General features: G+C 34.5%; 2 protein-coding genes across 3 annotated transcripts; both read right to left on the bottom strand.

Moving 5' to 3' along the window:
- Window positions 1–7,005: 7,005 nt before the first annotated feature.
- On the bottom strand, window positions 7,006–12,092 carry LOC120275545. The gene is made up of 2 exons (XM_039282162.1): window positions 11,922–12,092; window positions 7,006–10,076 (listed from the first exon to the last, which is right to left on the bottom strand). The coding sequence occupies exon 2, from the start codon at window positions 9,964–9,966 to the stop codon at window positions 7,231–7,233; it is 2,736 nt and encodes a 911-aa protein (XP_039138096.1). The 5' UTR covers window positions 9,967–10,076; window positions 11,922–12,092; the 3' UTR covers window positions 7,006–7,230.
- An 11,553-nt stretch (window positions 12,093–23,645) lies between these two features.
- On the bottom strand, window positions 23,646–54,485 carry LOC120275304 (kinesin-like protein KIN-6). Of its 2 annotated transcripts, none has more exons than XM_039281836.1 (24): window positions 54,000–54,485; window positions 51,287–51,489; window positions 50,247–50,370; window positions 50,078–50,172; window positions 49,633–49,768; window positions 48,993–49,058; window positions 48,791–48,853; window positions 33,566–33,616; window positions 30,827–30,909; window positions 29,031–29,142; window positions 28,494–28,551; window positions 28,147–28,334; window positions 27,441–27,692; window positions 26,655–26,714; window positions 26,497–26,554; window positions 26,304–26,368; window positions 25,686–25,725; window positions 25,429–25,493; window positions 25,103–25,214; window positions 24,958–25,025; window positions 24,730–24,798; window positions 24,487–24,620; window positions 24,255–24,333; window positions 23,646–23,859 (listed from the first exon to the last, which is right to left on the bottom strand). In XM_039281836.1, the coding sequence occupies exons 1-24, from the start codon at window positions 54,459–54,461 to the stop codon at window positions 23,767–23,769; spliced, it is 2,736 nt and encodes a 911-aa protein (XP_039137770.1). In that variant the 5' UTR covers window positions 54,462–54,485; the 3' UTR covers window positions 23,646–23,766. The 2 variants fall into 2 exon arrangements, with proteins under 2 accessions (XP_039137770.1, XP_039137771.1); XM_039281837.1 differs by having other exon boundaries at window positions 25,112–25,214.
- Window positions 54,486–72,089: the final 17,604 nt, after the last annotated feature.

Here is a 72,089-nt window from a genome sequence, read left to right as displayed (position 1 = left end):
CTACTATCTTTGTCTCGCTTGTACCTTCTCCCTCTCCTCTTTATCTTCTTCTTCTTCTGGTCTCCTTCCTCTAGGTTTCGGCCAGTATCCTCTTGGTCCCCCCTTTTTTTCTTTATTATATGAGTATATATTTGGCAGAGAGAAAACGAGGATCTCTTCCTCAGAAGCCGTAGCAGGAGGCGGTCATCAAAAGCAACATCGGGAACAAGCAACGGCAACGGCAATGGCGACGATGGCAAGAGTCTTCTTCCTCTTCTTCTTCTTCTTCTTCTTCTTCTTCTTCTTCTTCTTGTTACTCTCTCCGTCGGTGATTAATGCCTATGTAACTCTTGGCCTTCGACGATGAGGAGGGAGGAGAGGGAACAACAACTTCAAAATTTTCTCAACGGGGACAGAGAGCCTTCCTCCTCCATCTCGCAGAGAAGCAGCGGCAGCAACCATGGCGACGGCGGTAGCAGCCTTTCTTCTTATATATATATATATATATATATATGTATGTTTGATAGAGAGAAGAAAATGAAAGGAGCTCCTTCTTCTTCTTTCTTCTTTTGAATTCCTTTGCTAGCCTCCCTTGGCCTCCTCCTTCGTCTATCTCCCATCGGCCTTCTTCCTCCTGGTCTTCCCTCCTTGATTTTCTCTTTCGTCTTCCTTTTAACACTTTTCTGGCAACTGCTCTTCACGTCGTGGCTTCATCATAGGGCACCCACACCACCACGTCCCCACACCATATATATATTAATAATTATTATAATTATTATATTTATTATATATATATGTACATATAATTCTTACATATAATTTTGTTTTGTTATTAATATTATTTTATCATTCTTTATGTGTTATTATTATTATTATTTTATTATTATTATTATTATTATTTATTTATTTATTTATTTTATTATTTGATTTGATTTTTTTTATTTTAATATATATATATATATATATTATTTTATTTGGTTTGATTTGATTATTATATATGCGTATTTATTGGATTTAATTTTAATTGATTTTATCTTATTTGTATATTATTATATTTGATTTGATTTGATTGATTTATTATTATTATTATTACTTTTTATTGAGTTGATTTATTTCAAATTAATTTATCTTATTATTACTTTTTATTGAGTTGATTTTATCTTTTAATTTAATTCATCTTTTATCTTATTTAATTTTAAATTTTTTATTTTATATATATATATATATTTGCCTCATGATTTGTAGACATGGGTATTTTTTGATCGCCTCCAAATCTATGCTCTCGGCTAATCTTGAAATTTATGTATTTTGGATCGCCTTGATCGGTGCTATTAGCTGATCAGGAGATTTGAATATTTTTAGATAGCCTCATGATTTGTGCTCTTGGCTGATCTTGAGATTTGGATATTTTGGATCGACTCGAGATATGTGCTCTCTGCTAATCTTCATATTTGAGTATTTAAATCGCTTTGGAAACTTGTGCTCTCTGCCGATCTTGATATTTAGATATTTTGTATATTTTGGATCACCTCGAGAACTGTGCTCTTGGCTGATTTTGAGATTTGGATATTTTGGATCGCCTCAAGATCTGTGCTCTCGGTTGATCTTGGGATTTTGTATATTTTGGATCACCTCGAGATATGTGCTCTCTGCTGATCTTGAGATTTGAATATTTTAGATTGCCTCGAGATATGTGCTCTCGGTTGATCCTAAGAATTGAGTATTTAGATTGCTTTGAGATCTGTGCTCTGATTTTGACATTGTTTTATCGCCTCGAGATTTATGCACTCGGCTGATCTTGAGATTTATGTATTTAGATCGCCTCGAAATATGTGTTCTCGGCTGATCTTGAGATTTAAATACTTTGGATCGCCTCGAAATTGGTGCTCTTAGCTGATCTGGAGATTTGAATATTTTTTAGACCCCCTCGAGATCTGTACTTTTGGCTGATCTTGAGATTTATGTATTTAGATCGCCTCGAAATATGTGTTCTCAACTGATATTGGGATTTGAATATTTTGGATAGCCTTGAGATCGGTGCTCTTAGCTTATTTGTTGATTTGGATGCTTTTAGATCGCCTCGAGGTCGGTGCTTTGGGCTGATCTGGAGATTTGGGTATTTTGGATCGTCTCGAGATCAATGCTCTTAGTTGATTCAGAGATTTGGATATTTTTACATCACCTCTAGATCGGTGCTCTGGGCTGATCCAAAGATTTGGATATTTTTAGATTTCCTCGAAATCGGTGCTCTAGGCTGATCTGGAGATTTGAATATTTTTAGATCGCCTCGAGATCTGTGCTCTTAGTTGATCTTGAGATTTATGTATTTAGATCACCTTGAAATATGTGTTCTTGGCTGATCTTAGGATTTGGGTATTGTTAGATCGGCTCGAGATCTGTGCTCTCGACTAATCTTGTAATTTTTATATCTTTGTCTTCTTAAGATATGTACTCTTGGGTGATCTTGAATATATCCAAATATGATAAAATTTATTTATCTTATCCACATGTTGTCCTAATTCAATTATAATTTGGGTCATATGTGATTTTAAAATTTTAATTCGATTTGAATTAGGACTTGCAAATTTTTTATATAAACACACCTTTTTCTTAAAGGCTTCTGTTATGGTTACACTACTTGGATTTTGCATGGAGAACAACTGACTAGAGAGTCATACATAGTAGGGCTGACGATGAACCGATATGTCTAGGACAAAATGAAAATTTATGCGCCAGGATGGTTATGGATGTTGCAATGGGGAGTTTTGATTTTGATGCTAATCAAGGTAATGAACCGAGGTTAGAATATGAAAGTCCAAATCCAAGTGCTTCCAACTTTTTTTTCTTTTTTACAAGATGCAGATGAACCGTTGTGGTCTGGATGTGTAAACCATACAAAGTTATCAGCTGTTTCTCAACTTTTAAATTGTAAGGCTGAATTTAACATTAGCGAGTCATGTTTTAATCGTCTCATAAAAGTTGTGAAGAGCATCCTGCTAGCAGACAAATGTTTACCAAAAGATTTTTATAGAATGAAGAAGAGACTGACCAAACTTGGACTTGGTTATGTCCAAATTCATATATGTCCGAAAAATTGCATGTTGTTTTATAGAGAAACAATTGAGTTAGAATATTGCTTTGACATGCATATAACTTTTAAGATTCTGCGTTACGTTCCACTTGTACCGAGGCTTCAAAGGCTTTATATGTCAGCCAAAATTGCTGAACACATGACTTGGCATGCATATAACAAAGTAATGATGGAGTGCTTCGACATCCAGTTGATGGTGAGGCTTGGCAACACTTCAATCTCACCCATGAATCATTTGCTTTGGAACCTCGAAATGTTCGGCTAGGGTTGTGTGCTGATGGTTTCAATCCATATGGCCCAACTTCAAAACCATATTCTGTGTGCCCAGTAATGCTTACTGTGTACAACTTACCACCATAGATGTGCATGAAAAAACTGTACATATTCCTTAGCATGGTCATTCCTGGAAATCCAAATTAGAACATTGATGTTTTTTTACGGCCCCTAATAGATGACTTGAAACAGTTGTGGAGTGATGGTTGTACGACGTATGATGCAAATAGGAAACAAAATTTTACGTTACATGTTGCATTACTATGGACAATTAATGATTTTCCCACCTATGGGATCTTGTCTGGGTGGAGCACTAATGGAAGATTATCTTGTCCATACTGAATGGAACATACAAAGTCTTTTACATTAAATCATGGTAGGAAGCCATGTTTTTTTTTACTGTCATCGTTGATTCTTACCTTTAGATCATCCGTTCAGGAAGAAAAGAGATAAGTTCAGCAATAGAGTGGAGCGTGATTCTCTGATTCCTTGATTTTCAGGGGAAGAAATATTGATCAGAATTAATTCTCTTCCAAATATTACATATGGCAATAATGTCAGTACTAAATAGGTTCCAGGCTATGGAGATAACCATCATTGGGTGAAGAAAAGTATTTTTTGGGAGTTAACATTATTGGCATACCAATCTTATTCGCCACAATTTGGATGTTATGCATATTGAGCGAAATGTTTTTGATAATATTTCCAACACAGTAATGGATGTCAAAGGAAAAACCAAGGACAACATCAAGGCAAGAAAGGATTTGGAGTTGTATTATAGACGACCACAATTGCATTTGATTGAAAGTAATGGACGGACTTTCAAACCTAAGGTATCTTATTGCTTGAATAAAGAGCAAAAGAAATGCGTCCGTGCATGGGTGAAATAGTTGAGACTTCCTGATGGTTTTGCATCAAACATAGCACATTATGTAAATGAGGCCCAAAGCCAATTATATGGGATGAAAAGTCATGATTGTCATGTATTCATGCAATAATTGCTTCCGATCGCATTGCGAGGTCTTCAACCCAATTCAATTTCGGATATGATTACTGAACTATCTCGTTTCTTTAGAGATATTTGTTCAACTGAAATCCGTATTGATCATATGATATTATTGAAAGGAAATATCATTGAAACAATTTGTAAGATGGAAAAAAATCTTTCCTCCGGGGTTTTTTGATAGCATGGAACATTTACCAACACACCTACCATATAAGGCTAATGTGGGTGGGCTTGTACAATATCTTTGGATGTATCCATTTAAGAGGTAATATATTCTTCCATCTTTAAGGTATAGAATGTAGTTGACATGCATTTAATATAGGGCTCATATCAATGCTAAAGTGGTTTTATTATATATAATTTTTAGATTTTTGCATCATATCAAGAAGAAGGTGAAAATTTTGGCATGTGTCGAGGGATCCATTTGTGAGCCATATGTTATTGAAGAAATTTCATGCTCATTATATTTTGAACCCAATGTGGAAACAAACTTGAATCACGTTCCACATAATGATGATGGTGGTGATATGGAACCAATGGGACGTCTATCAATTTTCACACATCCCGGACGATTTCTCGGTGCCAAGCCATTATTTCGATATCTAAAAGATGATTACTATGCTGCAGAATTATATGTTCTAATGAATTGCATGGAGGTCATCCCTTACATTGAGTAAGCTTTATGTGTGAGTGTTCTTCCTATGGTTTATATTATAATTAAGCTAAAGAGTAACATGGCTTGGAAAAGATACTTCAGTTTCTTGATATACCCCTTTATTAAGATCATTCTCATTTTCTCTACCAGCTTCAATAGGACAAAGATTAAAAGTACTCATGGCCTTCGTTTTTAATACTGCCCATCAATCTCGTCTTTCTTTTAAAGTTGAGGGATAACCACTATAATAAACCTGTGTAGCTTGTGTAGCTAAAACGAATAGCTCACCACTTCGAAGAAGTGAAGTGTGTTTAATTTCAATAAGGTCATGAGTGCGGTGTACTCTTACCCCTTTGTTGGTATCAAACCATTGGCATTTGAAAAGTACAACCCTTTTTCCAGCACCAAAATATACCAACTCAATGACATCTATCAAAATACCATAAAAGTCATGGTCATAGCCATTATAGCAACTCCCTTTCACAAGTAGCCACTATTCATTGTCCCCCTTCCCCCACCCCCCATATTCCTTTGTATGGAACTTGAAACCATTTACAAAGTATTTTTTGTAACATTGTACTCTACGAGTCGGGCCATAAAAAATCTCAATAAGACGACCATCAATTTCATCTCTATGAATGTGAACCTATTGTAGCACAATGTAAAAATTAGTGCGTAATCATTAAGATATAAAATATATTACCTTTATTAAATTCACAAAGAGAACTTACATAATTTTTTAACCATTGTGCAAATCTTGTATTTTGCACTTTCTCTAGTTCAGCTTCTCTTATATAAGGAGAATCTCCTTTAACCATTTCATCAAAGATGCTATCATTATGAAAGGATTAATGCTATCAAATTGAAGTACAGAAGAAAATAGATGAGTAGCTAGAGGTAAGTGTTGTGATTTTGTATATATAGAAAATTATATTAACTATGATATATATTGAAATTTTCAAATGTTAAATATACCTATAATACTTGCAGATTTATAAATAAGTATAAAATAAAATGCAAAACAAATGATGTAATTTTATTATGATTTACAAGTGAATCTAACACTAAATTATTCTATGGATAAGTTATTATATCATAAGGATTTGTACTGAATCTGAAATAACAGCTTTGCTCAAAATTCTTATCACAAACCAAGATTAATACATTATTCTTCTACAAGTTAAAAAAAAATACTGCAAATGAGAATTAAAACACAAGGAAAGTACCTACATCGAATGCTATAATAAACTCAAAAAAATCTCAACATTGATATCTTCAGATATTGCAAAAAAACAGCTTGCAGATTTGAATGAAGTTTGCCAGACTTAAAAAAAATATAAACCAAATGGAAAAATCCAAAGTTACTGAATTAGGGAAAAAGAGATGCATAAATAGCTTCACAAGATCTCACAACTCAGCTTTTCTAACATATGAAGATAGCGCAGTAACCGAAACTAAAGATATTAAATTAACTACAAATAATCCCTCCTTAGAACAAGATGTAAGTATAATAGAAAATAAAATTTTATTGTAATTTATTCATATAAAAATAAAATCCTTATTAGTATGTAGCTTTTTTATTTTTTTATTTCAACTTATTATTACATAATGTATTATGTATAATAAAAATTATTAACAAATTAAATATTAAAAAAAATAATTTGTTTATGGAAAAACATATTTAATCTATTGACAAATAGAAAACATGTTCACTATATTTCAATATATATATATATATATAAGAAAGTATAGAAGCAAATTTTAATTTATATATATATAAATAATTTTTATAGGCCAAATATTATGTGATATACAAATAAAAAAACTACTAAATTAATCATAATTAATATTAAATAAAATTCCATTGAGTTCGGAAAATTAACAAAATTAACCTACCGATCATCATTGCATACTGAAATGACCAGATAAAAATGAATCAAAAGAATCAATGCACCACAAAGCAATCAAGAAATCAAAATAAATAGAGAACAATGAAAAAGATATAATCAAAACCTCAACACCAAAGATAAATTTCTTACTCAACAATTACAAGAGAATTGCACCATCCAATGTTCCACCTGCTGCAATCACCCAGTATACTAAAACAAGTAAGAACATATTAGAACAATTGCACCGAATCTTTTACGGGTCATTCTTAGCTTTGAATGATTCATGAACTCCAAATGATATTTGAAGTGAAGAGCTCTTGACGTTGCGGGAAATTATCTATAACCAGGATGGCATCACCTGTTTACCGTCTAATGGGTAAGTCTCATACCCAGAAGAGTCGGGTTCTTTGCGTTTGTGTGCTGTCATGCCTGAAGAACTCTCAGGCCGCGAAGCAGTTGAGTGTTCTTCCAAGAATTGATAGAATTGATTAGAGCTACCTGGTTTGGAACTAATCTCCATACAGGAATTCAAATCCAGAGAAGGTCGAGAAGGCCCTTGCTCATCCAAGTTTGAGGGTTCACCGATTGTGAGCATAGGATATGAGCTAGAAGCTCCGGAGTTGAGCCACCTCGGTATCAATGTTGTCCCACTGGAGTCATGGTACGGGATGTTCTGAGGTCTGTATAATGCAGTGCCAGACATGGCAGGCTTCGATAGAAATCCATTGTATCCATAAGCAGTGGTTGGCAGGGTCTGATGTGTTCGGTCAGAATAGCTCTGCGGTTCCACAATCACTCTTGAACTCATGGTCGGTATGTCACAACTATCACGTATTGAGCTTTGACATGTCCTAGAGGCATTCACAACAGGTAACTTGTTAAGGTTTTGAGAACCGGCCAGAGTGAATAAAGATGGGGCATCATTCAAGTCAAAATCTCTCATTAATGGCAATCTCGAAGAAGATGATGATGATGGAGACACGCTTTGCACAGCAATCTGTTGATGAATTGGATTGTTTATTGAGCTGTTCAAATCTAGGTTAACTCTCTCTGTGCTCCTAGAAGTGACTTCGATTGAAGAATCACCAGTAGGATGTTTTGCTGATGCTTGATTGATCACCTCATCATCCTCACTCCCAGCTGCATTCAAATCAATGTCGACGATTTTATGTTTCTGTTTTGAACCAGAAGATGTCCTTTCACTGTCTGGAGTCTTCCGTGAAGGTGCAGGGTGGAAAGCACTAGTGGCAGCAGAACCTTTCCAACCAGATTCACCTTCAAAATGTAGTGGGGTCACCGGCAAACCTGATGTTATTTTTGAGGTAGCAACAACAGGTTTAGGTGCAGGCAAAATAAATGGATTCTCATCGATGATATTCACTGAGCAATTATTTTCCTCGGTAGAAAATTCTGCATTGAGATCAAAGTTGATTCTACTGTTGTCACTGTGACTAACAGGTTCTTCATCCACCGCCATCAATGATTCCGTATCATGTACATCCTTATCAAGATCACTGCTAACATCCTCAGAACTTTTTGAAGCTTCCTTCAATTTTCCATTTGGTAGTCCATCTGCATCTTGATCACTGATGGCTAATTGATCCTGCCTACCTTCTGAAGAAGAACAGATCTCAGGAGAAGAACTACAATATGGTTCTCTGTAATTAACCACCTCATGTTCCACTTTTCTTGCAATTTGTCGGGCAATTTCCAACGCATCAATTTCCCCATATTCAAGCTCCATATCTATCGCTCCATCCGTCTCGAAACCTAACTTGTTCTCTGCCGATTTGGAATCTTCAAGGTTCACAGCATCACCTTCGCTCCTAACAACATCCTTCAAAATGCAAGAAGTTTCCAGAACATCAACCACCACCTTTTCACCAATTCCTTTAGTGGACAAACTTTGAGAAGCTTTAGGAAGATGTGGCTTGAAGTCCTTTATATACTTTCGCGACCCACAATCAACAGGCTCCCTTGCTTGAGATACTGCAAGTTCAGATATACAAGAACTGCTCTTTTTCAGACCAGAATTCTCAACCAATTCTGCCGTTGGCTTCTGAGCAGATAAATCTAAAGATAAACTATTGCAGTTCTTCTGACTGCTTTCCCTTGTGCTAAGCACCACATCCATTTCTATGGTGCCATCACCAACATCTGTACGCATAGAAGCATTTGATTGACCATCAAAATTTCTTTCCTTGCCAATAGATCCACAGGTGCCAGTTGTGGCTATATTAGCTGCAGGGCAAATAGATGACTCCTGTGCAATAGGGAAGTTATTCTGACAAGAATTTGACACAAGGGAGGAGGCCAATGAATTCATATCCGTTGAAATATCATTTGCATCTGTTGAGTTGAAAGAGTTTGCAGGCAAAGTATGATCTTTATGGCTGTTGTCAGGGTATCCAGTAACATTTGACTGTTCAGATTCATCACCAGCAGATCCTGCTTTCAAACCCACGTTCTCACCCTCTGCTTTGGATGAGGAAATCCCTTCTGGAATTGCCACATCAGAACTGCTCTTGACTTTGCTCTCATCAGCTGCAGGTTTGAAAATATCACTTACGGATGCCCCACTGAGATCCATGTTTTGACATCCCGTGTCATCAATCCTCACAGGATTCCATTGATCAAGTAATTCCCTCGCCTTGTCCTTTATGTCAAGGTTTTTATGCCCAAGAAAACATTCAACAGTCCTATGAATTCCAGAAGCAATTGACTTTTCCTTGTCAATTGGGAGCCTCGCAAGTGATCCAAGTAATGCTATCATCAATTCCTCAACTGAACTATCACCAGCATCACTACTGCACTTCATGGCTTCCTGAAGCCATTGGTTGAGAAAGTAGACGCCATTCAAATTGACAAAATGATGAAGACAGTCATTGTTATCAGTAGCAGATAAGGTTCCTGCAACAGTCAACCACTGTCTTGCTGCATCACCAATACTGCCTATACTGGTAATAACAATATCCACTGGCCTTTGCATAACAGCAATAAGTTCTTCAACTCTAGCAAGAGTTGCTAGCCCATTCTTCATCTCAGTGAGAGTAAAGAAATCCTCTAGTGTCATTTTGGGGAATACAACAGATTGAAAAAGTAGAACCCTCAATCATATGCAGTTACTCCATCCAAAAACACATTCGAGGTCGTCACTTCATATGAACAAGTGTTGGTATGTCTCTGCAGCACACAACATGAGAATAAACACAAACCGGAAAGAAATGATGATTATCATTAAAAGCACAGCAAAGGATGGCATAATCCAGGACATTGAGTAATTGATAAATAAGATATGAAAACAGGTTCAACAGGGAATATATCACCTTAAACATACAAAATATCATAGTTGTCAGTCTATTACACAGTTCAACTTTATCTATATAAAGAAATAATCCATGTATTAGGAAGCAGAATGGCCACTAACAAATCAAAATAGTAAATTATTAATCCACAATCAGAGAGTTAACTATTATCACTGATCAGTTTGAACTTTATTACCATACAAGACAGTAGAAAGGGGAGAGTGAAACAGATGCACTATGTGACATAAACAAGTGCTTCAATACTAATTGAAGGTGTATGTACTTATTTTCTAGAATATCTAGCTTGAAGCATAATGATTATATGTTTGTAATGCATTGTATGTCTCATAATATGTCCAATTCTTCTAACTTTTCCCAAGAGTCAATAACCATTAATATCAGGATGGAATACTAGGAATGCTATACATATCACAAACCATTTTGGTATTTGGTATTTGGTATTTGGTAATTGGTAATTGGTAGATAAGCATTTTCTTCCATGTCAGAACTATTAGTTACTGGAAAGGATATAATAGGATTTTCCCGCTCTCAAAAGAGTCAAAACTAACTTCCTGGTTATAATAGTACATTATACAAGTAGAGATACAAAGTAGATAGTTTCAAAAAATACCAAGCCATCTCAAATAATGATAATAAAATGATTTTGGCACAACATAGATCAATTTCACAACTTAGGAATCTAGAACCTCAATGATGACACCAAGTGGCAAGCACAATATCCATCAATCAATTAAATTAGCATCAGCTTTATGTACATGGTCCATTCCCGAAAGCGACAAAATATATCCATTTTCTAAAATAAGAAAAATGAATAGTAATGTCAAACAAGGATAACAAATCCTAACCCAAGCTTCATGTGTGATCAATCCATTTTCTTTACATGCTTTCTAGTTTTAGTTCTTTTAACAATTCAAAACCAAATCAATATATGGATTATAATAAAAAATTGATTATTTAAAATTATTTACAAATCATTGGCACTGAGTATCAATGCATAAAGCAGTATCGATAAAAGAAAAAGAGGCCAATTAAGTGAGAATTAACTCCAGAAATGCTAACACTAATTGACAGAATAAGGAAAAAAGTAAAAATCACACAGAGATAAGTTCAAGAACATTGGAAGAGCATAAATAACTAGGAACAAGTTTTGACCTTGAAAAGCATAGAAACAGGATCATGCATATCAAATTCATGCATTGCAAATAAAATAACATATTCAGAATGACATTTTTTTTTTTCAGAAGGTAAAAAACCACAGTAAATTTTCAAAAAAATTCAGCCCTGATCAGCAAACAGAAAGATAAGCGCATTTAAGAAGACTCATACTATATACAAAGCATCAAAATTCAGAATGAACATGAAATATTCATCCAAACTGTTGGAAAACTAAATTAAAATTGGAAAGATCATTCCATCTACAATAAAAAATCCTCTTAAAAAAAACAAAAAAACAAAAAACTTGGAACTGCAGCTCATTATTCTACATCAAATTAACCCTAAACTATCCACCAAAATAAAGAAAAAATCACAATCATCAAACCAAATCCCAATTTTTTTCCTTCTTCAACACCATCCACCCAAACCCCACTAAATCAAAACCCAAAAAAACTAAAAAAAAACCTAAAATAAAAAGAAAAGGGGGAAAACAAGGGAGATTAAATGGCATTCCAAAAGGAAACAATCAAAATTATGAATTACTTACAATAAGAGTTCACCAAAGTTGTCCCCTTTGGAGATCGAGAGGAAACCCTAGAGCCCAATCTCTCTCAAATCTCTCTCAAATCTCAGCATCTCCATCGAGAGAAAACCCTCGCTTCGCTTTCCTCGTAGACACACCCTCTCTCGAACCACAACCTCTCTCTCTCTCTCTCTCTCTCTCTCTCTCTCTCTCTCTCGAATTTATTTATTTTTTTAATTAATTTGTTTTTATTCACGTGAAATGCACGTGACGGGTCTCTTTCCCTCAAATTTATTTATTTAATAAATAATGTTATTTATACTGTATTAACAGAGGAATGATGTGGATACCAAGTTATCATCTATATCAAACGTTAATTTTTTTTATTTTTTATAAAAAATTAATTTATTTTCATAATTTAAATTCTAATAACTTAGAAATTTTTAACCCAAATATTATAAAATTTTAAATTCAAAAAAATATAAATCCTTTTAAAATTTAAGGTTTAGGGATATTTTTTTTTATAAAAAAAAGACGACAAACGCTTGTCTCTATGATGTGTGAGTTAGTTGCAACATCACCCTGTGAATTACTTCCTTTAACAAGGATTTGAACCATCATCACTCAACATGCCACACGAGAGATTTATTTTAGTGTCGCTAACCACTTAAACTAAGTGGCTTTGGTGGATGAGGTTTCATATTATTATTTACACAAATGTTATATAACAAACAAAAATTAAGTTTTTTTATAATAAAAAATGATATAGATTTTGACGTGATGCCAACTTAACCTCTATGTCTTTCAGACTATTAATTTGGCTTATCTATTGATATAAATATCATTATCATTATTTTTATTTAATTTATTTAATTTATTTATTTATATTCACGTGAGATGCACGTGAGTGGGGTGTCACCGGCTAATCCGGTAGCGCTCGCCAGTGAGGCCGGTGGGAATGTTTAGTTGTTATTTATTTAATTATTTGGTGTGTAGTCATTCATGAGGAACAGTGGAAGATGATATAAATTAATTGGCACCATTAATATGTTATTTCAGTGTCAGTTCAATTAAAACTGCACTGTATATAATTTTTTTATTGTTAAGTTTGGTTTGACTTAAAAACTAGGTTTAGAAAACTTGATGCGAATCGAAGTGGTCCACAACAACAACAACACCACCAATAATAATAATAATAATAATAATAATAATAATAATAATAATAATAATAATAATATTTAACTTGACTTTTTTTTTAATATATTTAATTTAACTTCAGGTAAAAGAAAAGCGTGAGTGATACTATTTTTAGCAAATAAATTTCTCGAATAAGTTTTATGAATGAGTGCTTAAAAAAAATTATAAAACCATATCCAAAATTTTAAACCTAAACACTACAAAATCTATATCTAAAAATCTAAAAACTTAAACCCTAAATAATAAATCATAAACCTATAAAATCCTAAATACTAAACCTCTAAAATCCTAAATCCTAAACCCTAAATCCTATCTCCTAAACCCTAAACCTTAAATCATATGCTCTAAATACTAAACACTAAACAGTAAACCACAAATCGCTACGGGAGTTTGTGATTTTCACTTATGGGTTTAGGGAAGGAGTTTTTGGTTTATGTTTAAATTTAGGATTTAGATAATAAAGTGAAATTAAAATTTTTCATTTAACAAAAGAGATAAAGAAAGAATGATGTGTATGCTGACATGGATGCCAACTTGGCATCCAAGTCATTCAGAAAATCTATTCGGTAAAAATATCATTACTTTTAAAATATATAATGGGACAGAGGAAGAATATTATGAAACAGTGATGATTTGTGTGTAAGTGAAATTACAATGTAAGTAAAAATGTTATATTTCAACTTAAAAATTATAAAATATTATAAAACTCTATTTAAGATCCTAAAATCTTAAACCCAAATACTACAAAACCTTATACTCAAAATTTTTAAAACTAAAATATCAAATCTAAACAGTAAATATTAAACCGCAAACCCTTATTATTAGGGTTTAGGGAGGGAGTTTTCTTTTACCTTTTATGGATTTAAATGATAAAAATAAATTAATTTTTTTTAAAAAAAAGAGAGAAAAAGTTCTCATATGGGAATTTTTGATTTAAGGGATAAAATTCTACATGGTGTTAAAAGTGGTTATACAACTTTTCCTTTGTTTTGCAAAAGCATCCAATTAAAATTGAAATATATATAATTTTTCAAAAAAGTTTGATGAAATATTATTTATTTTATTTTCAAACAAAGATATTTGGAAGTTGTGAATTAAAGAAAAGCTAACTAGATGGATGGTGATTTGAACACCCCTAAAAGTAGATAATTTTTAATATATATATATATATATACATATTTATTTATAGAAGAAAGATCATTTGGGGCCGTTCACAGGAACGTCTCCAGATTTTGAAAAGATGGACAGAAGTTTAAGAGGAAAGAGATAGACATGGCCACGATTCCTGAATCGCCGGTTCCAGTTCTAGAAAACTTTGAACCGGAACCGAACCGCCAAAGCAAGGTTCTTGGCGGTTTGGTTCCGGTTCCGATTCTGGAGGTTCGGTTCAACTGTTCCAGTTTGACGGTTCAAACGGTTCAAACTATTTTTTTTTTGGGCTTTGTCGTTCACCTCCACTGTTAGATGAGCGAAGAAAGTCACAACGACTCCATCTCGTCTCAGAAGAAACTCCTTAGAAATCAGAATGATCAGAGGCAGCAACCGTGATCGCCTTTTCTATCACGTCAAAGATATCCAAGATCGAGCTACGGAAGAACCGTCTCCAGTAATCCATTGAAGATGAACTACCGGTCATCTCGCTGACGCTCGAGCTTGCTCCTCCCTACCTTCTCAACCATTAGGTTGGGCTTCCACATCTGTAGATCGATTTGGCCCACCACCCTTAGATAGAGATCTAGGATTAGGATTTCATCAGAGGGGAATTAGGGTTTTCAAGTCTTTAAGAGAGGGCCACCTAAAAGAGAGAACAAATCAACAAAATAAAAAATTTAATCAATTCGTTTAATTCAAGTGTTTAGGCTTAACCTAATCAAATGATTCACACGACTCAAAGTCTTAAACAGTCAAACCTAATCAGATATCATAAGACATAACATTATTTTACGTAATATAATAATATATATGTAACTAAGTAATTTGATATTTTGAATCTTTTGATTCAAGTGGAACCGGCGGTTGAAATAACGGTTTGAACCACCAGTTCCACGGTTTTTAAATTTTGAAGCGGATCCGAACCTTATATGAAGGTTATGATTCCGGTTTTAGGATGGTTACGGTTTTTCCGGTTTCAGTTTCGGTTCCGATTTTTGGCGGCTCGGTTCCGGTTTGGTTCCAAGGTTTCGGTTCAAAATGGTCATGCCTAGAAAGAGATAGGAAGAGATGGGTGTATGAACAGTGCCATCAATAATGTTCGAGCAATAGATCTAATGGAAATCAAATTGGATAGTAAGATTAATTCAGTCACTATTGCGATCACAATCTACGATTCAGATTAAAATACTATGCATCATACTTTTTTATTGGTGGGAATGGTTCTTTGAGGAATAGAGAAGAAGAGATATAAAAGAAAATAGTGCACAAGTCTTCAAGGCGTGGGAAACACTTTCCTTCAGGCTTAATTCGCCTCCACCTAATTTCAAATCTTGGATGCAAAATGGATTTAATGGTGAATTTTCTTTATGATACAATGCAGACCCTTGAGTATGGTTGCACTTCCAAATTCAAGCAAAGACAACAATGGTTTTACAAAGTGAAAGTTTGTTTCTATTTTTTTGTGCACTCAAAGAACAAAGCAAATGAACTTGTGAAGAGTTTGTTTTTCATTCAATTGACTTGAATGATGATAGGAGATTATTTTTATAGGGATGAAGTGGTGTTTAGAAAAGAGACGCATTACTTCAATAATGAATGTCATTCAAAAAAGCACATCATTTCAATAGATCACTTCATTAAAAAGACACTATTTCGTTAATGAGACATCTTTTCAAACAAAATAACTATTCATTAATTAATGAAATTACAAATGACAACCTCTCATTAGTTGTATTACAAGTGATGCTTATTAAATTAGTGTCTTTTAAAGTTTTAACTACCTTAGTGTAGTGTTGTGTCTTGATGAATAGGCATAGATAAACTCCTATATGACTTTTCACATAATGAAATAATTAATAGATACACCTCTTCATTTTAAAATCCCTTACACTTTTCACTGTGATATTATTTATAACCACAGTAATACCGTGCATAATACAGTGCATGACTTTTGGATTAAAATCCAACAGTCCGCATCAACGTTCATAGATTAGAAATCTATGAACGTACTCACAAGATTCATCCTTATTGTTATAACCCAGTTTTTTTATGCAGTACTGTAGAATTTTCAGCCCGACACTGTAGCATTTACTCGGTACCGTAGCAACATGAGAATTTGTTTAAAATTCAGCCCTTCTCTTCTATCTCCCTTTTATGCTAAGCAGCAAACCCTAGCCATTTCTTTCTCATTTTTCTGCTTTTTGATGGTTAAAGCTAGATAAGTATTTTCATTTTCACTGAGTTTCATCTTGTGTTCTCGATCATAACCCTATAATAACTTAGGATTTGTGTTTTTCTTGTTTCCTCTCTTGCTTTCCTTAGATTAATAGAAGTAAGGAGGATGAGAAAAGAAGATTTCAAGGTGAGTGGGCTAACTGAATCCTTTTGGATTTATTTTGATTATTGTATATTATATTTGCATGTTTAGGTGTTGATTTGGCATCATGTTGATTGAAAAATTTGGCATTGTTTTGTTACAATATCATACTTGATGCTAACTTGGTTCATAAAAATTTAAGACCTTGGGAGTAAGATTTATTGTGAATTATGCAAGTGAAGAATAATGTGTAAAAGAATCATATTCATGAGTTATGTTAGAATACATGAGATGAAATTTGGGTTGATGCACACAAGATGTTTGATAAATTGCCTCTAAGTGCTGAATACAAGTAGTTGGGGACATAATTGTGTGAATTGTTCAATTTAATTTTATTGTTAATGGTTTCAATGGTATTGATGGGCCTAGTTGTTAGTTTGTATGACCATTCATACGTATGGAGGAATGATAAATTTGTATTTCTTGCTTATCACTACAAATATAAGTTGAAATTTTTAAATGTGTCATTGATCTCATTGTGGGTGATTATATTCATAGCTTGGAAGAATTTTGGAAAGGTAAGTTTGTACATTGTATATGTGTTATGTGGGCATAGAATTGAGCATTCTAATCTAGAGGTTTGTTTGATGCCTGTAAAGTGCTCGATGAAATGTAATTGTGGTTTTAGTGCAAGTGCTTGATAGAGCACTTGTAGGGATTGAAGTTAGTGATGCCGGAGATTTCTTTTAAATGTGAAGAGTATGTGCATATTTATTTATGGATGTGAATTACAAGTGTTTGAGCATGTTGGCAAATGAAATTTGATCATGTGAGAGACTTATGCTTATGTAATTATTTAGTTTGGATATGGGAGTGGTTATTTATGTTTTTATGATATGTTGGAATTATGTGATGGAGATAAAGAGAGGGGGAGAGACGTATGCTCATAATAAAATGTAAGGTGTTGATAAAAACGTATGTAAACAAATGCAAAAGCATGAATGTTCAAGAATGAAAATGGTAATATGAGTCGCAATTGAATCTAAAGAAATGGAATGGTATGAATCTAGAGTTGAAGAAATTTTAAGGGTAATGTGACATGATAATTATGTTAGGTATAGAAATGAAAAGTTGGTGAGTTTGCTTTGGTGTTATTGCATCTTTGATGTTGGAGGTGTTCTTGAACTAATGTTAAATTAGAATTGGGTTAAATGTATTATATAGCATACAATGGTTGATGTTGCATGATGTTTCAAAGTTAATTTAATAATGAAGGGGGGAAAACTATGTGTTAGTGCAACCGCACTATTTATTGGCATGATTTGACACCTAGACCAAGTGACGTGGCAACCAAGGTGACAAAGCATAATTGATGATGTGGCAAGCATGGTGACATGGCAAGGAGACTTGGAGTGCAAGGCAAACATCTTGAAGATCTTGATGGAGCTATTTTTAGTAAGTCTCTAACATGGAGCCAAATATCTTGAAGATCATGGTGAAGCTATCTTAAAGATCTTGGTGGAGTTATTTTTGGCAATGCATTACATTTTGAAGACAAGATCATATCAAGACCATATTTAGATGATTTGATTGAAGACTAAATATGGTGGAGCTTAATTAAAGAAAGATCTATTCATGGTGTGAATGAAGACCAATTGAAGATATGATTTGAAGAATCCTTGATGATTGAATTGATTGATTGAAGATCTATTGAAGGCAAGATTTGAGGACCAAACTTGGGTGAATTGAAGATCAAGTTTGGAGAATCTTTGAAGACCAAACTTGGAAGATTGAAGACTAAGTTTGGCAAGTTTCGTGAAGACGCACAAGGACGTCGCGCCCTTGCGAGGGGACTCGCGTGATGAGGAACCCGAGGAGGTAGGCTAGTTGCCGGCAGTCGGGATCGGGAGATTTGGGCTGCATCGACTCGGACTAAGCATGACCGGGAGGTTGATGGGTCTTGAGGTCGTCCCGCAACGTAACGTAACTCGCTCAAGTCGTGATCAGTGGGCCATGTTGCAATTCATGTTACAACATGAGTTCATGACAGACTAATTTCAGCGAGTTTTTTAAATTAGTAGCCGCGGAGATTCTAAAAAGAGGTATGTGCTATATTTGGGACGCTGAGGCGTCTATATAAGCTACCTTGCTCGTAGATTGTAGGTGTGACTCTTGGGTGACTCTTTCGAGGAGAGTGTGTGAGCACCGCACAATCTAGAGAGAGTAGTGATCTTTATTGTTGAGAGTGTGAGTGACAAGTGTTTGTACTCATCTATTTTTACCTCTTTTAGTGGATTGTTTATCTCCCGGGCTTGGCCCCCGGACGTAGGCGAGTGGACGCCGAACTGAGTTACCAACGTTGTGTGTCTCCTTGTGTTTGTTTGTGTGTTTTTTTCTTTATTGGTTTGTGTGAGACTTCTATGAGTGCTTAAGTGCTACTTAATACCCACAAACCACACCGGAGGAACTAACAAGTGGTATCAGAGCCTTGGTCGCCGTTTTCACTTTGGTTTCAAAGTCGGCGAGGTCCTAACAAGTTCCATTGATGGCCGGAAAAGAAGGAGCTTCCGTCACACGACCACCGTTGCTAAATGGATCCAACTATCCATATTGGAAGGCACGCATGAAGGCGTTTATCAAGTCCATTGATGAGAGTGCATGGATTGTTGTAGAAGAAGGATGGTCTCCTCCTACTCTAGTTGATGAAGACGAGAACGTGATCATGAAGAAGAAAAGCTGTTGGAGTATCGAAGACATGCGCAAAGCTAATGCTAATGGAAAAGCTCTCAATGCAATTTTTGGGGGTGTTGATGAGAACCAGTTCAAGTATATTGCAACATGCGAGAGTGCCAAGAAAGCTTGGGAGATTCTTCAAACCATACATGAAGGTACCAACTTGGTAAGAGAATCCAAACTTCAAATGTTAACAACTATGTTCGAAAATCTCAGGATGGGAGAAGATGAGACGATAGCCATGTTCAATGCCAAATTGATGGACATTGCAAATCAAGCCTACCAGCTCGGCAAGGAGTACTCGGATAAAAAAAGCTAGTCCGAAGACTCTTAGATCACTCCCAAGAAGATTTGATGCAAAAAAATCTCGGCAATAGAAGAAGCAAGAGATATTTCAACTATGAAACCCGGATGAGTCGATGGGGTCTTTGCAAGCATATGAGATGAACCTTAATCCCGAAAGAAGAATAGAAGATATAGCCTTGAAGGTTGAAGCAATAAAAACGTAAGGAGTTACAACAGTCGTTATAATGGAAGATGAAGACGAAGAGGATAGAGAAATTGTTTTTCTTGTCAAGAAAGATGCATGACATGCTTAGAAGATACAAGACACAAGACAAGAAATTTCAAAGAAAAAGATGGTCTAAATAAAGAAAAGGAAGAAGTTGAAGATCATCACAAAAAGGATGAAATTGAAGATCGTCTCATGAAGATCAAGTGTAGAGAATGTGGAGGCTTTGGGCACTATCAAGCCGAGTGTGCTAATACTCTCAGAAAGAAAGGAAAATCATTGAATGCTAGATGGAGTGATGACTCGGATGGTAGCAATCGAAGAAGACGATGAAGGAAGTCCGAGCAACCATCATACGTCCCTTTCTTCGTCGTGATGAATGGATCTCACTGTTGCGAGAATATGTTACAACATCACCTACAACATTCATCTAAACCCGACGGTGAATACAATGAGGTAACGTAAAAATGATCTTCTCACAAGCTATAAACTCATAATGAGCAGTTTAATGATATAATGTTACAAAACCAACGCTTGGAGGAAGAGTTGAGTATATGTAAAGAAAAGCTGTTCAATGCTGAGAAGACCTTGGACTCTATGAACAAGGGTACTGCCAAGCTTGACGAGATTCTTTCAGTTGGAAGAACTAGTAAAGCCCGACATGGTATTGGGTATATTGGAGAAAGCTCAAGTGTCGAGACGGAAGACTCGGGAGTTGTGTTTGTCAAGTCAATTGCCCTAACAAAAGCGTTAAAGAAAAAAACAAGTCAAAGCAAGGGAAGAACCTAAAAGTGAAGTGCCTACATGCTTTCATTGTGGAGAAACTGGCCACATAAGACCCAAGTGCAACAAATTGAAAGAAGACTTGAAAAGTGGAAGAATAATTGGACATGAAGAAGCAATCATTAAAAGAAAAGTCAGAGGGAAGACTATTGTAATCAAGAAATTGTGGATTCGAAAAGGTGAAGTACCAAGAGAAGAAGAAGAGTCCTCCAATTCAGGTTTGAAGATGGTGATAAATCAGACAGGTACAACATTATGGTACAACAATGAATATGTTGACCGTGGATTGGATATGTAATCATAGCCATTGTCAATGTAATACTCTCAATATGGAATTGTTGAGCATGTTAGTGTATGAAAATAAAAGAGAGACATGATTGATGATATATATATATATATATATATGCATGTGAGGAATTAAGGGCGAACGTTACTCTAGCTATCACTATAGCACACCCGGATGATTTACTTGTGTGTTGGTGTTTATGGCCTTGGCATTGAGGTTAATTATGAGCTACTTATTGTGATTGAAGTTTGATGGAAGGACTTTGATGTTCTAGCCTTTATAGGTTTATTTTGTTATGGAATGATGGAATTACTCCCATTGGTCTTTTTGTTTGCATAATGTGGCTATCATATCCCTTGAATCTACTTTCATATTATCATTGATCATATAGTCAGTATTTTATTTCATTCCTTATTATTGTTTATTGTTAATTATTTGTTATCTTAAAAATTTGTCGGCTTTTTTTCACTGAAGTGGAATTTTGAAATTCTATATTTTTGTTCGTGCGAGCATTTGGGAAAAATTTGTGAATACTCTGTACTTCGACTATGATGATTTGTTTGAATGATTTAATGTATTATTTGCTTACTTTTTTATATAATTTATTCTGTTTATCTAGTTATTTGTCCCTAAAGTGAAATCTTGGAATTTATCAGTATTTCTGAGTATATGCGAACTTCTGAAATTTAGAAATTTTTGAACTTGTACTCTACAAATAATTTGTATTTGATTGTTTTGGTCTCCAAATGAGCGATGTGCAACCCTCTTAGTGGATGGTTAAACCCAGACCTTGTCGACAAGAATTTCTGAAAAAATAAGACTGCAGTATCTCACCGTGTCCATTCGATGACATAATTAACGGCCATCTGGCACCATGTTTGTTCGGTGATATAATAAACGACCATCTGATATTCTGTCTTAGGTCATCAAAGGTAAATAAATGACTTCTGTTATTCTGGCCCGAGTCATCGAGGGTAAACAAATGGCTGGAATCTGTTACTTTTTGCTTTGCTCTTTTGATTATGATTATCTTCAAAGATGCAAACTTTTTGTATGTCTTAAAGTTGTATTTCTGAGATTGCATTTCTGGGTTTCAAATTTTGGTGAACGACATATTTGGAACTATTCTTTTATCAGAATATTATACGCTGTATTTTGTTTAACTTTTGATTTTGGAGACTTCTATTATTCTGGAAATTCGGTATTTTTTTTTTTTTTGAACCACACTTCTGAATTCCTACTTTAGTCTAATTGGAAAAATTCTGAATTCCTACTTTAGTCTAATTGGAAAAATATTATGTTTTGAAAATGTTTAATTAATCATTTCCATATTTGCTGGTATGTATGAGTTTGCTTTGTTGGATGCAGCAAGTTTGTCAACAGATCCAGCTTTGGGCCATAGTTATATATAGATATATTCTTATAGTACTCATACTTGTACTTTTTCAAAAAAAAGAAAAAAAAGAAAAAAAAGAAAAAAAAAACCACACACATATTTGTTTGTGAATATCACTTATATAATCAAGTCAAATACTAGAGGGTTTTTCTTTTTTCAGTTTTTTTAAACCCAACATTTTAATACAAAATATATAACTCAAATCTTATGTTTTAATTTTACCCAAAATCAGTTTGAAAACTGGACCATCACATTAAGATATATAAACAATTGGGTAAAAACTTGTCAAAAATCTTTTTTTTTTTTTCTTTAAATCTGGCAGCATTAATAAGAAGGAATACAATAAAAAATTTGAATTAATGAACTAAGGAAATCCATCTTTCAATTGAGATAAATAAAACAAGACAATTCATTAGTGAACATATCCCCAAATTTCATAGTTTTTAATAATTTCCTTTTTTATATAAAAATTTATAAGTTAAATTAACTCTCAAACAAACCCAAACGAATCATAATTTTTAAATAGCCATAGATAATTATTATAAGTATAAAACTTTCATTCAGAAAAATCATTCAAAATGGGAGAACCACAATTGTATAAAATTAAGCCAAATATAGTTTTTTTTTCCTCCGGAATAAAAAAGTGCAAAGTTAAAAGAACTCTTTTTTCCCCAATATTGAGTTTGGGTCTAAAGTAAACATCTCATGCATCTCTAATAGAAATTAAAGGTATATGTTATGTGTTAATACAGGGACCCACAACCCTAACTTCTCCATAACTGCAGTTAGAGGGAAGGATTGGCTTAGGATATAAAAGGCTAGGGAGATTGGCTCTCACGAGGCGATGTGGGACTATGGACCAGGGTTAACCATCTACGTCCCCAACACCCCCGGGCCCATAGCGGATGTGGGACCCAAGATCCCAGACTCACGGACCCGGATCAGAGAGTGGGCTCGATACGGTTATGGAGAGTTAGGGTGGTGGGTCCTCAGACAATACTAGTATCGAGCTACGCATTGTCTGAGGGACCCACCACCCTAACTTCTCCATAACTGTAGTTATGGAGAAGTTAGGGTGGTGGGTCCCTATGTAACATTATGAACACTATTTTTTTTATATATATAAATGTGACAAATGCAACAGCCAGGACACATGCACAACTGAGAATTAATCATCCGGCCAGGCACCCTCACCCAACTCAACATCATGCAAAAATAATTGAGTTTTGGCCCAAAATAAATATAACAAAGGATTTGCATATATGTTAAGAACACAACATCATGTTGTACTTAATTTGTATATACTACATATATACATCATAGCTATGAGATTAAAGTGACCATGCATCATTTGTATAGGGTTTTCTGGGGTATAAAAGTGAGGTTATGAGAATTTCTTACAAAAACTGTCATGCAGAAAAGATGTGAAACCAGCATTTGTTTTGCAATTGTCAAGCAAATTTTAAGCTCTGCAGATTTTTTTCCCTGTAGGATCTATCGATTGACATTGCTGTTTAAAAGACGAAGAAGTGAAATGCTACCTTGAGATCTTTCCATTCCCTTTGTAGACGACTTTCCTTTGTTCTCCTGTCGACAAACATATCTTATCAATGTTTGCATTCCACATAATTACATTCAGTGATCGAATAAGCGATTTATTTCAGGACTAGCAATGATTTGGTTTATAACTTCTCTACTTAGAAAAATGAAACTTGCATGTCAGTTTAGCAGATTTAGGCTAACCTTGTTCTTAATGACACAGTTATTATAATTTGCCAATTCCGACTATTGAGACGAGAAAATTACGAATTCAGAGGAGTAGTATTTCATAAAGTAGCTACATTATACTTTGCTTTGGATATATATCACTATAGAAGAGTGTGCTAAGGTCTACAGAATCCAAGTTTGAACGATGAATGGAACTGGTAATTGAAACTTCACAGATTATAATAATTGCAATAATAAAGACAGCAGTGTCACACCTTTGCATTTTCGGCATCAATTTCAAGACTGTTAAATTCCTTGAGAAGCATTGCTGAAGAAGGCAGCAATTTCCTGGTTCTGAGAATTAAAGTTTCAAAAGATTGACATGATCAATAAAAACAAATTGAATATACATAATGTAAAATACACAACCAGATGTTGGAGAACAGGGGGAATCACACAACCACAAATTGTTGTAATAATGCACATTGTAATGAAATTTGAGCTGACCTAGGTTTCATGGAATTTGGCGGTTTGGAAGCAGGAGATTGTATCTTTGCGGAAGTCTCCCTAACTTTGCATTCATCGGCAAGTCCATCATGTTTAACAACTGATGGATGTGATTTTGATATGGAGGAGCTCACCTTTCAGAATAGAATATAATGCAGCAAATTTCATGATACACAATGCAAGAAAGATATCAAATTTTCATGATGAAGTTTTTATTACAAATAAATTTCTGACTTAATCTACCTTAGGGTTTCTTTTCATGATTTCTCCATCCATGGATAAGCTTGAATTTTGAGTATTGCAGGTCACTGCCTGAGTACCCATTCCAACACATAAGAAAGGTGAAAGAAAAGAACTGAACATGAGTGAATTCAGTAAGCATTGAAGATTTAGATTTAGAGATCTCAAACATCATATTATGCAAATCAAGCTTTATGATATGATCTCTGAGAAGATTTAGAGAAATTGTACCTTTTCATTTTCTCCTGAATTAACAGTTGGTGGTGAAGATCTGTCAATATTATCTGAATGTTCACTGCCTGTTATACAATTTAATTTTAGCCAGCAAAATTTTGAATTCAATACTGCTGCATAGTAAAACTATTTATGGTTATACCTGACAAACCTGCAATAGTTGAAACCAGATGTTGTCCCTGAATGTTCGTCTCCTCTAAATCTGCAACTCGATGGTTGTTCACAGGTAAGTTTTCACCTTTCTGATCTGTGGGCTGTAGCATAATTATAGATTACTCAAACAGATCCAGCACAAATTTCTATATAGATAAAACACGCAAAGCATGACAACAAATTGTGTTATATTTCTTTTATCTCCCCTCTAATCTACAAATTGATGAAAATTTAGCAATACAATTTTATAACCGAAATGGTACATTGGTATCTCAATGAAAACTGGAAAATATCAGAAATCAACAGTAATCTAACCTTTACTTCTGTTTGCTGCGGTAGACATTCACCTCCAAAAGGAAATGATCCACACTCTTCATCACCTGTTGAAATTAACAATGGAAATTGATTATACCTAACAACTATTTATTAGTAACTTGATATTCAAATCATAAGGAGATTATCAGTTATAAAGAATTCACTTTTAAGTATACATGTGGCAGAGAACAAGAATTTTCTCATAATCAAAGTTATCTCTTAAAGCATATGACATATTTTGTGCTCTAATGCTTTACCTTTGATATTTGAGAAGCTATCAACCATCTGAGCTATCATCTGTAGCATTGAAATAAACTTGTAAATACATAGAGAGGGAGAGAGAGAGAGAGAGAGAGAGAGATAGAGAGAGAGAGAGAGATAGAGAGAGAGAGAGAGAGAGAGAGAGAGACCGTAACAAACTTTGCAAGCAAAATCTTTAATTGAGATAGTACTCCCCTTATTGTATCAAGTCAACAAATGATAGTGAAGTTAGCAGAATGAACTTAATTAAAAAACTGAGTATTTGGCCTACTAAAACTGCTGATGATTGCTATCATTCAAACCCCTTTGGTCCTGATTCATATAAAAGCCTCAACTATCAAAGATTATTTTCGCTTCAGAGAGTTTCAAAGCTCCCAATAGAAAATGCAATGTGACCAGGTGTTTTAAATCAATAGAAATTACATAAGCTAATAGCCCAAAATTGTGATTTGAAGTTTCACATGCACTTACTAACCCAATGATAAAGAATTCCATGTCTCCACAAACACACACAGAAAGCAAAAAATCTATGATAGCAGCAGCAACACCAACCAAAGGAGATTATAGAAACGAGAAAGAAGCAAGACAACTCTGTGTTAAGCAAGGATATGAACCTCATTCTCTTCCGTATGTACCGTTCCAAGAACCATAGGTGAAGAAAATGAGCCGACATTATCTCCTACAATATTTGCAATAAGATTGGTAAATAACATCTATCAATATAAGCTGCAAAGCTTCACAAAATTTTGCTGCTTGACTATTCCGAATATTGATGTCGAGATATAAAAAGCTGGAGAAGATATAAACCTGATGAAATTTCATCAAGTAAAATGTTATTCGCTCCAAAACCTTCCCCTCCATGCTCCTGAAATATTTTTCATTATATGGGCAGAGCACGTTAGAACCCTCAAACAAGTATCAAATCTGAATATCACTCTTGGAATTAGAACACTTGCACAACTTACAGCCCATTCTTTGGATACATCTGTTGATGTGCGTGACTCTAAAGTATCAGAATGATATTCCTGAAAAGGTCAGAATGCAACCAAACTTATTTCTGTCACACAGCTAAAAAAATGACAATGGGTTCAACAAACCATTCACCATTAAAACCACAAGACGGATAATTAAGTTTCAGGGAAAAGGGTGCTTTAATTGTTATGCTGAATTCATAAGTAATTGCAAATATTCCAATTCTACTACAGTTGCAAGGAATTCCCAAAGTAACAGTAATTACCTAAATCTGCTCCTAACTGATCTGCAAGTGTAATAACTCATTCTACATCCTACTTAAAAAGTTACTTGTGAGAGTCTGACCAATTTGCCACTTGACACCTTCGTCTCCGAATCTTCTGAATTAAGAAGCACCAAGGATGGTGAAGACTAACTGTTTGTAAGGAGGAAGATGAAAAAAACAAAGCTACTCTCCTTTATCATAAGTATTTGACCTTTGGTCAGAGAAAACTGAGATAAGTTTTCGGTTTTAACAATAGTGGAGTACGCATATTAGAAAAATATAGACTAACTATACAGAATACCAAATTTGAAGGAGTTATAAGCAAATATGTGGCATTTAAGTAAGCATGTCAGACTTGATGAATTACAATCTTAAGAAAATTACTCAAAAGCTATGTAAAAGGAGAAAACTTTGACATGCAGAAGCTGACAAGTTTGGCAAACATAAATTAACAGCAACGATATACTTGGAATGAGTTATTGACGATAAAATGAATTATAAAGATGAATCTCACCATTGAGATATGATTATATTCATGAACAATGTCAATGCACTTTGTGGATTCTTGCACTAACGGCTTCATCGGTGATCCCATGGCAGAGAAACCAGATAATGGCTCCTCTTTGGGAGGAGAGTCATCAATTGAAGGATGTTTACAGCAAGAACAACAAGACCTTAGTTCCTCCAATTCTTTCTCCAGTTTTGAAACTGAAGCTTTCTCCTTCCTAAGGGCACATCTTAGCTTTTCAGCGTCCTTATCTGACTCCTGTTGTACAAAGCAACAAAAATCTAGAATTGAAGGTAGCAAAATATGGTAAATGATTTAAAAACACTACATAAGTAGCTGTACAAGCGAATAGATGCATAAAAATTTTGTTGTTACCATGGTCCTTGCAAAAATATTGCCTTCTATAATATTTACTGAAGCCATGTTCACCAATCTAGAATATAACTTTATAATGATACAGTAGTTCCAATGTTAAACTGTGCAGTAGTCTTTGCATAAATTGGTTAGTCCACAAATGGTAAAAGAGCAAAAAGATTATGTGACCTCAGATTTTGAGTTTGGCATCACATTTTGCATCAAGCAGCACACAATAAATCTGCTATCACTTTCAGCATTATCATTATGATTTTTTTTTTCATATGCCATGGCAACACATTTCCTAATAATGAAATGCCATAAATTAGAAATGAAAGGAATCTATCAAGATCATTACTGTAAGTTTTTGCTTATACTCCTTGAGAACATTCCACAGAGCCTTAGCAAAACCCAGCATGATTTTTTCATTCCTTGCCCTCTGTGCTTCAGTGTGAAGATCTTCAAGACGTTCCATGCTCATATGTGCAGATCTACCAGACTTTGGAGATGCATTTGCTTTTTGCTGAAGCTTCTCATATTTAGCCTCTACAGATCATTACAATGATAGCAATCATCAAAACCAAACTACCAAATGTCACAGATAATAACAGCGGCTAGGAGAATGCTTATGAACATATTTCAGAATTGGAACAGTGTGTAAGATAGCCATTTGTTTAATTATATCACCAAGTAATGTATTGAAACCTTTTTCAGACGCACGATTGCCATCGACTTCATCATTATCATTTTTCACAGCATTGACCTGAGGGAAAAAACAAACAAAAAGAACACTATACGTTTGAACTTCAGAATATGACATCACTTGATCATAGCATTATTAACAAATATAGAAAATCAATTAGCTTGGAGCTCAGATTCATCTTCCTTTAAACTAGACTCTGAACTTCAAAGCACGAGAGCATGCAAATTTTTTAAAGAACAGATACAGATTGAGCAGCAAACATAAATTAAACAAGATACTGAATTTCAACAAGTACACTAGCAGTTTCACAAGAGTGCAGCATAAATAAACCCACTAACTTCCATCTCCACATACTACTAACTGGTTGACTGCAAGCAATGTTCATAATACAATATCATTGGATCCCATCAGGATTTTTGATGATCAACAATTTAAGTCTACAATAATGAAATAATATATACTAACAAAATTAACAAAACTTCAGCTGAAAGAGAATATTGAAAGAAATAGTGCCGTAAAGCTTTATAGAAGAAAATTACCAATGATGTGTCTGAGCCATTGAATTTCCTTCGCTTCAAGTGCTCTGATCCACTATGTGTAGTACTTCTTTTTAAACTAGGAAAATTTGGAAGCTCTTCAAGGTTGCTATACCTGAAAATAGAAAAAATATTATTCGAAAAAAAAAAAGAAATATGGATAGACACTGGGCCAACAGACTTTATGGTCCTTAGACATTTGGGCATCTCAGCCCAAACAAAATTAGTAGTTTTGAAACAACTGAGTAATTGTAAGTAGAAGGCGAAACATTCCAGAAGAAATTGAATCTACTCTAGAAGGGGAAGGTCCAGCTTTCCTGCCATAAAATTAAAATTCTAAATGAGCAAGATCTGCTATTCCTATAGTTCTTTTTTGTTTTGTCTTCCCTTGCAAATATTTCAACATATGATAGCATATTCTATTAGTTGTGCATTAAAATATAAGGACATGCCTAATCAAGTTTTAGACTTTACACTCTCACTGATGGTTGGTTCTTGCATTCTTTCATTATTGACCTGAACTTGATATTAACACAAACCATCATGGTGCTTCATCAAACCTAGTGCGATTTTCCAGTCCATATAATACCTATTAAAGACAGCCTTTGAAGAATAGCATGACATAATCCCTGTGTGTGACAGGAAGCTAGAATAAAAGCCTTCCATCTTACTTAAGTGGTACTTGTTTGTTATAATGTGGTCTCCCACAATGTGCCACCATTATGATGGTGTGATATGTTAATGGTATTCAGCAAACCTCTGATCCTTAAACTCATGGAGTTGCAGAACATAAACATCACCACAAATTGGAAATTGTTACATCAATATTATTTCTTGCAAATATACCATCTGCATTTTGGATTGAATCAAGCCAAGATAATTTATGTTCTGGTTGTATAAATCACTCTATCAAAAGCTTAATTTTGAATCAAGCAAAGATAATATATGTTCTGATTGCAAATATATTTTGGATTGAATCATGGTAATATATACACCTTGAACTAAGAGTTAATTTCAAAATTTTACAAAAAAAAAAATAACATATTCATTGCTCTCTTGACTCTATTCATTTGAAAAACTAAAAATATTAGAAATATTGAAAACAAAATTAAATTTTCAAATAATTTGTAAGTTGATTTTCGAAGTGGGTATATAAGCAAATTAAAATGTTTTCTGATGGTACACAACATTTTTTTCCGAGTTAACTTTGATTGAAATATGTTTGAATATGTAATACCAAGCTTTATTTTCTACCTTTATGTAATTAACAATATTTTCATTAGTTTTTAATCAGTGAATATTTATTTGTTAATTTTTGGAAAGAAATTATTTGACCAAAATTTTGGAGAATAAATAAAATAAAATGTCCATTTAACCTTCTCAAGGGCATTCATATCATTCCACTATTCATACACTCCTTACTTACACATTGACCAATACAAAAATAATATAGTGGCATTTTCCCTCCAAAACCTCATATCCCAATATTTCAACAATTATATTCAAACAAATATGGGATCAAAGTATGATTACCATAAATAATCAAGCAATACACATGACAAAGTGGCAAAAGGAAGCTTTGTTACTCATTCTATGTTATGTTGATTAAAAATATACCATATAGAGTTGCTTATGCTGCTCACAAACCACCTTGATAACTTCATGATTCAAAAGATCATCAATATCATTATGCTACTTTCAGTGTGTAAACCAACCAGTTTTTGAGAAGAAAAATCATGCCAGCAATTTCAATGGCCAAAAGAAGAATTGAGAGGAAATTATGATCATATAAGACATACTTGATTTTCATGTATGGTGAAGCTTGTCTTAGCAAAAATGATGTATCAAGGTAATCATCTTCCCCCGGCTTTACAGTTAAAATCTGCATAATATAAGACAGATATTAGCAAATACACTTGTATATTTATCTAATCCCAAAAGATAAGTATGCAATAAACCATAACAAGTAAGGACACAAAACTATCACAAATTTGTTGTTGAATGAATTTACATGAATTAGTACACAATATTGGTATTTGACAATATTTGTACTCTTCAATAACTAAAAGTTCCAAAGAGGTAAGCATTACTTTAAACGACATTTTATTCAAACAAAAAAATAGTTAAGAATGTTGGTCAATACAATTATTCCTCCGACTTTGCCTTTGTAGTATTTTTCACATGAAAGAGGCACAAGAAAAATCAGTATTAAAGAATAGTCATTTTATCATTTAAGAATAAAATTCAACCATTAACATGACTAACATTCTCATCTAATCCCTTTCAACTAAAATAACAACAACAACAACAGTAATAATAATAATTCAAGATTGCAATATCTAGTTAAGATGAAAAATTAACCCTAGTCTTAGATTGGAAGAAGTTTAAAAAAAGATGCAAAAATAATTATAAAATATATATAGACGATACACGGTTTGTGCCTAGGTTTTGTCCCTTTCAACCCAACAAATATGGGATGAAAAGAAATGATAAGAGGGTTAAAACTATGCAAGCAATCCCTCATAATAACCTACAACATTATTTAGATATTAGATAAGCTCGTCTTTTTGGATTGAAAAAGCAACACATGAAGGAAGGATAAGAGGACAAATAGATACACAAACATAAAGGCAAAGCAAGAAAAGAGACAAAGAAATAAGGTGAAAAGGATAACTAAAGGTACGTCTCCTTTATTTTCCGTCTTTCACTCCCATGGCCATGAATATTCTTACCTCATCTAAGTAATATAAACCCATGACTCATCAACTGCCATGCACACAAAAGCTTAACCCCATAAACAATTGCATGCATTGCGTTCACAAATCATGATTCTTCCTCCTTTGTCAAGCATGGAAAAAGCATTTATGATATATTCAAAACCTCATCATACTTCTTTGTTCTGCATCAAAAGAATCAAATGTCCCTTTTTTTATTTTCCTTATTATTTCATGTCCCTTTCATAATTCCTTCTTTTAATCACAATTTGCCTCAATAGTAGGGATTGGTTGATCGTTTGATGTTTGTATATTTTTGTGTATTTTAATTTAATGAACTAGTTAAAGAATTTTATTATTTCTTTCACATAAAATCATATACGCAAGCTTCAGCGCATGAGAAATCCAAAATGGGCTACATGTACAACACGTGGCTCTTGTCATTGCTATAGAACACACGACAACCTATCCATGGATATCCAAAACCACCGCTATATCTTTTTCTAGTGAAACTATGCACGCATAAGGAAAAAAGAACATGGGACACATTCATAAAAAGCCACTTAGCAGAACACATGTGACCTCTTTTTCTTTACATTCTCCTTTTTCTAAAGAACTTCAAGGAAGTTTTAGATCTTCCTTTCCCAATAAGCTTAGGTGCTAGATTTGATAAGCCATTCTGTATTCCTATGCTTCTTTTCCTACCAAAATTTCTTCTGGAGTGCTTCTAAGTTATTCTTCCTATTTGGATTAGCTTTTACCAAAAAGCAGAAATGGTTAGAAAAGTTCAAATTTTATTTTCCAAAAAATTATAAGATGGATGTTTCTACAAAAAGAGCTTCTAATAGACAGAGAAAAGACCTAGCAAAATTTTAGATGCAACTGAAAAAATTTTAATAATTAAGATCCATGTTCTAATGTCTCTTATTTGTATTGTTTTCCATAATTACTACTTCATGGATAATAACTTTGAAAAAACTTTGGAGTTAGTTCAGTCTCTAAGGAAAAGAAAATTACCCAGCTTTATATAACCGATTGAAACTTGAAAGGAAAAGTAAGTTATTTCCTAATTTTTAACATCATATTTATAATCTTGAGAAGTAGACTATTTGCATTAAACCTCATGTATTATAACCCACCAGCAGTGTCCAAAAAATTTCTTTTGTTAATAAAGAATTAAAAATAACTAAATTGCCATTATGGAGCCCTAAGGATATTAAGTATCAAATACGTTAAATGATGCATTATTCAAACATGTATTCTTATGTCAGACATTCACACAAGGAAGAAAAAAACATAGAAAGGAAACTAAAAGAAAGATGAATTACAATCACATAATTCAATTAGGATATGATTCCTTTTGATGTGACAAAAGAGAAATAAGGTAGCAAACAACTATGATATGACAAAGTTTGATATTTTCATTAAAAAATAGATAAAAGTAAATTTGCAAAAGATAACAAGGGAATGAACAAATGAATTTGTAGATATAAAAAAAGTAAGTAATGTAATAAGATTGATGATGATACCGTATATCATGAGGCAACTAAATTTATAAACCATAGAGATGAGAACAAGAAGCTCATAATTTGAGTTCTGTTACAATATTGAAATATTAGAATGCGTGTAAGTTATCCAATAGCTAGCAATCAAGAGGATATTGAACAAATTAAGACTATTAAGTTGTAACTATCACACACAAAGATTTGCAAGCAAGTGACATTACTAAAGACACTAATCTAACAAAAGATAGAACCATGAAGATGTGGTTGGAATTAAAATTTGACTGTGGACAATTAAATTCAATTATAAAAATAAACATACCAGAGTCGTTCGCTTTTTTCCTTCCAAATACTCTCTTAGATACCTTGTCAACTAAATAGATAAAAAGAAAGATATTAATAAAGAAATCAAAACAAAATCATTTAAGACATCTCAAGTAGATTAGCTTGTTAGAATGTTTTAGCAACAATAAAAAATAATAGAGAAGAAAAGCATATTTTTTCCCAAGCTTATTAAAAACTAAAAAAACAAAAAAAGAGTTTTGTGCATGTATATATATTATTAAATATCACCACTGGCCAAAATGATGTAGAACAAAATACCAGCCTGCAAATGCAAGAGCCTAATGAACACTCCATAGTTAGCTTCTTCTGGCATTTTGACTTGGTCAGCATGATCAAATGTTAAACTAAGGGTAAATACATACTTCTATTAAAATTTCAGCAAGTTCTTTTTCAGATGGTAATCAAAGCCATGGAATCGTCACGAGGAGGCGCCTCCCACACCGATGGCAAGGAAGATCGTGGAATCGCCGCAATCTGGGCTGCCATTGAGTTACAAAAAGCCACGATTGAAACAAAGAAGGTCCAGTTAAAGGAGATTGCAGCGGCTCTCAGTTGACTAAGTCCTTCAGGTGGTGATTGTGGGAGCGAGACACCAAGAAAGTTGTGGTCACCTACAACACCACAATCACCCACACCAAGGTATGGAGCTTCATCTAAGATCATCCCATTTTCAGGATTGGAGGGTATTGGAAGGTCGGAGTAGTTCACCACACCAACAGGACAAAATCACAAGAGGAATGTAGACAATAATCATTTAAAGGCTAAAATACCTGAGTTTAAAGATGATCTGCGTGTTGAAGGCTCCTTGATTGGATGTTTGAGGAGGAGAGGTTTGCAAATGTAATGGGGATATCATAGGAGAAATTGGTCAAGTTGGTAGCTTACAAGCTTAAGAGAGGTGCTGCTATATGGTTGGATCAACTTCAAAAGAATCAGCTATGATAAAGGAAGCAAGTCATTCGTGCTTGGAGAAAAATGAAACAGAAGCTACTTGCAAGATTCTTGCCACCTGACTACGAGCAAATCATTTTCAACATGTATCAGAATTGTGTGCAAGGACAGCGGTTAGTGTTCGATTACACTACTGAATTATACAGGCTGTCAGCACGCAACAATGTGGCTGAGTCAGAACAGCAAAAGGTAGCGTGATACTTGCACGGACTCAAACCAATGATCAAAAATCAAATCGGGTTACAAACCGTGTGAGTAGTGGAAGAAACCCATAATTTGGCATTGAAGGCCAAGATGATGGATGAATGGAGAGATTGATATCGCCAACTACCATTTCCCCAGCGTGGAGACGTCGCAGGGACTTCTTTAGTTAGGAATGCTATCAAGGGCCAGCCACATACAGAAAACTCTCCTTTTGCTCTTCAGGTCACTAGTAATAGGAACTCCGGAAAAGACATCGAAATGGCCTCAAGCCTTATTGCATATCAGGGGCCACCCCAACATCCTAACCCATATGGAAGATTACTCCCCGGAAAGTGTTTTCAATGTGGACACCAAGGACAACAATCTAATGAGTGCCCTGTGAGATGGCCTGCTAATTTTGTTGAACATATCAAAGTTTATCAAGTGGGTGAAGCTAAAGTACATGGTGTAATACCTACAAAATAATATAGCGAGGAAATATTCTAAGGTGCAGAATTTGCTGTGGAAGAAGGAGAAAGAATAACATGTTCTTTGGAGTTTGTTGTTATCACCCAAAAAAGGAAGAACAAATTCAACGAAATAGGGTCTTCCATTCCAATTGCTCAGTCAATAATAAGGTTTGTGACTTGATTGTCGATAATGGCAGCTGTGAGAATTTTATAGCCCTTCGAGTAGTGTAGCACTTAAAGCTTCCTGTGGAACCACATCCAAAGCCTGTTATTGTTGGGTGGATTAAAAATGGACCCCAAATTGAAGTCATCGAGAGGTGCAAGATACCGATATCAATGGGGAAACATAATAAGGATGAGGTATTATGTGATGTTGTCGATATGGATGCCAAACATATGCTATTAGGGCGCCCTTGACAATTTGATGTGGGATGCATTTACCATGGCCGGGACAACATTTATGTTTTTTCATGAGAGGCTCATAAGATTACAATGACACCGCATCCAGCATCAAAAGCCTTTGGTGAAAAGGATAATGAGAACCATCGGCACCTGGATTATTTACTGTCATCTCTTGCGATGAGATTTTCATTGTTGGCTCTCATAAAGAAGAAACCATATATGGGGTTGTGTAAAAGGCAGCACTTACCCTCAAACACATTTTTGAAGAAACTACCACAACTCCAGGCCTGCAATGCTTACTCATAAAATTTCAGGACATCATGCCTGACGACCTTCCAGATGGTCTTTCACCCTTCCCTTGAGAGAGGTACAACACCACATAAACTTCATTACAAGTGCTAGTCTCCCTAATTTCCTCAATATCACATAAACCCAAAGGAAATTAAAGCCTTGAGAGAAAAGATTGAAGAATTGTTGCGAAAAACATTCATCAAAGAGAGTATGAGTCTGTGCGCGGTACCAACCCTGTTAGTTCCAAAAAAGGATGGAATATGGCGGATGTGCATTGATAGTCGGGCAATTAATCGAATTACTGCCAAATATTGATTTCCAATTCCACGAATGGAGGGCATGCTAGATCGATTAGCTGGTGCTTCCATTTTCTCAAAGATTGATCTTTGCAGTGCCTATAACGAAATTAGCATCTGAGCTAAAGATGAGTGGAAACAGCTTTCAAGATGCCAGATGGGTTGTATGAATGGTTGGTTATGCCATTCAGGCTTATAAACGCACCGAGTACATTCATGAGGTTGATGACATAGGTATTTGTGGACCCCAACCAACTCTTAAAGCATGTTTAGTATGCTAAGCTAGTGTTCTGCACTTAACGACATCTCTTTGTCTCCATGTTTTGGATGTTTAGCTGGGATGATGGATTCCTGGAGGAAATTCCAGCCCCATCACATCCTTGTCTTCCACTTGGCCAAGCCTTTACCCCCCATGGCCATCATTCTTCTCCATTCTTCCTTCTTTATTCTTCTTCTCCATTCTCCCACTCCATCTTGCTCTCTTGGGAAGGTTGAGGAGGAGTGCGTTCCATCGACGGAGTTCGGGCTTCTACCGAAGTTCTTGACGTCCAGAGGCGAGGCTAAGAGGAGCAACAAACCGCCGGTGCTTCCACAAAGTCTAGGTAGGTTCTCTTATTCTCTTGGTGGTGATAGAGCTTAATACATGAGTAGTGTGAGAAGCTTGTTTGAATATGAAATTTAGACCATGTTTGTATGTTAAATTCAGGTGAGATGCATGTTTGTTTGGAAGCTTATAGTTGCATGTACTTATACTCATACAACCTTTTGATCCTAAGTGCATGTTAACATCATTCCACTCCACAACTTGAAGCCTTTTTCCTGCCATTTTGGTTTAGTTTGCATGTTGTTTAGTGGGTGGTGAGCTTAGTTGCAAAGCTTGTTCTTTTTAGTTATCTATGGGTCATATATGTGTGCATATCTATGCTTATGTTTGCATGAAGAGCTACACCTTTTTTGATTGATTCATGAGCTTATCCTTGCATGAAACTATACATATTTACCTGCATGAAACCATATCTGCATATATGCTGAAACACTCTCTAGTGCCTTTTGAATATTTATATTTCATGGCCTCAAAGATATATATATATATATATATGCATGGAACCATCTATATATATATATATATACATGCATGAAACCCAAGCCTGACACCCAAGTTCCTCCATGCCTTGTGAATGTATATATATTTATAATATGTGTGTATGGCCTGCTAAGTTCTACATCTTTGTGCGTGCCTTTCATTGGCATTAACTTTTAGTCACTAGTAAAGCTGCCACCCATATGAGCTTCTTCTAAGATGCTATTTATATATATTATTTTGGCATGTTTAAGCTGCTACTCTAGTTAGAGCTTGGTTTGTGTGCAGATAGATATAGCTATTGATGCATTCCCATTGATGCTTCTTTCGAAGCTAGAAGTTTTTTAATTTTTTATAGAAAGGCCCATGCTCTATCTGTAGAGTTATTGGTATCTAGGCTAGCTCTTCTTTAGCCTTGTGCATGAACTCTTCCATGCTTAAGTAATCATATTTTTTTGGGTAGGTTCTTCCCTTGGGTTATAGGACCATTTTTAGAGATAACCTTGGATTTCAATTGGAATTAGGCGATCATCAAGTATATAATCTGTCGTTATAGTTTTGTATATATTTTGTTGTTATTTGTCCTCATTTTTAAAAAAATTCGGAAATTTTTTTTCTTAATCATTTAGTTATTTCTCTTTAATTACTAGTTTATGCTTAAATGTGCTTTTACCTTTTCTTTAATTCTTTTGGGTAATTATTCTAATTTTTATTTATTCAGTTATATATTTTTTTCTATTTTGGGAGAGTAATAAATAATTGTGAATAATTTAATGTTTGGTTATTCTAAGCTATTTTTTGATTTATACTTTATTAGTTGGATTACCACCATATTTTATGGTTTGTTCTTTTGGTAAATTATTTCTATTTTTTTCTTAACTTGTTGGAACCATGCTGCCATTATCCTCAAATTATTATGTTTCTATTTCCATTATGTAATTGACTTTGTATACAGCTACTTGAATTCAACCAAATGCTTCCTCTTAAACCTTTTTCTTTTGATTTACGGATTAAATATTCTTTTCTCCATCCAACCTAGTATGTTTGTTTTAGTGGAAATTTATTATTTCTTTAACATGGGAATCAGGATAGGCTTGAAGATGGGCATATTTTTCTTTTATCTTTTTATTTAATTATTTATTTGTTTACTTTATTATTTATCACTTGAATTTTTGGGAAGATATTTATGGATATTTTGTATTTTGGGTTTGAAATCTGTCTGAACGCTTTGGTCTCCAAATGAGCGATATGCAACCCTATCAGTGGGGGATTAAACCCTGACCTTGTCGATAAGAAAGTCTTGAACAAGCGAGGCTGTAATTTTGCAACGTGTCCGTTCGGTGAAATAATTAATGGCCATCTGATATTCAATCTCGGGTCACCAAGGGTAAATAAATGACCTCTATTATTCTAAATTGGGTCATTGAGGGTATACAAATAACCTCTGGCATCTATAGTGAAATTTGAGACACTCTGGAATCTGTTACATTCTGCTTTGCCCTTTTGATTTTGATTACACTATTTTTGTGTTACTGATTTTGTGCAAATTTAATATCTGACCTTTTGTTTTTAGTTTCTTTTGGATTACTTACTGGGCTAGTGAGCTTATAGATTTTTTTTAAAATCCTTTTCAGATAAATAGCAGTAAACCCAGGGATCTTACCAAGCTTCCAGTAGATGCTTTCCTTTAGAGTTGTGTCTTATATCTTTATTATCAGTTGTATGGTTGGTTGTTAAGAATCTCTTTACGGGTCATTGTGTATTTCTTTACTTTGTATTTGAACCTAGTTGTAACCCTTAAGATGTACCCATATTTTGTATTCCTATCAGTTTATTTCTTTCTCCACTCTGTGTTAGGTTTTGAGGCCTTGCAAGTTCACTGGGCTCCAGCCCTGTGGGACTACGGGCGTTTGTCCGCACACCAGGTCCGGTCAGGCCGGGATCGCGGCATGACAAATCTAAGTGGTATCAGAGCCGAATTTGATAAACCTCCAGTTTGATGATCCTAACAACCTAGATAGATTCTTCAGTTTGAAAATCCTTAGGATGTTTGATGATCTTTGGTAGAAGCTAAGTTCAGTCTAATATTGCTTATTGTTCTTTGTCCATTGATTCATATGTTTTGTTAGGAAAAAGATGACTTCAGGACATAAACAAGGCCGTAGGCAACCAGCTTCTGGATATGTAAAGAAGCAATTAAGCGACTTATCCGAACAGAGAAGAAAGGGGAGAAAAAGCGATTGAGGAAGTTGGATGGCTATGAACCATCCAGTGGAGCAGTAGTCCATCCTCTCATGCCGTCATCTTCTATGGTGATAAGCATGAACACTCGAGATTTCAGCTCATTGATAGCAAAGACCATGAGAGAGCTGTATGAGGAAGAGACAAATATCAGCATGAGACAACGGGACATTGGAAGATGGATGCATTGGGACAGCCTTTCTAAGGAGACAGCTACCACCTATGACTATTCATTGGCAATACTTTGCCGCCTTGGTCCCGTAGATCTCCTCCAAGATAATACCAACCTAGTTGTTTTGTCTCTAAGAACGGTGCAGGGACGTGAATATCGCATACATATGGAAGAGCTGGAAAAGCGGAGGACTGCGAAGCTGGCTAGGAGGATCTTAATGGAAGACCCAGTCACTCCTCCTACTCCCCCACCATGGTTCGTGATGAGAGTTTGGCCCAGGAAAGCTGTGGAAGCTACTAGTGATTTGAGGCTTCTTTACCCCCATCTCGGTCTAACCCTAGGGTGTTAGATTGCTAAACCTCGCTCCTAGTGTGTTTTGTTGTTATTATATAAGACTAGAAGTGCCTAAGTGTTTGTTTTAATCATCTACTTTTCAACTACCATGATCCTCTTCTGATGTGTTCTTGGTATCTTTCCCAAGGATACTTATTTTTAGACTGGGGTTAAGCCTTTGAAGTATTAGAATAATGGTTCCGCTTGATTTTAAAATCTACTTTCAGTAAACTTTTGATGTCCTCGTACCCTAATTTCTAATCATATTGGGTTTTTGCAGAATGACTCGCAGAGCAGCTAGCAGGAGCGTGAATGATTTATTTGGTCAACCATCAATTGCTCAGGAAGCCCAAAATGAAGGCCGAGAGGATTTTGCCAACAGTCAAAAGATGATACTGGAGCCATTGCGAGAAGTAGTGGGATAGGTGCGGGGGTAGCGTCTATCACAAGTTCGCAACAACCAACACCGTCACCTCCTCCTCCCCCTAAGGAACCCAAACAGAGGACAGTCATGGAATTTAGGAATATAGGACCCCCGGACCCCCACCATTTGAGGGTATCACCAATCTAGACGAGGTGGACCAGTGGATGGCAAAAATGAAAAAAGCTTTTGCAGTAATGAACTTTACTTTAGAAGAGAAGCTCATGTTCGCATCTATAAGAAGAGCTGGAGCCAGGAACAACTCTGGCAATAGAGTTCAGATTGAGTCTCAAATAGTCAATGGGCCACCGGCGCAATGACCTTGGAAATTACCCCCTATCCCACCTCCCCGTGCTAACCAGAGAGGTTATGTCACTTGTGGTGGAGCTCATATGATTGCAGATTGCATATGGGCTTCAGGAGCTTGTTTTAAATGTTGCAGCCAGGGTCACCATATTACAAAGTGTCCATAGCTATCTTCTAAGCCTCAACAAACTTTTAATGGGCAGAGTTCCAGGGTCATACCAGCATAAAAACCTCAAACCCCTTCGGAACAGCTTGCAGGAAAGGCTATTAGTAGGCAACCACCCTCCTCAACCCATCAGAAGGCGGGCAGACCAAAGACTCAAGGAAGAGTCTATGCACTAACTCAGGAGGATGCTCATGTCTCTAATGTTGTGGTGTTAGGTACCTTACCAATATATTCTGCTTATGCCTGTGTTTTGTTCGATTCTGGAGCAACGCATTCCTTTATTTTTTCTGCATTTGTTCGAAAGCATGTTTTTCCTACTGTTGTCATGGATTATGATTTGAGTGTTGCTATGCCTATTGGTAATGCTTTAGTGGTCAACAGAGTTTGTGTAAACTGCCCTATGGTAATTGATAACCATGAGTTGCTAGCTGATCTCCATGTCATAAGCATGAAAGATTTCGATGTTATTCTTGGAATGGACTGGTTGTTCTCTATCCATGCAGAGGTTGATTGCCATGGGAAAAGAATTGATTTTAGAATCCCTGGAGAAATGGAATTATCCTTTCTTGGGAGTGATTCTATATCACCAACTCGAGTAATTTCTGCCCTAAAAACTAAGAAAATACTTTTGAGTGGGTGCTCGGGAGTTCCCGCAACTGTAGTAGAAGTCAAAATTGGAAGTCAGGTGCTTGAAGATATTCCAGTGGTGAGGGAGTTTCTGGATGTTTATCTTGAAGATCTTCCGGGGTTGTCTCCGGACAAGAAGATAGAGTTCTCTATTGGCCTAGTCCCAGGTATTAACCACATCTCTAAGGCCCCTTACAGGATGGCCCCTACTAAGTTAAAAGAGTTGGAGAAGCAGCTTGAAGAACTTCTCGATAAAGGTTTCATTCATCCAAGTGTTTTTCCATGGGAAACTCATGTGCTTTTTGTGAAAAAGAAATATGACAGCTTGAGATTATGCATCGACTACCAAGAGCTAAATAAAGTGACTGTGAAGAACAGATATCCATTACCATGGATTAATGACCTATTTGATCAGCTGTAAGGTTCGCAAGTATTCTCAAAGATCGATCTCAGAACGGGATACCACTAACTGAAGATTATGCAAGAGGATGTACCAACAACTACATTTCAAACTCGTTATGGTCATTACGAATCCTGGTAATGCCTTTTGGGTTGACTAATGCACTAGCTGCTTATTTGGATTTGATGAACATAACTTTCAAGCCCTTCCTGGACAAATTCATTATTGTGTTTGTTGACGACATCTTGGTGTATTCCAAAAATCAGGAGGAGCATGAAGAGCATTTGAGAATCTTGTTAGGGACTCTCCAAGTGTGAATTTTGGCTAGATCAAGTTTTGAAGCTATCAAAGAGCTCTTGTGCAAGGCTACGACGTTGACGCTGCCAAGCTTTGAGAAGTTGTTTGAAGTTGAGTGCAATGTTATGGGATAGGGACTGTTATGATGCAAGAGAAGAAACAGTGGCATTCATTAGTGAGAAACTCAGTTATGCTCGACGAAAATGGTCAACATATGATCAGGAGTTCTACTCAGTTGTGAGAGCTCTCAAACACTAGGAACATGACCTTGTTCCCTAAGACTTTGTGCTTTACACCGACCATCAGTCCCTCATGCATTTAGGAGATAAAAACAAGTAAGCTGAATGCATACTAGATGGATCACTTTTTACAGAGGATTTCCTTCACCATCAAGCATAAAGCGGGAGCTTCGAACAGAGTTGCGGATGCATTGAGTCAGAGATTAGCTTTGTTAACAACATTAACAACTGAAATTATTGGTTTTGAAGTACTTAAAGATGTGTATCCTGAAGATGATGACTTCAGTGAAACATCGAGCCAATGCTTAAAAAGAGGTGCCTAGGAAGATTTCCTACTGTTGGATGGCTACCTATTCAGGGATAATCAACTCTGTATACCACGGACCTCCTTACAAGAAAAACTCATGCAAGACCTGAACGATGGGGGATTAGGCAAACATCTTGGGCCCGATAAGACAATTGGTGCACTTGAAGAAAGATACTATTCACCACAATTAAAGAGGGACGTCAATAAGTTGGTTAGTTGTTGCTATACATGCCAAATCACCAAAGGGCACTCACAAAACACCAGACTGTATATGCCATTGCCTGTTCCCAGGTCAATTTAAAGGACATCACAATGGACTTCGTGTTGGGACTTCCAAGGACCTCGCGAGGTGTTGATTCTATGTTTGTAATGGTGGATCAGTTCTCCAAAATAGCGCATTTTATAACATGTAAGAAGACCTCTGATGCTTCACACATTGGCAAGTTTTTTAAAAAGGTGGTCCAATTGCATGGTGTTCCAATATCCATTACCTCAGACAGGGATTCAAAGTTTCTTAGCCATTTTTGGTTGACATTATGGAGACTATTTGATGTTTCAGTACATTGCAATAGTACAGCCCACCCCCAATCGGATGATCAAATTGAAGTTCTTAATTGAACCTTAGGGAATATGATCCGATGCATCTGTAGTCGTCAACCTCTGCAGAGATCAAGCCCTTGCGCATGTCAACCTTTGCCATAGTTTACTCCCATACACCTCGCCACCCTTTAGACCTAACTCGGTTGATAAAGGACCACCATGTGCATCCAACAACGAAGCAAATGATGTTGCAAATGCAGAATGTCAGGAATATGAGCAAAGGCTGGAGGATGCCAACATTCGCTACAAGAGCGTAGCTGATAAACACAGACAACCCAAAAAAGTTTAATGAAGGAGACATGGTGATGGTGCATCTTAGAAAAGAGATTTTCCTTGCTGGAACTTCAAACCAGTTGCAAATAAAGAAATTCGGTCCTTTCAAGATCCTAAGGAAGATCAATAACAATGCATACGTAGTGGATTTACCTGAAGGTGCAAGAATGTCCAAAACTTTCAATGTCTCTGATTTATGTGAATATCATCCGGCTGAGCCATTATATTCAGATGTAACTCGGGGGCTGAGTTCTTCATTGGAGGTAGGGACTGATGCAAAACAAAATACCAGTATGCAGATGCAAGAGCCCAATTAACACTCCACAGTTAGCTTCGTTTGGTATTTTGACTTAGCTAGCATGACCAAATGTTAGACTAAGGGTAAATATGTACTTCTATTAATGTATCTCTTCATATATAGCAAGGCCAAAACAATGTGGGGGAGGACTTTACTTTTGGAAATTTTCAGTAGGTTCTCTTACACAAACATTATAAAAATAGTACCACTTCAGCTAAAAAAGTGCCCAAACTAGGTCAACATTTTGTCTGGAAGACAAAAAATGATTTTACATTTTGCATATATATCATTTTAGGTGAAAAATCCACTATTGATCGTTGAACTATGTCCCTATATACTTTGGAACCTTGAACCCAAAAACATGCTCAAATTGGTCCTCCAAATAATAGTATATGTTCAACTTCATATTACTTAGGGCTAAGCTGGTTTTTTACATGCCGTATACTAGATGTCTTCTAATAAGTTGGATTCATATTACTTTCATTTATGTTGCTATTATTGGAAAAAATGTACATGCCATATGATGTGGAAATTGATATGTAGAAATTACATGAAGTTCTAATATGAATTTGGCTTTATTTGTTGTTCAACCATGCGATTCTACATGATTTCTGTATAGATCTTTTTCTTTTTGTTCAGAGTACTACGTTTTATTGTTTTCATGCAAATTAGAATTTGACCCTAAATCTACATATATTCGACACATTTTAGAAGGTAAAAGAAAAGAAGCAAGTTATAGAACGTCATAGCGTAAGAAGGGGATATAAAGTAGAGATCTAGCAAAAGACACGACCAACATGTGATGGTTACCACAGGTGTGTTCAATGTTGGGGCAGAAATTCGGAAATCTTATTAAGAAAGAAACACGACTAGCCCGTGTCACCCAACACCACCCGTATTTTGTGGCAAGAAAAGAAACCCAAGCTTATCCCCTCTCTATATAAGGCAACCTAGAGGAAGAGAGATTCGGCGAATATCGAAGAAAAGATCTCACCTTACTTTGAACCGTCAAGATCATCAAAAGAAAGAGGAAGATCAAAGATCAAGCTTGATTAATCAATTGGCGAGCAAGAGATCAACCACTTGATTAGGGATAAAGATTTTCACCCTTTTTTTTTCATTAAAAGTCTTGTTTGCTCATGTTTAAATTGAATTTTTCAGTGTGTATATCGGCTATGTGTGAGTGAACATTTTTATTCTAGGATTAGGAATAGCCATTTGATGCAATGGATAATTTTGTATTGACTGTATTTCTCTTTTAATATTTAATTGCTTTTGATTTAATCTTATAACAAATGCTTGTAAGTCCTTTGGCAACATTTGCATGAATTTAGACACCAAGGAAAAGATCGAAAGGTGAACTAAGGTGTTGAAACTCTAAGTTTAAGCCTAAAGCCCTAGATTAGGATTAATTGAGGATCAATCGGCATCACAGAATTCGAAGGGTCTAATTAGAGTTAATTATTACAAAAGTAGGAATTCACCTAAATTAGGCACCGTGTTATATTCTCAAAAGAAATAGTAAGTACAAGGATATTGTACCTTCAAAACAATTGAACCTAACCGGAAAAAAGTCAATATAAGGTTTTCCATTCATCATTGAGGTGAACCATAATCTTGGAAGTCATAGAATTTGAATTGACCCCCTCTATCATCAATTGTTTTAGTTCTTGTTAAACCTAGTTTTAATTATGTTTCGCTCTTTAAATTTCTAATACATATATCAATTAGTCTAGATAACCCTTCATTGCAAAAAATTTGGTAGTCAACCACAAAGTCTTCATGGGAACGATAACTTTATTACTACTTGACAAACAGTGCTTGGGGTACACATCAACAATGGCATGTCACAATGCCTACATATGGAAAAAAACATAAAGAATAAATAAATAATTATTACATGTCATCTGAAACGTGACGTTATTATGGTGGTATGTCTTAACCACCTCAAATTATAACACCTTTATAATTAAAGTAATAGTATATAAATCCAACTTGGTAGATGGTATATTATGTCCAACAATGTTAGCCATACTGATTGTGTCAACTGCATCAAGGTTGTTAAGAATAATTTTTTGAGTACTATTACAATTGCACATACAAAGTAATATTGCAAAAATAACAAAAAGAATTATAAGCTTTTATATACAATTTCATTAAGATATAACTTTTTGCTTTTTTTATGTATACATCTAATATGATATAATCTTCATAAGTCAAATAAGAGATACTGAAGGGATGTTTGGATGTAATTTACTCATTTCTTCAATCAAACAACCAAACTTATCTCATCAACTAATTTTTATAACATGATTTGAAAACCTTTATATGGTGCTTCATAAGCAAGAGAAATGGTGCCACAAGTGAATGGACTACTAATGTCCCTTTTTGAAGAATATAGTTCACCAATTTCAACCTCTAAAATACCCTCAACTAGTAAAGCTCAAGAAACTTCAGAGGACTTAGGTGGAAGTCTAATAGCACCAAGGATAAAGCCCTCTCGTAAATTAAATAGGATGTGTTTGTTATACTTATTTCTACAATTGTTTCAGAGAGTGCATTTAGCACTTGTGGCCAAGTATTTGGTTCATTTTGTAGTTCTTTGAGTAAACACTCTCATTGTGCTCAAGACAAGCATTTACAAATGTAGCTAACATTATCAACCAAAAGTTCACAGACACTAAGTTGATGCTATAAAAGTCAATAATTATATTAGCAACCTTGAAGCAACACCTTCTCAAGATTAATAAGTTATTGGAGCATAGTGTGGTGGGTTGCAATAAGGAGTTGAAAATATTAGTGCTCGAAGATAAAACATACCAAACTGGCGTGGAGATCAATGTTTATTATTGGCACAATTTTAACTAATACATTTGAAATTTACAAACAAGAAACAACCATATTTACTTAATTCATTCACAAACATCCTAAGGCCAAAGATTTGCTGAACAACCAATACAATTATTCAACAAGTTCCAAATTATATGCAGAGATGATCATGACAATGGTTCTTTTGCAAGAACTATTTACCATGATTTCAAAGGCCATGATGTCGAGGAAGACATTAGTATTCATGGCTAGGAAACTCAAATGAATGTATAATGATTTCCAAAAAATTAATTCCCAACAACAATAACATTAAAGAACAAGTTTCACCATGATGGGGCAAAAGCCCACTTGAGTCTAAAGGAGCAATGTAGATATGACAGGTAATGGCGTCCTTAAAGGATTTGAAAACATCGCTATATTAATAATCTTAAGATACATTGGTTAGTGATTTTATCAAATGCAATTTTGAACTTTCAAGATAAGCAAAAAATAATCTTATTGTAGTGTATCAACATCTAGTGAAAAATAAAAATATTGCCAATATGTTCCTTAATGGCCCACCTTCTGTGTTAGAAAAATGGGCCAATTAAGTATTTCTAGGTGTATAACTTAAGAGATATGAGATGCCTAATGCAACATAGATGCACTAGAAGTGTGCTCCTTTATCTATTTTTATTTGCTTTTAACAAGCAAAATAAAGGAAGTTATTGTCATGATTATACACATGCATGGATTTAAAGAGAACCATTATAATTTTTGTAAAGATAAAAGTCTAAAATGAAGATTATAAATTACTGACTATAATAAGATTATGGTTAACCTTTGGCATGACTATAATGAAGGTTATGGCATTAATTATAATGTTCTGAAACATCCTAATTGAGTTTAAGGAATAAAATCAATATGATTACAACAAAAAGAAAATGGCAATTACAAATTGAGAAATGAATAAATATTGACTTTGCAAGATGTATTGGATACTACAATGAGGGTTGCAAACATAATTAAAATGTTGTGAAGAAATTAACTTTGAGGATATCCAAATTGGTACCAAAAATCAAAATAAAAAATGGCAAAAACATTCAAAAAAAATATCATTTCATGAGTATAATTAAATTGCTAGCTTCACCAAAATGATTATTACAAAGTTACAACACTTGTCACAACCATTAAGAAATCCAAATTCAATCGGTTTACCCAAAATTATAATCATTATTTTATATAATTTATATAACTCAAAAGAATTTATAATTTAACCCAAAAACCCCACCCACCAAAAAGAATTAATCTCACCATCCCTGAAAAGTGGTGACCTGATACCTTTTACCTAGCTAACAAAATACAAGGAAGCCCAGAATTCATGCTTCCAAGCTTTCATTTCCATGAATCAAATAACTGAAGTGGTCAAAACGATGCCACTTCAGTGTCCAACCAAATGACCGAAGTGACATTTTTAGGAAGAAGTTAGAATTTCTTTGAAGTGTCACTTGGACTTCTGGACTTCCAACTCACTTCCGAGAAACAAACAAGCCTTATCCTTTTGGTTATAGAAACAATTTGAACAACTTATGTTCAAGAACCAAGCCGAACATAGGACCTAGTTCTAAGACTAAATGTGTACTTTCACAAATCACTCTTAAACAAAAAGATATGCCATGTTTTTAATAGCTGACAAATCTACTAAATTACCCATTTACAACAATACTTTCCAATATTCATGGAAAAGAATATTTCTTTTAGTCCAGTAATAGTTTGATCACAAAAACCATCGTTAAACAATGGTCCAACATCATTCTCTTCAACAGAATACAATGTTACAGGTGTTTTGGTAAGAATATTTAATAGGATACACATGTGATTATAGTCTAGCAAAGGTAAACCTTGGTTTCGTGAAGGATATATGCAAGCGTCCCAAACAAGAAAAGGTAGACATTTTAGGATTGAAAAATATAATTACATCCATAAAACAACAAATAAAAATCTTGATCTTTAATAGAAATAAGAATTAACTTAACATACCAATGAGTTCTTGAAGTGCTTCTGCAATGGCTTCTTCGGATTTTTTTGGTGCTCTAACAAAGACTAGAAAAAGAAAACCATGAGTATGCAAAGCATGAAATAATTCTACTTGCATCTAAAGAACAAGCCTAACCACAACATTTTATACATAAACTATAAAATTCTAGAGAACCAAAATTGAAGGCAATAAGTAAGCAAATACCCTTAAGCAAAGACCAAAAACCATAGATGTGTTGTTTATGAAGTTGCTCTCCAACAATCTAGTGCCCTGAAAATAAAATTATGATTAAGTATTGCAAATTTCTGGTACAAAATCTCACTAAATAAACTAAATTTTTTCTAAATAAGCGATATCACTGGTTACTATAACAGTAGAAATCCAAAGAATTAGACTGACACAAACAAAAATATCAAATTCGAGAGACATTATAATCAAAATGCTGCAACTAATTCAATGAAAGACAAATGCTCTTAAGCAGCTTTAAATCCTAAACAATGCCAAAACTCTCGGGCATGTCAATGGGTTAATAAGATCATAGATGCATTCATATTGCCTCTATAAGAACCATGAATTTAAGAATTTACAGGTATGCATAAATCATGAATTTAAGAATTTACAGGTATGTATAAATCATTAATTTTTGGTTTACAAGATGCTTCTCTTTCTTCTTTGTCTTCTTACTAAGTTTTATACATGTGTATGTGATCGACCATAAAGAAAAAAAAAACATCAGCAGATACTTCAGGCTATATCATTTCAATTACACCTCTAACTCATATACTAGGGATGAAAAATCCAAACAAAACTATGCTATCAAGAAAGCAAAATCACTTGGAATAACCTGATTCCCCGTTTTTCTTGCTTTCTCAGCTCCAGCAAGATCTGCTATTGTAAGAACAGCACCACTTGAGAGAAATTCTTTTTTGCCATCAAAATTTCTAAGATCATTACGAATGTTTATTATGCATTGAGAACGACTGCAAGAACAATTAGGATGTTAATGCTCACAACAATTAAGATGATAGAAAATTATTATGTTTATGTTTCTGCTTTAATATGAAAATAGATGGCAATCATGCTAATAGCATCTTCTACCATGAGGTCCATGAAAAAAGTTGAAAATGAAAGCATATGCAGGAACAAGAATGCTGGTTAAATTCCTAGGAAAGAAAAGAAGAGAAAACAATATTGCCACCATAATTTCTACATGTGCTACAACAAAATCAATAATAAATTGCAAATTGAAATTTGGGAATAATGAATATGATTTCTCTATTGAAAAATACCTTGATTGGTTGTTTGCATTGGTAGCAGCAGTAGCACGTTTTAGCATTCCATGAGCAATTAGGCTCTCAGCTTGTGTGAGGTTGCAAGCCATGACCTGCAAATAAAAAAGAATGATCTTACGCACAAATCAAATGCTACAAAGACACATGAAGAGAAAATGGGTGCTACCTCTTGAAGGCCTTTCACACTTGACTGCTGAAGGGAGAGCTCAACTCCATTAGGTGACAGATCAAGGATCCTTTCACTTTTCCCCCATTCTGAATATATTTCAAACATTGACAAGTAATATGACCTGTAATGATAGGAAGTACGTCTAAATTGTTAACAATGCTATTGAAAGCAAAGACATAGACTTAAGGCATATTAAGGATAAGTTTGAAATAGTTAAGAATAAGTGAACCTAATGTGAAGCTATGCCAATTTCAAGATTTATTGTAAAACAGAAGAGAGAACATAGGGAAAGGATAATTAAAACATTAAGACATGAACAAGGATGTATGCTTGTTAGATTTTATATTTTTGGTACTAGTGGGCCCTATATGGGCTTTATATGGGCTTAGGGGTCTTACACCAAAAAGTCTCAAGACTTAGTGGCTCAACCTCTATACCTATATATAAACCCATTATAGTTCTATTACACAACCGATGTGGTACTATATTTCCAACAATGCTACATGAGATCACTCATAGCATATGATCAAAAGGCAAGACGTTTAGGAAACTAGTTCTTGAAACAACAGAAGAAAAAAATAAAAACAAAGATTGTAGATATAGTTTGATGTGAACCCCTTTACCCTAGTAAAGTGGTTGACTAAATGTAACTTAACTAACAGAATTCTCACAGGTAAAACCTGGCTAAATATACATATAAAATGACATTATCTTGAGCTAGAAGAAATTAACACACACACACACACACAAATCAATGGTTCATTATAAAGAAAAAAAATAGTGATTAAAAAAAATGTTAAATACAAGGAGATGACTTGGAAATTTAATTAGAAACATTAATTGCCAAATGGAAAAGTTTCTATCACACACAAGACTACTACATTTCTTTATCATCATTTATCTAATGGAAGATTAGAAACGCGATCATGAACAAATCAATATACAAAGATTTTGGTTCTTCCTTGCGATCAACCACAAAATTGCAAACTCTAAAACTAGAAAAGCAGTTAAATAATAGTGTTGTAGCCAATTAAGACCTGGATGGGTGAGAATCACCACTCTCATTTAAGTGACTGAAAATCTTCTGCAATGCCCGCGGAACCATCCCAGGATCTCTTGGACAACCGAACATTGTATGCGTCTTTCCAGAACCAGTAGGACCCAGAGCAACCAAAAGAGCACTTTTTCCATCCATAAAACCCTCCACTAATGGATCCATCACCCTCTCATAAACTTCTTTCTAAACAAGAAATACCTCATCAGAAACTGTTTAAGTACTATATATATATATATGCATCTAAACAGAAGACAAGCTCTAGGAAAACCTAATTCAGAACTTCAATATATGACAAATTAAGACATCAAAGATAACAAAAATGCATGCCTTTTTATGTAGGTTCTGAAACACACCTTATGGTCTACTAATAAGAACAATCATCTTCCCCTTTAAAACGGTATTTAACATGACCCTAAGTATAGCACAATAGAATGAAGGTTTCACTCTAAGAAGGTTCTCATTCACATGGAACTAACATTAGCAAGTGAAGGGATTCAAGTCTAAAAAGCATTTAGAATTCCAGGAACTGGACTAGATAGGTTCTAAAAACTTAGGACTAATGTATTTTAATTGATAAATGTCATGAGCCTTTTTGTAACGCATGCAAGCAACAGATACAGATACAGATACATAAAAAGACTAGTTTGCTCATAAGCCTAAAGAAATATCATCAAATCGAGAATACATTCATATCAATTACCCAAAGAAATCTATAGCAATGCCCAAATGTTATAAATCAACTAAGACACAACCTGCATTTGAAAAGTTAACATTAATAATCTAAATGATGCTTCTAAGGGTGTATTTGAGCCGAGCCGTTCGTGAGCGGCTCGGTATTTGTCTCGGTAAGGGCTCGTTCATGTTTAGCTCATATTATAAACGAACCAAGCTTGAACATCATTTTCAAGCTCGATTAATAAACGAGCCAAGCTTGAGCAGCTTAAAGATCGGCTCGTTTTGGCTAGCGAACACAGCTCATGAACAAGCTCGTTTATAAGCTCGGTTATATATATATATATATTACATTAATATATATATATATATATATGTATGTATATTAAGGTGTATATGTGACTATGTCGTTATTGTCAATTTGAGTCACACATATAGGGCTCTAAACTACTATTCGAAGGCTCAACTCGTTAAAAGCTCGAGTCAACTAGTTCATTAAGTTAAATGAGTTCGCAAGATAAATGAGGCAAGCTTGAACATTACCAAGTTCGGCTCATTAAATCTTGTGAACAACTCGTTTATTGTATAATTAAAAGCTCGTTTATAGTATCATTTACAATTTTATTTGTAACAATCATTAATATAATTATTCATAGTGTCATGAACAAGATTATTTACCGGATCGTTAATAATATTACAAAAAAAATATTTATAGATAGTTACATCACAATGTTTATTTTGTTATTATTGTAATTATTTGTTAACTTATTTAATAAAAATTTTAACAAGCTTGAACACAAACCTTAATGATTCCATAAACAAGCTTAAATTATTCTTTTACTAAAATAATCCTCAAACTCAAATCGAGTTGAGTCACACTTGATAATAATTCATTAAATAAGCTTTAAATGATACTTTACTAAATAAAAAAGTAGAATATAAAAAAATAATTAAGCCTTAATCAAGCTAATGAGCCAAGTCTAAGTTTCAAATTTTCTTAACAAGTTGAGCTCGAGCATGAAGCTCGAAATAAGCTCGGTTAGAGCTAGCGCTCGATTAAAATAGTAACGAGCCAAGTTTGAACATGAAAAATGAAGCTCAAAGAAAGCTCGGCTCGAGCTCGAACTCGATTAAATAGTAACGAGCCAAGCTTGAACAAGGCAAAGCTCAGCTCGTTTACAGCCCTAAATGCTTCACAATGAGACTTCTAAGGATTTACTGGATGACATTGCAATCTCCTTATCTTTAGAAACAACCTTAAAAAAAGTCATTGGATGTTTAAAAAAGTCATTGCTAACATCCATTTTATTGGGTAAATGGAGAGTTCAAATCCTAAATCAAAATTCCAACAAAATCACTTTAACATTTAAATGTAATTGATGTGGTTTATGAATAAGTATTATGAATAAGTATATGATTACAGTTTCCAAGTGGTGAATATATTTGGTCTTTGTTTTTTGGAAACATGGTGTCTATGTTAAATGCAAACAACCCCGTATAGCATTACATCAGGTAACTTCAACCCACCAGTTACATAACATTGAAGGCAAGCACAAAAAAATCTTTCTATCTTCCTATGGCCACTACTTAAGATTTTCTCTTATAAAATAATGAACTAGTTTCATAAGCAGAAGGGTCAGCATGATATTATACAGAAAAAAAAATACTTGCATTTAGTTTTAGATCAGAAAATTCAATGAGGACCATGTCTAACAATTACACAATAATCCATATACACCCAAAAATAAATTAAAGATTGAATATGAAATATTCAATCTGATTTCATTAATGGATGAAGCTAAATATAAATTTACAATGGAGCAAATATAACTGATCTATCACTTTGAAAAGGCATTCACCATCATCAATTTATCATTTTTCTTGTTCAATTAGATTTACAAGTAGATTATTCATTCAAAATGTAAATAAAGTTCTTAAAAATCAAATAGTCTGCGTGCAATTTAAACCCAAACAATCACAATAAGAGTTTTATTTAATTAAAAGGAACACAGAGAGCTCACCTGAATAGAATCCGAAGGAAAGACATGAGAGAAACCATCGTAGACCTCACTTTTGGCCCTCTTTGACTCCAATGCTGAGATTGGGGCAGACAGTGTGACAGAGCTCGAATCATTCATAACCAAGCAAACATTTTTATTCCTTCCCTTCAAATTGTTCGGAGACTTTCCCTTTCCCTTCTTCTTCAAAGCGGCAGCGGAGGGGTTCTTTCCGAGCTTGGGCGGCACGATATCAAGAGGCCGAATCCGGAGAAAGACATTAAGCTTCTCAGAGAGAGATTGTGACTTGTGTGGAGGGTCAGGAGGGGGATCGGCATGGAGAAGCTCGTCGATGGGGAAGGGAGCTATGGTTGACGGTGCCGACGGTGGTGGATCTCGAGGGGGGAGGGTTGAGGGAGTTTTCCGAGCCTTCCGATGAGGGTTCCGGCGGACGGTGGTCGGCGGGCAAGGGCTCTGGTGTTCCATTGAAGCTCTTTCTCTTTCCCAATTGATGATAATTCGATTCCAAGGCAGCAATTTGGCTTTGAAGATGAAAAACTGAGCGGGAGAATGATGGCACGTGAAGGGCACGTGATGATTAAAGGTTTGTGCCTAGGGTTTCGTGCAAAGAAAAATCTTATGCCGACAAATTTTTGGGTTTTTTTTTTAAATGAATACTGATAAGTAGAGTAAAAATTTTGAATGATGACTGTACTATGGTCAATTTTCACTTTGCTCACTGAATTTCAATTTGTATCTTTTCAATCACTGAGAATCAATTTCTTTTCTCCGGGAGGTCATCCATAGGATTCTAGTTGATTTTTGCTTAACTAACTGTCGGAAGTACATGTCAGCCATTAATTTTGTAATTAATTAGTCCACGTTGGAGTGCCACGTCACCTGGAGAACTTCAACCTGTTTTCTCATCCGCGTCAACCTCCAACTCGGCGTCACTCATCCTCGTCAGCCCTAATTTTCTTTTTCGTTTGAGAGAGCCGCGACCCCACCCACTTTCCCCTTTCTTTAACAGCGACCCAGCTCCAACTCCGTAGCCGTGCGACCCCACTCCAGCTCCAACTTCGTCGCGCGGTACCATCATCCATTGGCAGTGCAATATTTCATCGGAGGCATCTTTTCCTTCACCAGTGTGGAGGAGGCTGCATCCCAGAATCCAACTGATCAAGGGTGGGAGTGAGAGGAGAGTGGCCCAGCATCACTGGTTGTAGCATTTGAACAAGTGAGAGGCAGATTAGAGCAGATCACCGGCCCAACATCATTAATGGGAGTTGGCAAATAAGATGCGGGAATGAGGAAGCACCGGAGTATTGTAAGGCTTTTATTGATCGCATTCATGGTTGTTTTTGTTAGAATTACATGCAGGAAAAGATTAGTTAATTCGAAGTTGAAATTAGGATTTCATTATCTGTGAAGGCTTGGAGGTTATTGTTGCATACGGGGGTTTGTTTAATTTATGTATGATCTGTTCTGAATTTGTGAAGATGTTTATATCTCTCGTCATTTTTTTTAATGGTTTTTGGTTATTTGTATCAGTTGTCATGATTGAGACATCCATGTAATATAATTCTTTAAATTAAAATTCACCTGCACTTGTACATTGTTGCATGTTTCAATCAGGGTTATTTGAGAATTCCTTTAGTGGGGACAACTCAATTATGATAATTTTTCCCAATGTACTTGATTGTGTGTATATTAACATTACTATGTTTTTGGTTAGTGGGGACACCCTTGTACCAAACTCATTGCAGATTTGGTATCATTTGTAATTCATTAATAAATTTCATTTTTTTTGTAGTGCCCATCGCAAAGTACTTCACAATACACATATACTATGGGTTAGGTGATTTTGTGAGTTTGAATAAAGCCAGATTTGGAGGGTATGTGGACGTTTGCGATGCTGCTTTTATTTCAAGATTAGAGCTTCTACAGATGGCTAGGGAGATGAAATTAGATGTAACAACTTGCAATTTTTGGTGGAGAGAAACTATTGGTGAATGGGTAAGGATGGTGGAAATGCGGAATGATTTGGATGTGATTAAAATGGCAAAATCTGTGGGCGGCAGTAGGAACATAAACGTTTATGTGAAGGGGACTACTCAGATTGGAGTTGATTGCGGGGATGGCTTACAAAATGTTGCAGATGTTGATGTTGATCAAGATAAGGATGTGGAGGAGAATTTACCTGACTCACCAGAACATGCACTTGTGTTTGGAAAATTACATGTAGATGAAGAGCAGATTGCTGATGCTGTTGGTAATGCTGATGTTAATGCTGTTGGTGATGCTGATGTTGATGCCGATGATGATGCTAATAAAAGTGATATTCAAGACTCTGAGTACAGTTTTCATAGTGAAGAAGATACAAAGGAAAATGCACCAACTGAAGATGAAGTCCCAACGGCAGGCACAGGGGTATAAGAAGAAGTGGCCAGGAATGTACATAATGACAATGTGGATGTTGTCTCTGAATATACTGAATCTGATGAGTTAGACTCATATTCATCCACAGTTGAAGATGAAATCAATCTAGCAAAACCTAGATATAGTGAGTTTAAAGAAGACAGAGATATGAAGGACCCACAATTCAAGGTTGGCATGAAATTCAAGATTTTTAAACAATTCAAGGAAGCAGTCAAGAGTTATGGAATAAAACATAGGTGTATGCTGAAGTTTAGGCCAAGTGATAAAACAAGATGCAAAGCCTATTGTACGAAGAATTGTCCCTTCTACCTATGGGCATCGCCAATGCATACAGACAAGAACACCATTCAAATTAAGCCAGGACATCTGAAGCATGAATGTTCCCGAGATCACAATATCAGGTATGTTATTGCTAAATGGATAGCAAAGCAGTACATAAATCAGTTTAGATCAGAGCCAAGTTGGAAACTTTCAGGTATCATCCAAGCAGTTAGGACTAATCAAGAGGTCAACATCAGTAGGTTGAGGCATGGAGAGCAAAAAACATAGCATTGAGGTATATATGATATTTTGTGTTTGTTATGTTGTGTTAGTAATCAGCACATTTATTGTTAGACATTTAATTTTGTGTCCGTGAAATTCAGATGCACTGAGGCTGTGTTCGAAGTAATGTATGTGTGCTTGTCCCCGCTTAGGGTAGGGTTTCTGGCAGGGTGTAGGCAGATCATATCTATTGATGGATGCTTTCTGAAGAGCTACTATGAGGGACACTTGTTGGCAACAGTTGGTATAGATGCAAATGACTGCATCTATCCAATTGCCTGGGCAGTGGTCAATAGGGAGAACTATGAGAACTGGCGTTGGTTTTAGAGCTACTGTCGGATGACCTAGAAATATCCAACTCTTACCATTGGGCATTTATGAGTGATAGACAGAAAGTAAGTGCATTTAAACTATCTTTGTCATTGTAAATGATTATACTCATGTCTAATATTTTGTTATGCTCATATCTAGTCACTGACTTGGAGTTTTATTTATTTATTTATTTTTATGCTTGTTCATCACTTCATGGGGACTTGTAAATGAATCAAACAAATAAATTAAAACATTGACCATGTAGGGCCTCCAAAATGCCATTGAAGAGTTATTCCCATACAGTGAACATAGATACTATATGAGGCATTTGCATACAAATTTTAGGAAAAAATTCGGAGGCAAGGCCCTTAATAAGTAGTTGTGGTCTTGTTCCAGGTCTAGTTACATACCAGCATTTAATCATGCCATGGACATTCTTAAAAGTATGTCAGGTGACGCATACACTTATATGAAAAACATTGACCCGGTGAACTGGAGTAAGTCACACTTTAAGTGTCAATTCAAGTGTGACATGTTACTCAATAATATGTGTGAGTGCTTCAACAGCACAATTCTTGAAGCTAGAACCAAGGTATAATTAGCATGAATGAAATGATTAGAACACAACTTATGGAAAGAATCCAAAAAAGAAGATATGTAATGAGGCAATGCACAACTGAACATTGACCTAAGATTTTAAAGAAGTTGGAAAAAGCCAAACAACTTAGTTGGTCATGTAAGACAACTTGGAGTGGTGGGGATAAATACCAAGTTGTGTGTAGAGATTGTTGATTGTGATGCACAAACTTGCACTTGTAGGAAATGGTAGTTAATGGGTATCCCATGTCCTCATGCAATTTCATCTCTATATTACAAAATAAAAAGACCCGAGGATTACCTAAATGAGCAGTATAATGTTACCACTTACCTAGCAACTTATGAACACATCCTCCACCCCACACAAAGCTCTAATTGTTGGCCCAAAAGTCCATAAGGCCCCATGATTCCACCTAAACCAGCAAACAGAAATAGGGGTAAGAAACCTATGCTAAGGAGGAAAGACCCACTTGAAGAAGACACTGGATTTACAAAGGGGATAGTCTGCAGGAAAAAGGTAATAATCAAATGTAGTATTTGTGGGATTGCAGGCCACAACAGGAGATTCCATGGACTACAAGTAAGTCATGGGTTTTAATGTGCATCAGCTTTATTATATGAGTGATTGCTTGTTGATTGCTTTATATGAATTTGACTTATTAATACACTTATATGTGCAGAACAATAATCAAACTGGGAGGAGACAGTTTGCTGTGAGCACCTTTGGGGACAGTCAAAATTGTTTTAAAAATGCATTTGTAATTTCTGAATTGCTAATGATAACCCATTTAATTTTGCCAGTGTGGTAGCACTGAAGAGGACCCCATGGAGACCATTGATCCTTAGGTCCTTCAGGAGCATATTATTGAGGTATATACATGATGTGGGGTGAGTTTTTTAATTTATTATAAACTAATTCCATTGTAAATATTAGGCTGAAGTAATGAGGGACAGCCATGCAAGTGGGGATAATGCAGATGGAATGGCACTTGGGAGTCAAGAACAACTTTCACAGGTTTTTTTCTAACTTACACAATGTGAATACTGTAAGCTTTAGCTTATATTAACTTTGTCTGTGTTAAGGTAATTGACATACCTATCCAAAGCCATGTGGGAATACCAATTGCATCATTAGCTGAACAGGTATTGTGTAAATCAATTTGCTTCCCTCATTGTTATGACCTATGTTAACTTGGATATATTTTTTTCCTTGGTGTGGCAAGCTATCTAAAGGTATTCAATGTGCCTGTTGGTATCCTACCAAAAGAGAGTATTCAAGTAAGTGGAAATATATCGGCTTCATCACCTGCATACCAGAATCTTGCAGAAGATGAAACTAGGCCAGCTTCTTCTTCGACAAAGTCAATACCAAAGGAATGCATTAACTAACCTAGGAAAATACTCAATTATTAAAACTGAATTTCAAATTATTGACAGTACATACAGAACTGCAAAACACTAACCTTGTCATGCCCTTTCAAGTGTAGATCAGTAGAATATCAACTCAACCCACCTCTAGACCTTCAAATCCTTCAAAGTCAAGTGCGGGAGGAGTGACAACAACAATTGGGAATGTAGGAGGAGAAAGAAAGCTCTGCAAAAGTCAGGCTAGGAAGCAGTTTCCAGCAAGACCTTCTATATTGCGAGGAGTAATACTTGATAAAAAATCTGAAGACAACAACAAATTGGGTAGCGGGGAGAAAAAAAGAAGGTGTGGTTGCCACCAGGTCCTGGAGGGGAAGCAGTGGAGCTGGAAGACAATAAAATACATCCTCAAAGGAAGAAGTGCTTCAAATGTTGTACCTTTTTTTATTTCTTTGCAGTGTTTATAGGTTGTGCACTTTGTTTTGTTTGAACTTTAACAAGTTTATCAGGTCTAGCATGTGAACTCCTGGAACATGTAACTTTTGTGACTGTAGACCAATTTATGTTTGCAAAATCTGTATTTATGACTAAACAAAACAGTAACTTTTTTTTTACTGCAGACCAATTTATGTTTGCAGAATCAGTATTTATGACTAAATAAAACAGATGAAGAGTTGTATTCATCCTTTCTTTTTGCAGTATTTTATTGTATAGACCAATTTATGTCTATAGACCAATTTATCACTTTGTTTGTGTGTTAATAAAATCAGATGGAGAGTTGTATTCATCCTTTCTTTCTGGAGTATTTTATTCTGCAGTATTGTATTCTATAGTATTGCTATTAGTGATGTGCTGGTGATCTCCTCCCACTTAATTGGATGAATCAGCCTGTTGAACTTGTTGCAGGTTACACAGAATTAAGTAATTGTCTGCACAAAGATGCTTCTATAAAAAAAAATAAAACAGGAATCATGCCAATTGTAACAAACTTCTCTAGTTGGCATTCTAACAAACAGGTTCTGTGCCAGAACAATAACATATGATACGCAATCTCCTTGTAAGCATCAACTAATCGAATTTACAAATCATTCATCATACTAATAAATCTTTCATTTATTGCTAATCATTCATCATAAAATCACTGAATTTGTTGTCGATTCATCACAAAATCTCGCATTACAACTGGGTACCGACACCTACTACTGATGTCCCACAGAAGCCCTTCTCAACAATTGCCACTGCAACAGAACTGCTCCTCCACCATTTTCTTGGTCGATTGCTGCAGCCAGTGATTGGCCGTGAAAGAACTGCTCCACCATTATCTCTCTCCCATCCTTGATTGGCCGGATCTCAGTTGATGCAGTGTTATGGTCTCTTCCCTATCGGTGAAGGAAGATTCCTTCGATGAAAGATCGCACCGCCGGCGAAGATCTTCTTTTCCGGTTGCAAGTCGGGAATGTAGGAGATGCTGGCGGGGTGGTGGCTCTCTCAAAAGAAAGAGGATGCGTAGGCTGACAAGGATGAGTGACGCCGAGTTGGAGGCTGACGTGGATGAGAAAACAGGTTGAAGTTCTCAGGTGATGTGGCACCCCAACGTGGACTAATTAATTACAAAATTAATGGCTGATGTGTACTTCCGACAGCCAGCTAAGCAAAAATCAACCGGAATCCTATGTATGACCTCCCGGAGAAAAGGAATTGATTCTCAGTGATTGAAAAGGTACAAATTGAAAATCAATGAGCAAAGTGGAAATTAGGCAAAGTACAGTGAGCATTCAAAATTTTTACTCCTGATAAGTAACATATTAAGGAGACATAACATATAGTGCTACAGCAAACTCATCAGAGCAATTAGTGTGGAACTTGGTTGTAATTTGAACCTCATATCTTGTTAACATTTATATCTGTTTTAGGGTAGAATGGTCATTTTGTGTTCATGATCTTTTGCACGTTGGCATAAATGGTATTCATGTGAAATTTAGCCAAAACTAAGAGTCATTTGGTTTTTTTTTCTTATTCATTCTCTTAGTTGGGGGGAAAAATAATAATTTTACCAATTTCTTTATTTTTCAAAAAGAATAGATAGCTTATTGTTCTCTCTCTCGTTCTATCTCTCTCTCTTCTTCTCTTTCTCTGGTTCATCTTCTTTTTCAACTTGCTACTGTGTCTTTTCATCTGCAAATTTCTGGGAGCGGATTTTGATAATCCAAGCTTTTAAATTGTTTCTTAAAGTAGAATGCTTTTACTTTGATATTTTCTTGAAATTCTAGTTATTTACTTCGTTTGATTCATTTATAGCGTTATCATCCAAATCGTTCATATCTTTCTTGATTTGGGCTTGTTTGTATCCAAAATGACTCCTATCAGTTTGTGATCTTTATGTCTTCATTTCTTGTTAAAAATCTTTGGTTTCGGTGTTGTAAAAATCAGTGTAAAATTGATGATTTTCAATGGAAATAGTGTACCATTTCAATTGTTACTGTAACAACTTTGGTGGTATTGTATCATGAGAGATGTTACTGTATTTGTACTATAGTAACCGAAATCTTGTTTTGTTTCTTCCCATTTTTGGGTAGAATCATAGAGTTTAATGTTAAGAACCTATTGGTTCTTGTTTTGAGTAAATGGGGCGTCGTTTGAGACCAATCGGGGCCAAATTGCGAGGATTAGGGGAATCACGCACGTCATTTTTCTGAATTTTTGTTTTCGTCATTTTCATGTGTTATGTTCTTGCTTGCTAGGTAGAACAACCTCCGAGTATGGCGAGGAGCTCGCGGAGGAGTGGAAATGACTTTTTAAGAGCCTTTGTTGGTGAGTGGATAGGGTTTTTAAATTTATTCATGAATTCATTTATGCTTTTTACCACTATAATATGGTTATAATACTATCATGGTTTCTTACAAGTATTTGCATGTTTTACTTGTATTTTGGGCATAATGATGTCGAGCTTGAAATTAGAGATTTCCTCATATTCATGATCAATATTATAATTATAAATCCTTGCTTTGATTGTGGTATGTTTAAAGCCTAAATATGGGTCATTGTTTTATTTGGAAATGTTTTGAACTTATAGAAGTTTCTATATTGATATCTATCTCTTGATTCTATTGTGGTTTACACACTCGTGTATGTGTACTATTGGTTACAATCTTATCTACGGAAGAAATCTATGTATTGCACTATATGATTGGTGATATTGTTTAAATGCATAGCTTTTATATGAGTGCTAAGTATTTCTTATAGCTCATGTACTATCTTGCTCTTTCTCTCAAAAGCATTTGAAAGGTTTTCTTATGGACCTTGAAACTCATATTATGTTCAGGCATATGTTAAGTTTCATGAGTAACTATATGTGTATTTTCCGTTTTGCCAGTTATGAGTAAATTGCTTTTCAAAGTATGTTTGTTTGGATTAAGGCTTGGAGCTGAAAAGTGATCCTTTTAACCTAATAATATTTTAATGTGTTTATTGGAATTTGATGGTGATAGCAGGCTACGCCTCACAGGCATTAGGCCGAAATTGTGGACAATATCCAGCACTGTAGTGTAGCGGTCTCTTCAGTCCTGCCTATCTAGAGGTGGCGTGATTGACTCTGGGTTTTTCTATGTAAGGAGTGTTGTAGAGCTCTTGATGTGTGTGATATTGAGATATCCTGAGTCACTACATGGTTGATCAGCGACCACCGCCAAGGTAGGGCTTTTGATAAAGAGCGTATGAAAACCCTTGGTGAAACCTAACTGTGGCCACAACTAGGTCAGATATGTTTTGGCTAGCTTCATGTTTTAGCATCTGTAACGCCGGAGACCAACGCCAAGTAGAGGATTTTTCATTATTTGATAAAACCCTTAGCGGGACCTTGTGTATTCGCTCAGTCAATGTTGGTTTGGTCAACTTCTATTAAATGTTTTTTTGTGCTTTAAAATATTTTTAATAAACCTTGTTGGATTATATTAGAATATTTTTATATTGGCACATGTCAAGATTTGACATATACATTATAACTATCTCTGAATTCCCAGAGTTTGAAAACTTTATTTTGCATAGAAAATGAGAAATCTACCTTTTTATATGTAAGTTATTATTATTATTATTATTATTATTATTATTATTATTATTGTTGTTGTTGTCTGTATTACGTGGATATTGTGCATCGAGTTTGATATTCTCCAATGACTTTATTACTCTAATGTGTTGTGCGTTGTTCCTCACTGAGTAACGGCGTTACTCATCCACTCCTGTCTTTCCCCAGATCTAGCATAGCATAGCGGTGGTGCGTTAGGAGTTCCGCAAGGCAGTGTGCATCTATGGTAATGGTCTGTTTGGGGATTATTGTTTTCTTCAGCATATTTACCGGATCCACTAGACTGTTAAGAATTTTAATTGTTAATTGTTATCTATTCTTTTCTATACTTGTATTTGAGGGTTGCGTGATATATTGTTGTATACTCTTTCTTTCCTTGTATTTGTTTGACTGAATCTTTCTTGAATCATTTGTGTGATCTTTTATTTATTTTATGATATTGAACAAGTATGAGCAGGTCCTCAGTCCTCTCCATGATGTCTTGCTTTAGCTTGAGGCTAGGGTGTTGTCTAGACCTCTTCTCGGGTAGTTTCAGCAATTATCGTGTGCTTGGCCAGTGGGTCTGGATGTGACAATTGTGCCTTTGTTTTGCTCAGGCTGAATTTCAAACTGCTTGGAAGATACCAACACCTTATCCCTTAAGATCCAACGTCAATAGACTAAATGGTTGTTCGCCCAATGATAGCTTTAAAAATAATTATTGCGAAAACTTTAATTTCAACACAAATTTTAGACAAAAGTAACATAAAATTCTTTTAAGTCTTTCGATTCCATAAAACCCCCTCACGTTTTCAATATATTTTAAAAAATCTTTGCTTTTTAAATTATTCATTTTTAAATACAAATATATTTGCCATTACTAGCATACCTGATTGGTTATTATTATTTTTTTTTTAAGAAGTGCCTAATTGGTTACAACTTCCCAAGATCAAAAGAGGGATTTTCCAAACCCTAAAATCATTTTCCAAAGCACTCAGAATGAAAGAAAAAAGAAAATCAAGATGAAGATGAAGAAGTTCGCCCATAGATTTAATATCTGACTTTTTTGTTTAATATCATGTGTTTTCGCTTAAAAGCTGAGGGACATTTTAGTCAACGTCAGCTACTTTTATGATAGAAGTACTAAAAAGTAAACTATCAGAAAAATGAAGGACTTTTTGGGAATACCCAAATTTGACTAGACGATCTGTGAATAAGTGTAACTTGGAGGGACTTTTTTGGGTATTTCCAGCTTTATTTATTTACTTATTAGATTTTGAATAGAATTTTAAGATGGTGAAGATTTGTTAATGAATTTTAGATTGGGCTTTATAATTAACAAACAAAATTGATGTAGTTAGGTCTGGAAGCCTAAAGATGGCATTATGTGACAAACAAGCAGATGTTGTGGCACAAGCAACGATGACAAGGTGACTAGGATGATGAAATGACAAAAGAACTTGGTGGTGTGGCTAGAAGATCTTGGTAGGTGACTATGTTTGGAGAAAGTCTCTCAATAATCCGTATGAAGAAAATCTGTTTTTAGCATGAGCTTCAAGGTAAAAGGATCTCTTTTGAAGAGCAAGTTATCTTTGTTAAGATCCAGGATGATGAATTATATTTTTGGTAAACTCTTTCATGAGAGGTTTACTTTCAAAGAGAGGAATAACTTATTGATTGGCAAGATTATCATGAAGATTGCATGAAGCATAAGTTGCTATGAAGGGTAATTATTGGCTAAGCTATTCAAGGATACAAGACACATATGGTGAGATTTGATTGAGGATTAGAGACCCAAGATTGGATGATTGAAGATCATCCTTGGAAGATATTGAAGGCTAAACTTGGATAAGAGGAGATCAAGTTTAGTAACAAAATATTGGAGACCAAACTTAGATGAATGAAGATCAAGTTTGATAATTTTGTGAAGACCAAACTTGGACCAAATTTGGAAAGAAGATTGGGAGATCTTTGGAGACCATATTTGGTAAGATAGATTTGTGTGTGAATCTTGGGAGAAGGGCATGCTGAAATGACATGAGGAAGTAAGCAGTTGCAGGAAAGAGGAGCTCAGGATGAGTCAACTACTACGTAGCGAACTGAAGGAACCCGGAGGATTGAAGGTTTTGCAAGTTCGGTTGCAACTGGGCTAGAACTCAGTCAGGTTCAACAAGGTGGGCCGTGTTCCAAGTTTGGTTGCAACATCTAACTTTGGAAAGTGTCCAATTTAGGAAGTCACTGAGAAATCTAAAAGAGAAAGTTTTGTTGGGACATAAGGATGTTCATATAAGATACTCTACTTGAAGATTTAAGAAGAGCCACGAGGGAGAACCCGAAAATGTGCGTGTTAAGGAGAGTGGGCATCATGCAATCTTGAGAGGGTTTTCTTTGTTATTGTGTGAACGAGAGAGTGTGTTGTACTCTTCATTCCTTTATCTCTTTTAGTTGATTGTTTTCTCGCGTTCAGCCCCTAGATGTAGGTAAGATTGTGCCGAACTAGGTAACCAACTTGTGTGTGTCTCTTCTCTCTTGCATGATAGTGCGTGTGTAATTTCATTAGTTGTGAGGTTGAGCAAAAATTATCACATACCTACCCCTCCCGAACTAACATATGTAACTAAAAAAACAAAGAAGATTGAAATCAAATTAAATTTTCTTTTCTTTGTTTATTAATGTTTAGATTTTCTTTTAAAAAAGAAAAAAAAAATTACATTGGGCTTTATTTCACAAATTTTAATTTTAATATATTTTGAAATTTCTTTGTTTTTACTCTTAAGTTATATGTTTTTTTAAAAAAAAAACTTAGTTTTGAAAGGATTTCTAATTCTAGGTCAAACTTCATATTATTCAGGTCATCTATTTTTTCCACATTTTTTTAGGGTGAACTACATGTAGTCTTAATTTTTTTAAAATATTTATAATTTTTTTAATTTTGAAGTCAACGCCTCCTTAATCTTGCCTCTGGTTTCACCATTGCTAACTAACACCCGTACTCGCAACAGCCAGGAGCGCAAGGCTGTAAGTGCACTGAAGAGGGTGTGCTTGCTCCCTTGCCTGAGGGTGAGGTTATAAGTGCACCGAAGTTTTAAATTTTTAAAAACTTATAAGTATTTTTCCCTAAATTTTAAATATTAATGTTAACAACAAAACAATTTTACAGTGAGACTATATATGCACACATAAAAACATGTTGAGTAATTATATAATATAATTACTTCTCTTTACACCACTTCTCCAATAAATTATGGAGATTCTAAAAATGTTACTTATTTAAAAAGGATTTTTGTAACATTTTTATTTTAATTTACAACTAAAGTGTTTTTCAAAATTAGGTGAATTATTTAAAAATATTTAGTATATTTATAAAAGCATCTTATATCAATATAGTAGCTCCTCCGTATGTTGTTTATATGTATATATTGTATTATGTTCTCTACGAATGTTCATAGAACGTCCCCAGAGGATGAAAAGGTAAGGAGAGAAAATGAAAGAGAAAGACAGAGAGAGGGTTGAGGAGAGAGATAGACATGCACAACAACAATATACTTTTCACTGTGCAGTATTGTTTTCTAAAAGATACTGTATATCTCACTTTTTTACTGTTCATTTAATGGAATTGTTGGATTTAAATCCAAAGGTTTTGAGAAAAATGTTAGTATATATTTATCTACAAACATTCTTTGAGAACCGGGCTCTATATATATACACACATCAACTTATGGCTGCCATATTTGTTTCAGTAAGCAACTTAACATATGTATTTTATAAATTTAATGCACATGCCTAATACTCGTAATAATTTGGAGTTATACAAAGATATACAGTAAATTCTCTACAAAATAATATCCTTGGACTAAAAAGAATTATTATTTCATAAAAATTATTTATTTATAGATAAATAAATAATTTATTAATTTATCAATAAATGAATATTTATTGATTTAGAGAGAGTTTTTATATTTTATAACTTGAACATAGTTTCAATTTAATGGTTGGTAGATGAAATATAGCAAACACTTTCATGTAGATTTGAATGTAAATTTTATAAATAGTCTTTAGTTTTTAGTTTTAAATTTTGAAACATTACAATGTAAAAGAGAATTACTCAAGAATCCTCTATAATTGGCCAGAAATATCCTGTATATGACTAGAATTAGTCTTACATATGTTATGGGAATAATTAGACAAGGGTCATTTATATTTGGTTAGCATCACTCTTGCATATGTTGTGGAATAATTAGACGAGGATCATTTATATTTGGTTAGCATCACTCTTGCATATGTTGTGGAATAATAGGACTTGTCATTCGTTAAAAAATTACTTGTTGCAACATGAGAAAAATATGCAAAATATGACATGTGTACTTTACAAAAGATTAAGGATGAAGTTAAATTTAGTTGGCAAATGAAGAAACAAATGACTTTACATACATATTTTAGAAAAGAGTAAAAATAAAATAAAAGTAGTCAAAATAAACTTAATTTTGTATGGTATTTTTGTATCTTTGCAATGAATTATTAATTATATTTTCACTAGGCCTATAGAGTTTGAAAAAAAATTATTATCTTATGCATTTAGCAAAATTATTAATTTAGCACATTGGCATGAATCGTGATCAAGAAAATACATTACTTAATCAAGGTTATTAATTTATCAAACATTTATTTATGGAGGTTTTATTGTATATGCAAATAAAAAAATTATATGATAAGCAATAATATTAATGTTTTATGACAATGTTTGGTTAGGGCTAAGTCCAATTCCTTCAAATGAACATCTTATAAACATAATTTTAAGAAAAATTAATTCTTTAAAAAAAATTTAACTTAAAAAATATAGTAATATTTATTATAATTTTAAAAATAATTTAAATTTTAAAAATATTTAGTTTTTATTAGTTTAGTATAACCATATTTTAATCAATTCAGACACAGATTTAAATTTCTTTAACCTAATATTTGAAGGAAAAAAAAAATCTCTTCATCCTATACTGTTTTTCTCATCCAAATATCCCAATGGGAGTATCCATGTATATATAATTATATATATGTGTATGAAAACAAATTAAAATCACTACATTTATAAAAATTAGGGAAAAAATTATATATATATATATATACACCTCATAAAAAAAGAATAATATAATTATCTAATTCTCTAATTCTCTAATTCTCTATATATGTCTATTGTAAGTCAATGGTATAACAAATTCTTATAAAGCATTTAAATTATATATATAGACCCAAAAGTATTATTTGACAATGTTTTTTTAATGTTTAAAGTAAGTAAAAAGTAGCCAAATTGGTGAGCTTTATTGAGCAAAAGAGGTCCATTTGAAGTTCCGGCCACTTTTGACCATCATAATGGGGTGGTTGAGATTCACTCCTTATCAACTTTTCATAACTTCATTACCTTATGATTTATGGGGGCAAAACATAATGAGGCTCTCATGTTGTTGCACTTTATTCCCTGTAAATGCCACTTCCACATCATTATTCTCAAGAAATAAATAAAAGGAAGAGCAATAGCATAGATTCAATGGAAAGCATAATTTAATGGATGGCTCACTGAAGGAAGGAGGCATTGGGTAGTGAATTACATTCCATTGTTCTGGAATATTTTGTTAGAGACTAATAATCACACATTTCTAATTTTAATCTTAATCAAAATTAATTTGGTGTTTCTCTCTTAGTTATCTATAGCTCAAGATTAGTTGAGGTTCAAGTTAGGAGACTCGGAGACTAGTATTAGATGTTGCCTTGACTTCTTGTGCATTACCCTAGTTCTCTTCAATTGTAAATTCAAGTGTTAATTGATGACACTTGAAACTTGGTCTAATAGAGTAGCCCATGATCTGATGACCCCTCTATGGATGTCATCTCTTGAAAGCCATGCCATTTGATTAATAACACATTTTTGCTTTCTTGTTTGACCTTTCCTCTTATGTGGAGATGCCTAATCACCGCTTGTGGCTATGTTGCATCCAATATTAGTACATTATATTTTATAATCATTATTCTTATAAGACCTTTTTAAATATATTTGTATATTTAGAATAAATTGAGAGTAGCACACATAATTGACAAGTTAAAAAAAATCGATTAATATAGTATATGCATGTCTTTGGACTACCCCATAAGAAAGGTGGAAGCTCTCTAAGTTGAAGATCATAAAAGAAAAGGTAAATCGAAACGCGATTTTCTAATAAAGTAATGTATAAAGGAAAAATACATACAATTGACTCCAAATATCTAGAACTAATGGTTTGTTGTTGTTATTGTTGTTCTTATTAGTTTATTAACTTTTCTTTTTAAAAAACCCCATATATATATATATATATATATATTAAAGTTAAAAAATTAATTTCATTCAAAGTGCCCCTTAGCTCTAATTAGTTATTGATATGATGGTTTAATTAGGATCATTTTGATAAATAAAATATCTCTAGGGTAATTTTGATAATTTTTTTAAAATACTATGTTAGCAAAAAAAATTCAAATAAAAATATAAGGGGATTTTTTTGTTATTTTTCTCTTAAAAAATAGATGGATTACTATTTATTCGGGAAAGGCTTTTGAATCTTTGGATCCAAAAAATCAGAATAAATTGCGAATTATTTATAATAAAGATTCTTATTTCATAAAATTTAATAATTTTTTGCATTAGTTTATTCTTGAAATAAAATCGGAAACACAATTCTAACCTTCTCTCAAATAGTTTGTTTATAGGTTATATATGAGCAAATTTTTTAAGTGGATACTAAACTTTGCCCTTATTTCACTTTGAGCATTAACTTTCAGTTTGTTTCAAAATGAGTACAAGCTTTGATTTCATTTCATTGGCGGGGTAATTGGGAAATTCCTGTGAAATTTTGGAGACGTGGACACCAAACACTGCCATCAGTGTCGTGGATACCTAGGGTCCACATCTTCAAGGCGCCATCTCAGAAACTTATATACACTGTGCAGAATTTAGCCACATAGGGCAGGCATGTCAGCTTCTTCTCTTTCACCCTTCTTTCCCTTTTTTTTTCTCTCCGGATGGCCTAGCCCTAAAACCCCACCCATCATCTAGTCATCTGAGGCCACTGAGAGCACCGAGATTTCCACACTGAGAGCAACTCTTCTAAAGGCTTGTACGTCTACATTGGGAGATTGAGGAGCAATCACCTGCTAAAGTGGGAAGGAAACCTCTTCGTTGCATCATGGAAATGGATTAGGTGATAAGGCTGTCGGACGCTAGTCGACCAATTTATGGTAAGATGATTCTTTTATAGTTCTAAAATTTGAATTGTGAATCATTGTTACGGGAGTAGCTCTCCTGAAGACCACACATTTACATGAGGAGATGGAGGCGCAATCACATGCGGAAGTGGGAGAGAAACCTCTTCGTTGTATCATGGAAATGGACTGGGTGATAAGACCGGCGGAGGATAGTCGACCAATTTACGGTAAAATGATTCATTTATAGTTCTAAAGTTTGAATTGTGAATCAATGTTAGGGGTTTGTAACAATTTATTTTAATTTTAAATTAGAAGTTAGGAGTGGATGACGTGTTGAAAGCCCAAATAATGCAAAAGCAATGATGCTTATTCTGCAATATAGTTAGAATATATATATATATATATATATTATCAAATTCTTCTTGATATAATTAGGACTTTATGATCATAAGAAACATGAAAGTAAAACATGAGAAATATAGCATTCACAAGAGAGATGTTTATATTAGGGGTATAACTAAACAAATAACAATGCACTATTAAAATAATTTCCATGTGGGAAACAAAGAAACCTCTTACATGCTGTGGTGGTAACAAAATATTTGTCCTGATAAATGTTAGGAACTCAATGTATGGAATGGAATTAAATCAATGTATGAAAATTTTAATTTGTCATCTTCTTCTTTTCACCTTATCATACAACCAACTGAATTTTGTTGGAGAGTCTAGTATATGGGACATTGTATTTATTTGGAATGTTTATTTGAGTGAATGATATATGTCATAATGCCTAATGTGCTACATTTTACTGCCATACACATATGAAATGAAATTAAATCAATGGAGCAGGGGCAAAAAGTTGTCATCTTGTTCTTCTGTGCAATTGGGTACTTTTTATATGCAAATTAGTGCCATATTTCAAATGAACTATGTTTGTAATTTCATGTTTACAATTTTATAACTTTAAGCTCTAGTTGTGCCATATGGATGTAATTTTAGAATTTTTAATTCTAGTTGATGCTTTTTGAGTACCATCTCTAGTTCTTTCACCAATTCAATTATATATATATGAGTATATTTTCTGTATTCTTCTGTTAATTAGTTAGTGTTTATGAATAATTAAATTAATGCACCAAACCCTATTTCTTACATGGAACAATTACAGCCATATTTCCAATGAAATATGTTCGTGTGTTCATGTTCCCAATTTTATAATTTTAAGTTCTATTTCATGTTTAGTATTAGGTTTGTATTTCATTTTTAGTATTTTAAAATTGTAAGTTGTAGTTGTACATTCTCAATTTAATTTGGAAATTTTTAGTTCTAGTATGTACTTCTTCTCCATACCATCTCTATGTAATTTTAGAATTTTTGGTCTTTCTTGTACCATGTTTAAGTGAGTTAGCTAATAATTATTTGGCTATGTCAATTTCATATGAGAAAAAGTATTCTGTTCAGTTGGTTTTTCTTTTATATGTGGATAGTATATGTGGGAAATAAAATCAATATAACAAACCCTATTTTCACCATGGACTAATTGAAACATATTTCAAATAAACTATATTTGTGTTTCA

This window comes from Dioscorea cayenensis, chromosome 14 (genome assembly GCF_009730915.1).
Source record: "Dioscorea cayenensis subsp. rotundata cultivar TDr96_F1 chromosome 14, TDr96_F1_v2_PseudoChromosome.rev07_lg8_w22 25.fasta, whole genome shotgun sequence".
Lineage (NCBI taxonomy): Eukaryota > Viridiplantae > Streptophyta > Magnoliopsida > Dioscoreales > Dioscoreaceae > Dioscorea > Dioscorea cayenensis.
Note: the sequence above shows the minus strand (reverse complement) of the source record. Positions and strands in the feature narration are given on the sequence as shown.

Bases quoted from the DNA above. Each gene is read 5' to 3' on its own strand.
- LOC120275545 (XM_039282162.1), bottom strand. From the start codon at position 9,966: ATGACACTAGAGGATTTCTTTACTCTCACTGAGATGAAGAATGGGCTA.
- LOC120275304 (XM_039281836.1), bottom strand. From the start codon at position 54,461: ATGGAACACCAGAGCCCTTGCCCGCCGACCACCGTCCGCCGGAACCCT. The intron at 50,371-51,286 runs GTCTTAATTGGC...CTATCATTACAG, and splicing joins GGTGATTCTCACCCATCCAG to GTCATATTACTTGTCAATGT. The intron at 24,621-24,729 runs GTAGATTAAGTC...CTATTCTGAAAG, and splicing joins TCATGAAAAGAAACCCTAAG to GTGAGCTCCTCCATATCAAA.